The sequence below is a fragment of the Oryza sativa genome, chromosome 12 (assembly GCF_034140825.1).
Source record: "Oryza sativa Japonica Group chromosome 12, ASM3414082v1".
NCBI lineage: Eukaryota > Viridiplantae > Streptophyta > Magnoliopsida > Poales > Poaceae > Oryza > Oryza sativa.
Window position 1 is genome coordinate 9,743,007 of NC_089046.1, and position 71,933 is coordinate 9,814,939.

At 47.8% G+C, this 71,933-nt stretch overlaps 3 protein-coding genes and 1 pseudogene across 3 annotated transcripts; all 4 read left to right on the forward strand.

Annotated features, from left to right (window-relative positions):
* Positions 1-4,796: 4,796 nt before the first annotated feature.
* On the forward strand, positions 4,797-5,551 carry LOC112935993 (prolamin PPROL 17D-like). Its single transcript, XM_026022256.2, has one exon. The coding sequence runs from the start codon at positions 4,882-4,884 to the stop codon at positions 5,350-5,352; it is 471 nt and encodes a 156-aa protein (XP_025878041.1). The 5' UTR covers positions 4,797-4,881; the 3' UTR covers positions 5,353-5,551.
* A 1,316-nt stretch (positions 5,552-6,867) lies between these two features.
* On the forward strand, positions 6,868-7,601 carry LOC9270227 (prolamin PPROL 17D-like). The gene has a single exon (XM_026022255.2). It carries the CDS (start codon positions 6,955-6,957, stop codon positions 7,423-7,425), a length of 471 nt encoding a protein of 156 aa, XP_025878040.1. The 5' UTR covers positions 6,868-6,954; the 3' UTR covers positions 7,426-7,601.
* A 40,566-nt stretch (positions 7,602-48,167) lies between these two features.
* LOC107276994 (prolamin PPROL 17D) lies at positions 48,168-52,209 on the forward strand. The gene is made up of 3 exons (XM_066306031.1): positions 48,168-48,194; positions 48,412-48,531; positions 51,671-52,209. Exons 1-3 carry the CDS (start codon positions 48,168-48,170, stop codon positions 52,031-52,033), a joined length of 510 nt encoding a protein of 169 aa, XP_066162128.1. The 3' UTR covers positions 52,034-52,209.
* A 6,382-nt stretch (positions 52,210-58,591) lies between these two features.
* On the forward strand, positions 58,592-59,341 carry LOC9269349 (prolamin PPROL 17D-like; annotated as a pseudogene).
* The last annotated feature ends 12,592 nt before the right edge of the window (positions 59,342-71,933 follow it).

Here is a 71,933-nt window from a genome sequence, read left to right on the forward strand (position 1 = left end):
ATACGTTTGATCATATTGTACCCAATTTACCAATATCCCGCATTTCTATTAAATGTTGCATTCTTTTACAATGTAATGTGGGATGGGTCCCATTCCTCAGCCACATACTGGTTACCTTATGCCATTGATAACTTGGGTATCAAAATGACTAGATGTTGGCTTAGGAAATGCTTAGCCCTGCTTAGTTCAACTAGTACACAAATGGGGGATCACATTATTTCATAGACTCTGACTACTGGCATAGCTTTAGATTGGTGCCACCGCAAGGGTGTCAGTTAATTAAAATATTCTGAATGGCGGGCTGTGAGTGCATGGTTTTGCTGGTCGCACCCATAGCAGTTAAGGACCGGTTCACGGGAAACCCTGGGAGACTTACCGTGCTTACCACAAGCGGGAGTGGGTAACTGCTTGATCTGAAGTATAGCTCGACCCTTTCCTAGGCACCGGTGGCGAGGGTGGGCGTGATGGAGTTGGGTCGGCCGAGGTGTTCAGTTGTCCAGCTGCCGGATTCACCGCGGCGCAAGAGGGGACCGCCCACTGCCTTTTGAGGGGTGGGGGTGAAACCTTAGCGTGGTGTGGATGGTTAGGGGAGGGTTATGTGGAGGGTCTTGTCACGATTTCCCCCTTTGCAGTATCATGGTGATACTTTGGGGCATGGCGACATGTGTGGAATCGTGTCTTGTGGGTACAGTTGTACACCTCTGGCCAGAGTAAAACTATTCGAATAGCCGTGCCCGCGGTTATGGGCGATCAACCAGATTCACTGTGATTAGTCTCACCCCTAGTTTAGCTTAATGAACTGGTGTAGTTCAGGTGGTTGGTTGGGCCTGTTGCAACGTGGTGTAGCGTTGGACAGTGATTGGTTAATATTGATTAATTACTACAGCTGTTTTACTGCTTTCAACTACTGCTTTGAAATGACTGCTTTATGCAAAAGAACCCCTAGCTTCCTTTGGTTATATCCTGCATCATACCTCCTCTTCCGGTATGACTTGCTGAGTACAGTGGGTAGTTGTCATATCCTGATTTTTTGTTTCAGGATTTATAAATTATTTAATAAATTATTATTAGAATTTATATTAAATGTTCATCAATTTACAAGTGAAGTTAAATGTGGGAAATAAAATTTCCTAAATATAAAGCATGGATGGATTTAATTTTTATTAAATTCTCCATGATAAAGTCAACTCTCTGAAATTTTCTCGGATTTTTCAGAGCTCAATTCATAAATGATACAAAGAACAGTTCAGTAATTATTTGATCAATAATGATCTAATTATAATTGTTAAGAGCTTTTCTTGTTTAAAAATCCTTAAATTATAAATTGTTGTTTAAAAGGAATAATTAGAAATGATCTTAAAAGAGAAGATCTAATTTTAATTTGCTAAATCTCAATATAAAATTGGGTTAGATAAAATTTTATTAAATACTTTACTTGATTCTATAGTTCCTAGATTTTTCTGGGATTTATTTGAGCCAAGGAAGTATTTTTAATCAATGGAATATCATTTCATGAATAATTTAAATAGAAAATGTTTTTAAATCCTCCTTTTGGCTTTGGGCCGAAAGCCGGCCCAAAACCTCTCTCTTTCTCTCTCTCTCCCCGGCCCAAGTCGGCCCAGTCCGCAACCGAGCCGCCGCTCTCCTCTCTCTCTCCCGCTGACAGGTGGGCCCCACCTGTCGGGCCCGTCTTCCTCCTCGCGCCGCTGCCGGCCGAAACCCTAGCCGCCGCCGCTTTCCAATCCGGTCGATCCTTTCTGTTTCCGGTGAAATCGTTTGAGGGGAAATAATCTCCTCGATCTCCTCTTCCTTTTCTCTTATAGAAACTTCGGTCAATTTCGTTTGGAAATCGACGGATTTGAGCTCGATTCGGATCGACTTTTCTCCCTCCAACCCTAGCTTTCCTTCTCGCCGCCGGTCGCTGTGGGCCTCCGTCGCCGCTCGCTAGCCCCTTTATAAGCACCCCCGAGCTCTCCTCTATCCGCCGCCACCTTTGCCTTAGCCCGCCGTCCCGTCTAGCGCCGCCTCCGCGTAGCCCTAGCCGTCGCTGTCGTTGCCGTCGGTTCAGCCGCGCCGCGCCGCCGTTGCAGCCACCGTCGTCGGTCGCCGTCGCCACCATCGGGATCGCGAGGTCGTCGCCGTCCCCGTCCACCTCTTCGCCGCCGCAGAAGACCGCCGGAGCACCGCCGTCACCGTCGACCCGAAGACCGTCGCCTCTTCTTCCTCGTCACCGGCGCCGTCCGTTGCTCTTCCGCCGTGGTTTTGGTCACCGGTGAGTTCGCTGTGTTGTCCTCTACCCGTTGGTGTCCTCTGTTTGCGTCGTTGCGCCGTCATTCGCCGGCGAGCGCGCGAGGCCGAGCCGTCGCCGGTGATGACGTCACCGCTGACGTCATCGTCGCCTTGTCCCGTGAACCGCGGTAGATCAAGTTGATCTCGGCCGCCCGTTTTGGATAGAATCGATCTCGGCCGTTCGTTTCCTTAGACCGTCCCGTGCTCCCGGACCGCCTTTGATGACGCAATAATTCCCTTTTCCTTTTCAAAAATAATTCATTATTGCGTCATAATTCAATTAAAATCCATATAAGTGTTTTAATCCGATTTAATCTTGTAAAATTCATAATAAATTCATATGAAGTCACAATGAGGCCGTTCAAGTCTCATAATTCATCTAAAATTATGATCTACATGTTTGTTTACTTTTTATGTATTGTTTATTTGGTTTTTATTAGTCTTTTTCTTCATTTTGCGTGTTAGCTTGTCGTTTCCGTCGTTGCGAAGGTTCGTGAGTGCGCCGGAAGTATTCAAGAAGATTAATTGAAGACCGATTATTGCAAGGCAAGTCACACAGATCCTAAACACAATCCTTTGAGCATGTTGATCCTATATTTAAATTTTCTATTTATTTCAACTGTGCATTTATTTTCGAATGTCACTGGGTGGTGTGAATCTATTCCTTTGTTATGGCCTGTTTGCATTGATTACTTTATTCCTTGATACCTTGGGTTATTATAACTTGACTAGTTGAGCTATATATATTGGTTCAGCTAGATATTAGATATGATTGCTTAGCCATGCTTAGAAACATTAGCACACTATTGGGATTACTTATGACTCATTATTATTTAATGATGGCTTAATGATAGTTCACGATGGTCAATCGTGATTGGTTAATTAATTACTTGCCAACTAAAACTTGATAATGGTGGGTTGTGAGCACATGGTTTTGAGAGTCGTGCTCATGACAATTAAGGACCGGTTCGCGAGCTACTGTTGTGAAACATTAACCATGCCAACCACAAGCCAGCGTGGGCAACGGCTTTACCTTTTGTATAACATGGTTCATTGCGGAGCACTAGACTGAGAAGTGGCGGAGATAAGCCCACGGGGGTCGCTGGGGAGTCCATGCCTTGTTTTATAAGGGGGTGATTATGATCCAGGAAAGGTGCGCTATGGTGGATTGTGTTGTGCAAGGGGTATTGTCACAGCTCCTTTTCGAGGTACCGTGGTGGTATTGAGGGACATGGTGATATGATGTGGGGCTGTGTCTTGTGGGTACAGTGGTACACCTCTGATCAGAGTAAAACTATTCGAATAGCCGTGCCCGCGGTTATGGGCGGGTTGAGCAATGTTTTTCGTGATTAGTCTCACACCTCTCACAATAATTATAGATGTTATACCTGGTAATAATTTGCTTAGCTCCTGGTTTGGAGTTAGATCTGTACAGCCGGGTATGGTTGTTCAGGATGGTTGGGCCTGTGCAGCATGGGTGTGTTGTTCAGTGTTGATTAAAATTTCTGATTAATTACTCCACTGTTTTATTTCTCTTAAATGTTTTGCTAAATGCTGCTTTTGCAAATGAGCCTATATTATGCCATCCTTTGGTATCCTTGTGCACTTGCATATTTGCTGTGTGGCTTGTTGAGTATGTCATATGCTCATTCTTGCAATAATCAATCAACCTCAGTTGAAGAAAAAAGATCTAGGAGGAGAAGACGTTTGGCTTATACCCCAGTTGAGCTGCCTGTGGGAGTGGAGCCGGAGCTTCGCTAGATTTTATTTTCCGCTGCAGTTTTCTTCATGGTGAGGACTAAGTGCATCTTAAGTAAGTATTTATCGTTTTAGTTAATTTGATGAATTTGTATATTAAATTGTCAGTTTGTGTACCTCGGCTGATTCCTGGACGAGGATTTTATGCACAAATAAGTTCGGAAATTACTAGTGAATTTTCGGGCGTGACAGTAGTACTCAGTCTTGCTCTCTTTTCCCTCGCACCAGAGTTGAAGTTCTTCTCAGTTGGAGCCGTCTCAGAGAGGTTGGTTTCGTCGCTGCCGTCAAGGTTTGCCTGTGGAGTGGAGTCGCCCGCTGCTGAAGTCAAGCTTCCCGGTTTAGCTCGCTTTTATCTTTCCCGCTGTATTTGTAATCTTTTATATTTTTGTAAGGCGTGGGTCTGTATGTCAACAATTGTTGTTTGTGTACCCTGGCTGGTCCTGGACAGGGATTTAATGCACATTCAGCTTAGAAATTCGGGTTCGAGAATTTCTGGGTGTGACACCATGTCACACTGAGATATAAAGTGAGTGAGGAGTCATAACATTATCTATCTTGCCAACCATCAAGTATCTGTGATGGGCAATAAAGTTACTTTGACGATGGTATACAAGGACATCTGTGGAGGCACATCACGTAACTTCCAAATGACATGACTCACTCTGATCCCAATAGAATATCCAACAAAAACAAACACTCTAGAGCAACCGATAAGGAATTCAAAGAAAACCCATCCATCGCATCTATAAATAGACAAGCACAATGTAAACCCACTTCATCATTCTCACAACTCAAACATTACAGCAAAAGCATAAGAACTAGAAACCCACCACAATGAAGATCATTTTCTTCTTTGCTCTCCTTGCTATTGCTGCATGCAGCGCCTCTACGCAGTTTGATGCTGTTACTCATGTTTACAGGCAATATCAGCTGCAGCCGCATCTCATGCTGCAGCAACAGATGCTTAGCCCATGCGGTGAGTTCGTAAGGCAGCAGTGCAGCACAGTGGAAATCCCCTTCTTCCAATCACCCGTGTTTCAGCTGAGAAACTGCCAAGTCATGCAGCAGCAGTGCTGCCAACAGCTCAGGATGATCGCGCAACAGTCTCACTGCCAGGCCGTTAGCAGTGTTCAGGTGATTGTGCAGCAGCTACAGCTACAACAGTTTACTGGCATCAACTTCGATCAGACTCAAGCTCTAGCCCAAGCTATGTTGGCCCTAAACTTGCCGTTAATATGCAGTATCTACCCAAGCTACAACACTGCTCCCTGTAGCATTCGCACGGTCGGTGGTATCTGGTACTGAATTGTAGCAGTATAGTAGTACAGGAGAGAGTAATAAAGTCATACATCATCGTGTGTGACAAGTTGAAACATCGAGGCGATACAAATCTGAATGAAAATGTCATGCAAGTTTAAACATAATGCCTCTGTAAGGATAAATCCTAGTACATTGTTGAAATTAATTATCATCACCGTCTACTATGGTTGCATTTACAACTTTACGATGTGTGCCTACATTCAGTTCTAAGCTACTATGGCTACTCGACGTGAACGGAGTGTGTTAAGCAGGTCAATCTTTTCATTTCGATCAGAACAAAGTCAAAACGCATTTGGCAAATAGTATATACCCTATAACGTAATCCTACACCATATAAAACACGCCCAACCTATAGCGGTTATAAATCCACTATTCAAAATGTAAGTATCGATGGGACCATTTGCCATATCATTGTTAATTCAATCTTACCTTGTCACCGGAGCAAGACGCTCCGCGTAACATGAAGTTAAAATTTTCATATTTGAAGGCCTGGTCGCGGAAATATCAATTTAGAAGTTAAAAACATTAAGCATTGCTGCCTCAATAAAATTCATATATGCGTAATAGTCCACGTTAATTCCCATGCATATCGGTTTCATTTGTTTTCACCCAAAGTCACAAAATATAGCTGCTGCTCTATCCTGAGAGTGAGTAGGTAGGCATTTTGTTCTTTACTGTTATCGTTGATCACCGCCGTGATACAATCGGTCAATGGTTTGATGCTAGCAAGGGGCTATTTTCATTTATGTTCTGCCTCCTAAATGTTCTTTCATTCTTACACCTAGTACCGTGAGAAAAATCTAGCTAGTTCTATAGGCAAATCGTTGTCAATACGTGCTAGCTGAACTGTTATGAGAAACAATGTCTCTTAAGTCACGATTTCGTTTCCTTTCGTGATTTTTTCTTTCTAACGTGTTTTTTAACTCCTCGGCAAAATAAACGCAAGCTAATCTTTCAAATTTTTCTCCAAAGTGGTCATAAAATCGATGACGTTATTAAAGGCTATCATAAGATTTTTGTCACGGAATGCCTAACCGTTGTAGTATTAGACATGTCGTTGTAAAGGCACTTTACTACATATCTCATTTGAACATAAGCAGTTATTGATAACTAATATATTTGTCATAACTCACTTTACACATACAAATATATTTCTACATATATCATTAAAGTTCCACGCGCCCTTGACATGTAAAGTGCATTTGTAAAACAATAGCTTACAATACATAACAAACTTAGTTTGAAAAGGACAGCAATCCATGTCACACTAAAATATAAAGTGAGTGAGGAGTCATAACATTATCTATCTTGCTAACCATCAAGTATCTGTGATGGGCAATAAAGTTACTTTGAAGATGGTCTACAAGGACATCTGTGGAGGCACATCATGTAACATCCAAACGACATGACTCACTCTGATCCTAATAGAATATCCAACCAAAACAAACACTCTAAAGCAACCGATAAGGAATTCAAAGAAAACCCATCCATCGCATCTATAAATAGACAAGCACAATGTAAACCCCCTTCATTCTTCTCACAACTCAAACATTACAGCAAAAGCATAAGAACTAGAAACCCACCACAATGAAGATCATTTTCTTCTTTGCTCTCCTTGCTATTGCTGCATGCAGTGCCTCTGCGCAGTTTGATGCTGTTACTCAAGTTTACAGGCAATATCAGCTGCAGCCGCATCTCATGCTGCAGCAACAGATGCTTAGCCCATGCGGTGAGTTCGTAAGGCAGCAGTGCAGCACAGTGGCAACCCCCTTCTTCCAATCACCCGTGTTTCAACTGAGAAACTGCCAAGTCATGCAGCAGCAGTGCTGCCAACAGCTCAGGATGATCGCACAACAGTCTCACTGCCAGGCCATTAGCAGTGTTCAGGCTATTGTGCAGCAGCTACGGCTACAACAGTTTGCTAGCGTCTACTTCGATCAGAGTCAAGCTCAAGCCCAAGCTATGTTGGCCCTAAACATGCCGTCAATATGCGGTATCTACCCAAGCTACAACACTGCTCCCTGTAGCATTCCCACCGTCGGTGGTATCTGGTATTGAATTGTAGCAGTATAGTAGTACAGGAGAGAAAAATAAAGTCATGCATCATCGTGTGTGACAAGTTGAAACATCGGGGTGATACAAATCTGAATAAAAATGTCATGCAAGTTTAAACATAATGCCTCTGTAAGGATAAATCCTAGTACATTGTTGAAATTAATTATCGTCACCGTCTACTATGGTTGCATTTACAACTTTACGATGTGTGCCTACATTCGGTTCTAAGCTACTATGGCTACTCGACGTGAACGGAGTGTGTTCAGCAGGTCAATCTTTTCATTTCGATCAGAACAAAGTCAAAACGCTTGTGGCAAACAGTATATACCCTATAATGTAATCCTACACCATATAAAACATGCCCAACCTATAGCTGTGTGGAGATTATGGATACCCCATGCCTACAAGGCATTTATAGTCCGACTGGATATGGGGTGCCATGTCTAGATAGAATATCTTTAGAAGGACTCGGGTTAAATTCTAAACTTGTATGTCAAGGATACATCCGAGTTCCTAGTCGGTTACGATTGTATTTTATCTGTAACTACATATTCCGTTAGGGATATGGACTGTATTTTGTAATACGGACCCCTTCCCCTATATAAGGAGAGGTACGGGTGCCTCTAGGGGCACGATTTTTTCCCAGATCATATGATCAATAATATACTTGGTGGATCAATCCCCGGACAGGAGTAGGGTATTACTTCTTGATTAAGAAGGCCTGAACCTGTATAAAATTCCTTGTCTTTAAACCCATCCACTTTTCCAGCCTGATAGCCACCCCCTTTTAGTATTGTCGAAATCTTGTTTCAACAGTTGGCACGCCAGGTATGGGAAGCGTCAAGTTCTTCGCCGACTAGTGCGATGGGTTTCGTTTCCGGCATCGACGACTTTGTCTTCCCTCCCGGGCAGGCGTTCCAATTCGGCAGCCTCGACTTCATCACCAACGACTTCGGCAAGATTTCTCTCCTCGACTCGGATTCAAACCAGTCGGGAAGAGGCCAGATCTCCACCTAGTTCGGTATCCCGAACTCGGCCGAGGTCTACCCCAAGATCATCTCCACCGAGTTGGCTTCAAACCACTCGGACGGGATCCAATCTACTTCAACACGACCCGATCAAGACGATGGGGCCTATCCGCCAATCCTGATGAAACTCCCGATGATTTGGCTGCTGTATTCACCACAAGGGCGTCTTCTCCCCGTAGGCCTAGGTGGGATCCGGCTTTAGCCCCGGCCCGGCCTAGCTCCAGGGAAGTCGGTGTCATACTCCAGCCTCTCGGCACGGTTTCGACGAACAACTGGATGGCTACCTCAGCTCCCCCGGCATCGACTCGCGACCATCGGAGATCGTGGAGTACGACGACTTCGGCTACCGCTACGACTACGCAACCTCGACGACTTCGACGAAGGCTTTGAAGACAACTACACACCCCTCTACTTCGGCATCTTCATGGCTGACAATGAGACGGAAGAAGAGCGTAAAGCCCGAGAAGCAGAAGAACTACGTGTACAACAGGAAGCCGAACGACGCCGACTGGAAGAGGAGCGCCAAGCATAAGAGCGAGAACGGCTACAATGTGAGCCACAGGAACGCGAACGGGCTGCAAAAGAGGCTGAGGACTGGCGACAACGTGCCCTGGATGCCGGGCGACAAGCATAGGAACTTATTGGGCAACAAGACGTCGAGGGGACAGCGGTTTTCCGCCCCCCCAACAGAACGCGGTTGCAGCGATCACCCTCCTCGACATCCTCCTCAAGGAAGACGCGCTCAATCAAGCCAATCACGTCGTCAACATCTTGAACCAGACCAAGACCATGATCGCCGCCTTGGTCCCGATTAACTCCGCAAGCGTCCACACGCCGACTGGCAGCCGAGTTCCCCATCTTCGATCTCAAGACTATCACCAACCAAGCCTCAGCGTCGTCGGCGCGGGATCTACTCGCAGGAGTAGGGGTCACGACGAGCGATCTATCCACTCGCCACCCAAACGACACAGGGAGCATCGAGTTGAATGACCACACTCCCCACATCGCAGGCGCCCCGTCGATCTTCGCGATACTATCAACCAGCGCCGCGCGGCAAGAGGCTACGCTCCCCACCATTCTCCAGATCGCTACGACGACGACGTGGATGGAGTTGCTGCCTTCACAAGCGACCTGCGTCGAGTGGATTGGCCAGCCGGCTTCAAGCCGATTGGAATCGAGAAGTATGACGGCACCACTAACCCGGAGTCTTGGCTCACCGTCTACGGTCTCGCAATTGGCGAATTATTTGCCTGTGGCCCTAGCGGATTCTGCCCGGTCCTGGCTTCACGGGTTACCCTGTGGCACAATTGGATCATGGGCGGAACTTCGCGACCACTTCATCGCCAACTTCCAGGGTACCTTTGAACGCCCTGGTACACAGTTTGATCTCTACAACGTCATTCAGAAGTCTAGAGAATCCCTTCGAGATTACATCCGACGCTTTTCCGAGCAACGCAACAAGATCTCCGACATCACCGACGACGTCATCATCGCCGCCTTCACCAAGGGCGTTCGCCACACAGACCTAGTCGGCAAGTTCGGGCGCAAGCCTCCCAGGACGGTCAAGCAGATGTTCGAAAAAGCCAATGAGTATGCCAAAGCCGAAGATGCCATTACCACGTCCAAGCAGTCGGGCACCACTTGGAAGCCGAAGAAAGATACACCGACTACAGGGGGGAGTGGAAGTACCAATCACAAGGATCGCAAGCGTAAGCCCGAGGAACTTGTGGCAACTACTACACCATCCTCCCGACAACGTTCGCACGTCAACACCTTTGACAAGATTATGAACTCCCAATGTCCGCATCATCCCAATTCCAATCACGCGGCCAAAGATTGCTTCGTCTACAAACAGTTTGCAGAACAATACGCCAAGAACGCACATAAAGCCTCCGACGGAGATCAAAGCACGTCAAAGAAGAAGGATGGTGAAGATGATGCACTGACTGGTTTCCAAGACCATCGCAAGGAGCTCAACCACATCTTTGGTTGACCCCTGGCTTATGAATCCAAGAGAAAGCAAAAGCTGACCGAACGGAGATCAACGCTGCTCAACCTGACACGCCCCAATATCTTCGGTGGTCAGAGACAACGATTAAGTTTGACCGCTCGGATCATCCAGACCGAGTGGTCCACCCGGGACGGTACCCCCTGGTACTAGACCCGGTGGTTCACAACGTCAAGCTTCGCAGATCCCTCATCAATGGTGGCAGTGCACTCAACCTCCTTTTCGCCAAGACCCTGGACGACATGCAGATCCCTCGCACGGAATTAAAGCCGAGTAATGCGCCCTTTCACAGAGTCATCCCGGGGCTATTTGTTACACCACTCGGCCACACTCTTCCTATTACTTTCAGCACTCGGGAGAATTTCCGTACAGAGAACATCATGTCATACTCGGACGCCCGGCGTTAGCCAAGTTCATGGCTGTCCCGCACTATACCTACATGATGATGAAGATGCCTGGTCCTCGAGGAGACATATCCCTGCGGAGTGACATCAAGCAAGCCGTCACATGCGACAAGGAAAGCTGTGAGATGGCCCAGACCCGCGAGATCACGCTCGCCCGAGAAGAAATCCGACTGGCTACGTCCACAGCAAGCGAAGGAGAAGTGCCCGCAACCAAGATGCCAAAGAGCGGAGAAGGCGACGCCAAGACCAAGAAGATTCCCCTAGATTCCTCTGATCCTACTAAGACTGCTGTAATAGGCGCTGAGTTAGATTGTAAATAGGAAAGCGCGCTCATCATCTTTCTTCAAAATAATAAAGATTTATTTGCGTGGAAACTATCTGATATGCCTGGTATTCCTAGAGTGGTGATTGAGCACTCTTTACTTGTTAAGGAAGACGCTAAACCAATCAAGCAACGACTCCGCCGTTTTGCACAGGATAGGAAGGATGCGATCAAGGAGGAATTGACCAAGCTGTTAGCAGCAGGCTTCATCAAGGAAGTCCTTCATCCCGACTGGCTGGCCAACCCAGTCCTAGTTCGGAAGAAGACGGGACAATGGCGCATGTGTGTTGATTACACCGACCTCAACAAGTCTTGCCCCAAAGATCCCTTTGCGTTACCTCGCATTGACCAGGTAGTTGACTCAACGGCCGGCTGCGAGCTACTCAGTGGATTGGTACTCAGGATATCATCAGATCCGACTGCTTAAAGACTTCGTTCATCACGCCCTTCGGGGCCTACTACTACATCACCATGCCGTTTGGATTAAAGAACGCAGGAGCAACTTATCAACGCATGATCCAAAGATGTTTTTCAACTCAAATCGACCGCAACGTTGAAGCTTATGTGGATGATCTAGTCGTCAAGACCAAGCAGAAGGATGATTTGATTACGGATCTAGAAGAGACCTTTGCAAGCATCCGCGCTTTCAGGATGAAACTAAACCCTCAAAAGTGCATCTTCGGAGTACCGTCAGGGAAGCTGCTTGGATTTATGGTGTCCCGTAGAGGCATACAAGCCAACCCGGAGAAAATCAATGCCATCCTCAACATGAAACCGCCGAGCTCCTAGAAAGATGTTCAAAAGCTGACCGGTTGCATGGCGGCGCTCAACCGGTTTGTTTCACGACTCGGCGAGCCGGGGATGCCCTTTTTCAAGCTGTTGAAGAAAACAGACAATTTCTAGTGGGGACCCGAAGCACAAAAAGCCTTTGAAGACTTCAAAAAACTTCTCACTACTCCACCAGTCTTAGCTTCACCACATCCGCAAGAGCCGCTGTTGTTATACGTGTCGGCAACTTCCCAGGTTGTAAGCACAGTCCTAGTTGTTGAGCGTGAAGAAGAAGGCCATGTTCAAAAAGTCCAACGACCAATCTACTTCGTTAGCAAGGTTTTGGCTGACTCCAAGACAAGATATCCTCAGGTTCAAAAGCTGTTATATGGTGTTTTAATGACCGTCAGCAAATTACCTCACTACTTCCAAGGTCACTCGGTCACGGTGGTCACATCGTTTCCACTCGGGGATATACTTCATAATCGTGAAGCAAATGGGCGGATAGCAAAGTGGGCCTTAGAATTGATGTCCCTGGATATATCCTTCATGCCGCGAACTTCGATCAAGTCCCAAGCTTTAGCCGACTTCGTCACTGAGTGGACTGAGTGCCAAGAAGACATGTGTCATGCCCAGAAATTCACGAACCAGAATTTCGAAGCTGAATGTGCATTAAATCCCTGTCTAGGACCAGCCAGGGTACACAAACGACAATTTTTGACATACAGATCCACGTCTTACAAAAATGGAGATGATTACAAATGCAGCAGAAAAGAAAAACGAGCTAGACTTGGAAACTTGACTTCTGCAGCGGGGTGACTCCACTCCACAGGTAATCCTTGACGACAGCGACGAAATCAACTTCGGTAAGACACTTCCCACTAGGAAGATCTTCAGCTCTGGTGTGGGGGAAAAGAGAGCAAGACTGAGTACTACCAACTGTATTCAGCAAGTCATACCGGAAGAGGAGGTATGATGCAGGATATAACCGAAGGAGGCTAAAGGCTCTTTGCACAAAGCAGGCATTTAAAAACAGTAGTTGAAAGCAGTAAAACAGTTGTAGTAATTAATCAATATTAACCAAACATTGTCCAACGCTACACCACATTGCAATAGGCCCAACCAACCACCTGAACTACACCAGTTCATTAAGCTAAACTAGGGGTGAGACTAATCACGGTAAATCTGGTTGATCGCCCATAACCGCGGGCACGGCTATTCGAATAGTTTTACTCTGGCAGAGGTGTACAACTGTACCCACAAGACACGATTCCACACATGTCGCCATGCCCCGAAGTATCACCATGACACTGCAAAGGGGGAAATCGTGACAAGACCCTCCTCATAACCCTTCCCTAACCATCCACACCATGCTAAGGTTTCACCCCCACCCCTCAAAAGGTAGTGGGCGGTCCCCTCTTGTGCCGCGGTGAATCCGGCAGCTAGACAACCGGACACCCCGGCCGACCCAACTCCATCACGCCCACCCTCGCCACCGGTGCCTAGGAAAGGGTTGAGCTATACCTCAGATCAAGCAGTTACCCACTCCCGCTTGTGGTAAGCACGGTAAGTCTCCCAGTGTTTCCCGTGAACCGGTCCTTAATTGCCATGGGTGCGACCAGCAAAACCATGCACGCACAACCCACCATTCAGTGTATTTTAAATAACTAACACCATTGCGGTGGCACCAACCAGAACTATGCTCATAGTCAAAATTGAACTATGCTCATGTAATAATGTGATCCCCTTTTGTGTACTAGTTGAACTAAGCATGGCTAAGCATTTCCTAAACCAACATCTAATCATTTTGATACCCCAGTTATCAATGGCATATGGTAAACGATATATGGCTGAGTAATAGGACCCATCCCACATGACATTGTAAAAGAGTGCAACAATTAATAGAAATGCAAGGTATTTGTAAATTGGGTACAATATGATCAAATGTAAAGCATGACTTGCCTGTCTCTCGCACTGATGAGACCTCAGCAACGTCTTCGAGAAACCGCGGATCGACGAAACGGCCGAAATCTACGCGACAAACAAAGCACACAAGCAAAACATGCTATAAGACTACTGAAACAGGAAACAAAATCATTTTAATGGATTCTTTGCATTTTTATGAATTTACTGAGACTTGAATGGACTTAAACGAAGCTCGGATGAATTACATATGAATTTTAGAAGATAAACTGTGTTTTTACTAATAAAGAAAAAGTCCTTAATCAATTTATTGCGCTGTAAATCCCAGGGCTGACGTCATCCAAGGGGGGAGGGGCGGCTGCGCCGACAGGAGGGCTCCGCTTGTCAGCGCACAAGGGCAGGGAGAGGGGGCTCGGGCAAGTGGGCTCCACTGGCAGCGGCACAAGGTGGCCGGTCTACCGTGGACCGGGACCACGCAGGTGGTCCACCGCCGGTCCACGGGACTGACACCGGATCGGCCCGAGACCGATCGGACGGCGCGGGCGGCGGCTAGGCACGGCTCGGCTCGGCACAAAGCCGACCGACCGGCCATGGCGAGCGGCGGCGGCGTGCGCGGCTGCCGACGGCGACGACCGGCGAAGGGAGGCGGCGGCGGACGACGCGAAAGGCGGCGGCGGACGGCTGGAGCGGCGACACGGCCAAAGGCGGCGGCACAGCCAAAGGCGGCGGCGCACGCGGGAAGGGGAGAAAAGGGAGGGGGAGGGAGTCGTCACCGGAGGGGCGGCGACCGGAGTGGGAGGGGATGAGCGGCGGCAGCGCTTCGGAAAACAGCGGACGGGAGCAGCGCGACCTGGGAAAAGGCGGTGAAGGGGTGAGGGAGAAGAGAAGAGCCGCGGCACGGCGAGAAGAAATGGCCGGAGATGGAAACAATGGCGAGCTCACCGGCGGCGCGAAGGAATCGGAGCTCCGGCGGTGATTCGCGGCAACGAAGCGGCGGCAGAGGTGCGGGTGGGCTCGGTGAGCGCGACGGCGGCGACTGCACGGCGCGGCGGCGGCTCTAGCAGCAGCGGCGCGCGGCCGGAGATAGGCAGCGGCAGCGGCTAGGCGCGGCAGCGATAGGGGCACGGGAGAGGGCGGCAAATGGGGGAAACGATAGAGGGAGCTCGGGGGAGTGATTTAAAGGTGCGGGAGGGGGCGGACGGGGCCGGGAAGGTGGCCGATTTGGCCGGCGACATGGGGGAGTGGGGAGGAAGAGAGAGAGGGGGATTCAAATTGAACCCTGCCCACTCTCGGGCGCGCGTGGGGGCGGGAGAAGCGGGGGAGGGCCGGCGACGTGAGCGCGAGGTGTGGGCGCGGAGTGGAGGCGCGACGTGGAGCGGAGAAGGCGGGAAACGGCGGCGGCGTGGCGGTTTCGGCGGCAGCGGCGGTTGGAGCTCCGGCTCCAACGGCCGGAGGTAGGAGACGACCGATAGGTGGGGCCCACCTGTCGGCGTCCCGAGAGAGGAGGGAGGGGCGGCTTGGGCCGGCCCACAAGGAGAAGGGGCTGCGGGAGAGGGATAGGCCGACGGCCCAATAAAGAAAAAGGAGGGAAAAGAAAAGAAAAAAGAGAAAAAGGATTTTCCTGGGACTAAAAATATTGCACTTGCTCAATTTTAATTGGTTAAAATTATTTCCAAGGCTCTGAAAATTTCCACTAAAAATCATGTTAATGTATTGGAGCATGGGGAACTCAAGAAAAATTCCACCACGCCGAATTCGATTATTAAATGCATTTATTAATTAGGGATTTAGCTCTAGGTTAATTAAGATAATTTCTTCGGGCAATTTATTTAACCAATTTTTTTAAAGCAAGAAAAGGGGGGGAAACTTCAGGGTGTGACAAACCTACCCCCCCTTAAACGGAATCTCGACCCCGAGATTCGGAAGAATTGGTGAAGAGGTGCGGATGGGCGGTCTTTAACTCATTTTCTCTTTCCTAGGTGGCCTCTTCTTCTGAGTGATGACTCCACTGAACCTTGCAGAATCTGATTACTTTGTTTCTGGTCCTTCTCTCGCTAGTTTCGAGGATACGAGTCGGCTTCTCCACATACGTCAAGTCTTTTTGGATTTCGATTTGATCCGGACTTGCCTGTTCCTCAGGAACTCTCAAACATTTCTTCAACTGAGAGACGTGGAACACATTGTGGATGCCAAGCATGTTGGAGGGAAGCTCAAGCTGGTAAGCAACTTCACCTCTACGTTCCAAGATCCTGTATGGTCCCACAAAGCGTGGTGCCAACTTTCCTTTGGTTTGGAAGTGATGTACTCCCCTGAGCGGAGTGACACGGAGATACACATAATCCTCTGTTTCGAAAATGAGCTCTCTTCGGCGGTTGTCTACATAGCTTTTTTGTCGACATTGTGCGATTCTCAATCTTTCCCTGACAGCTCTGACTTTCTCTTCTGCCTCATTTAAAACTTATGTACCAAACAACTGGCGTTCCCCTGTCTGATCCCAGAAGAGCAGAGTACGACACCTCCATCCATACAGTGCTTCAAACGGTGCCATCTGCAGACTAGCTTGGTAACTGTTATTGTAAGAGAATTCAGCATACGGCAAGCTTTTGTCCCATGCTCCACCAAAGTCAAGCGTACAGGCTCTCAACATATCCTCTAGTATTTGATTGTCACACCCTAAAAATTCAAAATATATAAATTGTTGTTTAATTAGAATTTTTAGAAATGATTTTAAAAAAAGCCTAGAAGAGAAGATCTAATTTTAATTAATAAATTCCAATATAAAATGGGGCCAGATAAAATTTCATTAAATACTTTGCTTAATTCTATAATTCCTAGATTTTTCTGGGATTTATTTGAGCTAAGGAAGTATTTTTAATAAATGGAATTGTATTTCATGAATAATTTAAATTGAAAAAGGTTTTTAAAAGTCTCTTTTGTCTTTGGGCCGAAAGTCAGCCCAAAAACCCTCTCTCTCTCTCCCCGGCCCAAGTCGGCCCAGTTCGCAGCCGCAGCCGCCCGCGCGAGTTCGCTGCCGCTGACAGGTGGGGCCCGCCTGTCGGAGTCGTCGTCTTCCTCGCGTCGGCCGCCGCCCGAAACCCTAGCGCCGCGCCGCCGTCGTCTCCTTCCAAATTCGGTCGCGTCTTTCCCGATCCGGTGAAATCGATAGAAGGGAAATGATCTTCGGGATCTCCTCTACCTTTTCTCTTTTGGAATCATCCTCTAAATCGCTTTGGAAATTCGTGGATTCGAGGTCGAATCGGATCGGTCTCTTTCCTCCGAACCCCGACCTTTCCTTCTCTTCGCCGGCAGCCGTGGGCCTTCGCCGCCGCTCTCCAACCCCTTTAAAAGGATCCCCGGTGTCGCCGCTACCCGTCGCCACCCTCGCCTTCGTCTCTCGTCGTCCGTAGCGCCCTAGCGCCGTGTAACCTCGAGCCGCCGTCGCCGCCGTCGCTTCAGCCGTGCGCCGCCGCCGTTCCGGTCGTCGTCGTCGCTCGGGAAGATCGCCATTGTGGTCGCCAAGTCGCCGCCGTCCTCGTCCGCCCCTTCGCCGTCGCGGTAGACCGCCGGAGCATCGCCGTCGTCGTCAAGCCGAAGGACTCCGCCGCCTTTTCCTCAACGCCGCCGCCGTCCGTTCATCCTCCGCCGTTGCTTTGGTCACCGGTGAGTTCGCCGCGATGCCCGCATCGTCCTGGTGCCCTCCGTTCGCGTCGTCGTGCCGTCGTTCGCCGGCGAGCATGCGCGCCCGAGCCGCCCGAGTCGCCGCCGGTGATGACGTCATCGCCGACGTCATCGTGGCCGTCTGCCGTGAGCCGCCGTAGATCCGCTCGATCTCGGCCGTCCGTTTTGGATGGATCAATCTCGGCCGTCCGTTCCCGTGAACCGCTGCCGTGCGCCCGGTCCACCGCAAACCCTAGCCGCTGACGCAATAATTCCCTTTTTCCTTTTCAAAAATAATTCATTATTGCGTCATAATTCAATTAAAATCTATATAAGTGTTTTAATCCGATTAAATCTTCAAAAATTCATATGTCGTATACTCACCTTGCAATCATTCATCAGAGGAAGAGTTCTACAATGATGCTGATGGTGTGGAGGATTAGGTGTAGCCCTAGTCAAGCTGCCTGTGGAGTGGAGTCGTCTGCGCCGTTTATCTTATTTTCCGCTGCTTAGATCTTTATTGATTGAGAGGAACTATCTACCTCTGTAATGACATTTTATTCGCTTATTAATTAGAGTAATAATGGTACTCTATTATCAATTTGTTATTGTGTGCCTCGGCTGATTCCTGGACGAGGGTTTACACACATGTAAGCGTTTGGAATTTTGGATAGAAATTCCGGGCGTGACATTGATTGACTCGCTCGGTCTAGCCATCTGTTTGTGGATGGTAAGCAGTGCTGAAGTTCAGAAGGGTTCCCAATTCCTCTTGTAATTTCTGCTAGAACTTTGAAGTGAATTGGCTCCCTCGATCAGACACTATCTTCTTAGGTACCCCATGTAAACACATGATTCTTGTCAGATAAAGTTCTGCTAACCTCTTCCCTGAGTAGGTAGTATGCACCGGAATGCAGTGAGCCACTTTAGTGAGTCGATCAACAACTACCCAAATAGAATCATGCCCCGATGACGTCCTGGGCAAACCCGTAATGAAATCCATTCCGATTTCTTCCCACTTCCATTCTGGAATCTGAAGTGGCTGTAGCAAACCTGCTGGCCTTTGGTGTTCTGCCTTTACTCGCTGGCAAACGTCACAGAGTGCGACGAATTCAGCTATTTCCCTTCTCATGTTGACCCACCAGAATTTTTCTTTGAGGTCTTGGTACATCTTGGTACTGCCAGGATGAATGGAATACTGAGTTTGATGAGCTTCTGTCATTATCAAGTCCTTTAACTCCTTGTTTTCAGGTACACACAATCTTTCCCCCATCCAGATTGTTCCTTGTTCATCCTCAACAAAACCTCGGGCTTTTCCAACTCTCATGTTCTTTTTGAGCTCTGCTATTTTAGGGTCACTTGCTTGAGCTATGCGAACCTGCTCCACCAGTGTGGGTTGTGCCTCTAGGGCAGCCACGAATCCGTGCTCAACTATACCAAGGTTCAGATGTTCCAAATCACATTGAACCTCACAACATAGTTGCTCTACCCATGCAACATTGCAGTAGCTCTTCCTGCTCAAGGCATCTGCAACCACATTAGCCTTGCCGGGATGATAATGTATTCCCATATCATAATCGTTGATTAGCTCTAACCATCTTCGCTGTCTGAGATTCAAATCAGGTTGAGTGAAGATGTACTTTAGACTTTTGTGATCTGTATATACCTCACAACGGTTACCGATGAGATAGTGCCACCAAATCTTTAAAGCATGAACAACTGCGGCCAATTCCAGATCATGCGTCGGGTAGTTGCCTTCATGAGGACGCAACTGCCATGAAGCATAAGAAACCACTTTGCCATCCTGCATCAACACACATCCTAGCCCCTGACGAGATGCATCACAATAGACCTGTAAAACTTTCGTCTGATCAGGCAGGATTAAGACTGGTGCAGACACCAACCGTCGTTTGAGTTCTTCAAAACTCCTATTGCATTCAGCAGACCAGATAAATTTTTCTTCCTTCTTCAATAGCTGTGTCATTGGCTTAGCAATTTTAGAGAAGTTCTCAATGAAACGGCGGTAATAGCCCGCAAGTCATAAGAAACTCTGAACCTGAGTGACTGTCCTTGGTGGGGTCCATTTGGTAACTGACTCCACATTTGCTGGATCCACAGCTACTCCTTGAGCATTCACGATGTGACCGAGAAACTGAACTTCCTTAAGCCAAAAGTCACACTTGCTGAACTTGGCATATAGCTGGTGCTCTTTTAACTTTTCAAGTACTAGTCGGAGATGCTGCTCATGCTCTTCCTCGGACTTGGAGTAGATAAGTATGTCATCGATGAAAACCACGACAAACTTGTCTAGAAATTCCATAAACACCTTGTTCATCAAATTCATGAAGAAAGCAGGTGCATTAGTGAGTCCGAAAGACATAACTGTGCATTCGAACAACCCTTACCGAGCGATGAATGCTGTCTTTGGAATATCCTCTTCGCGGATCCTCAACTGGTGATAGCCTGATCGTAGGTCTATCTTAGAGAACACAGTAGCTCCTTTCAACTGATCAAACAGATCATCAATTCTTGGCAACGGATACTTGTTCTTAATAGTGACCTCATTGAGTGCGCGGTAGTCGACGCACATCCTTTTGGTTTTATCTTTCTTTTCCACAAAGATAACTAGAGCACCCCAAGGCGACGTGCTCGGGCGAATGTATCCCTTCTGTAACTGTTCATCAACTTGGTTCTTGACTTCCGCCAACTCGTTGGCTCTCATTCTGTAAGGCCTCTTGTGGATCGGTGCAGTTCTAGGTACCAAGTCAATCCGGAACTCGATATCCCTTTTTGGTGGCATTGTTGTCAGATCATCCGGAAAAACCTCTGGATACTCTCTGACTATAGGAATATCCTCCAACTTCTTAGTGGTTTTCTCCACTGCTACCTCTTGTTCTTCACCAGCAGCCTGGTTTAAACTGATCCCTGGCTTCTGCGGCACTGGAGACTGGAAGGTTACCACTTCTCCTTTCGCATTGGTTAACTTGATGGTGCGGCTAGCACAATCAATCACTCCTCTGTACCGTGTCAACCAATCCATTCCAAGAATGACATCAAGGTCCTTGGACTCAAGAAGAATGAGGTTGGCTGGAAAAATCAACCCTTGAATTTCAACTGTCATTGATGGGCAGTAGTGAGTTGTGGTCATGCCACCTCCAGGAGTATGAACTCGCATTGGTATCTTAAGCTTCACTAAAGATAACCCATGCGCACCAGCAAAACGCTTGGAAATGAAGGAATGAGTTGCACCAGAATCAAACAATATTACTGCCGGTGTCGAGTTGACGGGGAATGTGCCCAATATAACCTCTGGTGCTGACTGCGCCTCCTCTGCAGATGCATGATTGACACGGGCCTGAACGAACTTGAGTCTGGCACGTCTTGGCTTCGGGCACATACGTACCATGTGTCTAGGCTCGTTACAATTGAAGCAGAGTTCGGGCTTTTCTCCAAACTTTTTGGGCTGTTCTTGCTGAGCTGACTGAACTGACTGAGCTGGAATCATTAGTGGACTTGGAGTAGGGTTGAGGCTGTGCTGCTCACTATTTCTGTGACTGCCACTGTTGTTGATGCTGTTGAAATTGTCCGGGTGGTAAGGACGATGGTGCCGGATAATCATGGTGGAAGGTCCACCCTGATGTCCCATCGTGAAGCGAGGCTTCTGACTGTTCCCCTGGGAAGTTCTGAACTAAGATGCCTTCCTTTTTCGGTTCATTTTGTTACCCTGCTCCTCCTGACGGATAGCTTTGTCTACCAACTTCTGAAAGTCCTCATAATCTCGGGAGATCAACTGGTTGGTCAATTCATCATCAAGACCCGACAAAAACTTCTCCTGCCTCTCGGCATCAGTGCGCACGTCCTCAGGAGCGTAGCGCGCGAGGCGATTGAACTCATGCAAATACTCTATAACTGTTCTGGTTCCTTGTTGCAAGGAACGGAACTCTCTCTTCTTTGGTGCCACAATTCCCTCGGGAACCTGTGCTTTATTGAAACTCTGACAAAACTCTGCCCAGGTAACCTCTGTCCTAGCTGGACGGGTCCCCACGTAGTTGTCCCACCAAACAGAAGCGGGACCTTGCAGCTAGTGTGTAGCAAAAGCAACCTTCTCTTGGTCGTTGCATTGCAAAAGGTTCAGCTTCTTCTCAATAGCATGAAGCCAGTCGTTGGTCTCGATTGGGTTGGTGGTACTTGAGAAAGTGGGCAGTTTGACATGGAGAAATTCTAACAGTTTGGATTGAGGAGGTGGAAGACCAAACTGCAGGTTCTGCTGCTGCTGTTGTGCTTGCTGCTGCACCTGCTGCAACACCTGATGGTACTGTTGTTGCATCTGTTGCATCATCATTGACATCATCTGAGTCTGATTGTCCAACACCTGAGCGATCGTTGGGTTCTCGGGCGGTGGAGATGGACTGTTGTCAGATGCACTGTTGGCACGTGCTCCACTAATCTGCTCTTCGCTGCCACTGACATTGCTAGAGTCACGTGAACCATTCCTTGTCTTCACCATCTGAAGGGGGATAGGTAGAAATATGAGAAAAGGAAGAAAAACAGGGGGCTCAGAAACTAATATTTCTTATAAATTTAGGTGCAATTATCTTAATCTTGATTAAAACACTGAAAAAGAGGCACGCAACTCTTAATTAAGTCAGCCATACCACTCACACATGATATCGACCGCCAACTAACCCACAAGCAACAAACCTAAGCACGGAAACTAGCAAGCAAACAAAACTAAGAAGACGATAAAACTAAGGGCGGCGACTCTGAAGCTCGGAGCGGCGATTGCAATCGAGGGATAGGACTGACATCTAAAGTAGACAAGGGATAAGAACCAATTCATGCTAAATTCCAAATTAAACAAAGCAACAAATGACTCAAATAAATAACCTAGCATGACTGATTTTTATGCATAGAACGTTTTTCATGAACCCAGATAAAGACACTAATGCAACTGACTAAACAATAAATTAATGCATAAATTAGATGCATAGAAAATAATGCGCATAAAATTGCCCCATCGAACATAGACACGACCTAATGCATATCACCTGATAGATTCCCGACTGACTGTCAAATAAACTCCAAATAAAATTTTACTAAAACCCTAGACTGAGCTAATTTTAAAGATCCGATCCGAATGAAGGACCAAGATTTTTCCCACAAACCAAAGAGGCAAAACCCAAAATTTTCCCGAAACAAATCCAAGTGAAAAAGGCATATGCATATGAAAAGGGGTTCAGAGGGCTCTTAGGTTTCCAGTTGGCTTGTCCTACGGTCAGTCTCGGCTCTGATACCAACTTGTCATGCCCAGAAATTCACGAACCAGAATTTCGAAGCTGAATGTGCATTAAATCCCTGTCCAGGACCAGCCAGGGTACACAAACGACAATTGTTGACATACAGATCCACGTCTTACAAAAATGGAAAAGATTACAAATGCAGCGCAAAAGAAAAACGAGCTAGACTTGGAAACTTGACTTCTGCAGCGGGGCGACTCCACTCCACAGGCAATCCTTGATGCCAGCGACGAAACCAACTTCGGTAAGACACCTCCCACTAGGAAGATCTTCAGCTCTGGTGTGGGGGAAAAGATAGCAAGACTGAGTACTACCCACTGTACTCAGCAAGTTATACCGGAAGAGGAGGTATGATGCAGGATATAACCTAAGGAGGCTAAAGGCTCTTTGCACAAAGTAGGCATTTAAAAACAGTAGTTGAAAGCAGTAAAACAGTTATAGTAATTAATCAATATTAACCAAACACTGTCCAACGCTACACCACGTTGCAACAGGCCCAACCAACCATCTGAACTACACCAGTTTATTAAGCTAAACTAGGGGTGAGACTAATCACGGTGAATCTGGTTGATCGCCCATAACCGCGGGCATGGCTATTCGAATAGTTTTACTCTGGCCAGAAGTGTACAACTGTACCCACAAGACACGATTCCACACATGTCGCCATGCCCCGAAGTATCACCATGATACTGCAAAGGGGGAAATCGTGACAAGACCCTCCGCATAACCCTTCCCTAACCATCCACACCACGCTAAGGTTTTGTCACGCCCGGAATTTCTATCCAAAATTCCAAACGCTTACATGTGTGTGAACCCTCGTCCAGGAATCAGCCGAGGCACACAATAACAAATTGATAATAGAGTACAATTATTACTCTAATTAATAAGCGAATAAAATGTCATTCCAGAGGTAGATAGTTCCTCTCAATCAATAAAGATCTAAGCAGCGGAAAGAAGATAAACGGCGCAGACGGCTCCACTCCACAGGCAGCTTGACCAGGGCTACACCTAATCCTCCACACCATCAGCATCATTGTAGAACTCTTCCTCTGATGAATGATTGCAAGGTGAGTATATGACATACTCAACAAGTCACGCAGCAAATATGCAAGTGCACAGGATACCAAAGGATGGCATAGTAGGGTTTCATTTGCATAAACAACATTTAATAAACATTTCAGAATTTAATAAAACGGTTAAGTAATAATTAAACACTATTAATCCAACGCTATACAACATACCCTGTTGTATAGGCCCAACCATTCTGAACAACCATACCCGGCTGTACAGATCTATCTCCAAACCAGGAATATACCATTCCAAACCAGGAGCTAAACAAATTATTACCATTTATAGCATCTGTTATCATGATGAGAGGTGTGAGACTAATCACGAAAGACATTGTTAGACCCGCCCATAACCGCGGGCACGGCTATTCGAATAGTTTTACTCTGGCCAGAGGTGTACCACTGTACCCACAAGACAGCCCCACAACATGTCACCATGTGCCTCAATACCACCACGGTACCTCGGAAAGGAGCTGTGACAATACCCCTCGCACAACACAATCCACCACAGGGCACCTTTCCTGGATCATAATCACCCCGTTATAAACAAGGCATGGACTCCCCAGCGACCCCCGTGGGCTTATCTCCGCCACTTCTCAGTCTGGTGCTCCGCAATGAACCATGCTATACAAAAGGTAAAGCCGTTGCCCACGCTGGCTTGTGGTTGGCACGGTTAATGTTTCACAACCGAAACTCGTGAACCGGTCCTTAATTGTCATGAGCATGTCTCTCAAAACCATGTGCTCACAACCCACCATTATCAAGTTTTAGTTGGCAAGTAATTAATTAACCAATCACGATTGGCCATCGTGAGCTATCATTAAGCCATCATTAAATAATAGTGAATCATAAGTTATCCCAATAGTGTGCTAATGTTTCTAAGCATGGCTAAGCAATCATATCTAATATCTAGCTGAACCAATATATATATAGCCCAACTAGTCAAGTTATAAAAACCCAAGGTATCAAGGAATAAAGTAATCAAGAACAAAAGGATTATAACAAACAATAGGTTAATTCCACCCAATGACATTCGAAAATAAATGCAATAGTTGAATAGAAACAATAGCTTTAAACGGGATCAACATGCTCAAAGGGTTGTTTGGGATCTGTGTGACTTGCCTTGCTGGCCCTGGAACTCTTCAAAATCTTCCCCTGCGAAAACGGACTCTCCGGAAACGTCGGAATCTAAACAGAAAAGAGCAAAATCACCAAAACAGCATATAAACAAGCATGAACAGTACATGTGGATATTTTTAACATGTAGATCTCAATTTTAGAAAAATTTAGAGACTTGAACCAACTAAATCCGAGCTAAGATGAATTAGTTATGAATTTTCAAAGATTAAATCGATTTAAATCACTTATATGGATTTTAATTGAATTATGACGCAATAATGAATTATTTTTGAAAAGGAAAAAGGGAATTATTGCGTCAGCGGCTAGGGTTGCGGTGGACCGGGCGCACGGTGGCGGCTCACGGAAACGAACGGCCGAGATCTTTCCATCCAAAACGGACGGCCGAGATCGACCGGTCCACGGCCGGACCACGAGAGACGACGATGATGACGTCAGCGGTGACGTCACCACCGACGGCGGCTCGGGCTTGCAAACTCGCCGGCGAACGACGGCGCGACGACGCGAACGGAGGGCACCAGCACGTAGAGGGCGACGCGGCGAACTCACCGGTGACCAAAACGGCGGCGGAAGATCAACGGACGGCGACGGCGTCGAGGAAGAAGCGGCGGCACTCTTCGGCTTGACGACGGCGACGGTGCTCCGGCGGTCTTCAGCGACGGCGAAGGGGTGGACGAGGACGGCGACGCGACGGCGACCACGACGGCAGCCTTCCCGAGCGACGGCGACGACTGGAGCGACGGCGACGCACGGCTGGAGCGGCGGCAACGACGGCGGCGCGAGGTCTCACGGTGCTAGGACGCTACCGACGGCGAGAGGCGAAAGCAAGGGTGGCGGCGGGTAGCGACGGGCTTGGGGATCCTTTTATAGGGGTTGGAGGGCGGCGGCGAAGGCCCACGGCGACCGGCGACGCGATGGAAGGTTAGGGTTCGAAGGAGAGAGGCCGATCCGAATCGAACTCGAATCCACGAACTTCCAAAGCGATTTAAACGATGATTCCAAAAGAGAAAAGGTGGAGGAGATCCCGGAGATCATTTCCCCTCTATTGATTTCACCGGAGAAGGAAAGGGGCGGCCGAATTTGGAAGGAGACGACGGCGGTGCGGCGCTAGGGTTTCGGCCGGTGGCGGCTGGAGGTTGACGACGACCCCGACAGGCGGGACCCACCTGTCAGCGGCAGTGAGCGCTCGCGCAGGCGGCTCGGCTACGGACTGGGCCGACTTGGGCTGGGGAGAGAGAGAGAAGGTTTTGGGCCGACTTTCGGCCCAAAGCCAAAAGAGACTTTTAAAATCCTTTTTCAATTTAAATTATTCATGAAATGCAATTCCATTTATTAAAAATACTTCCTTAGCTCAAATAAATCCCAGAAGAATCTAGGAATTATAGAATTAAGCAAAGTATTTAATGAAATTTTATCTGGCCCCATTTTATATTGGAATTTATTAATTAAAATTAGATCTTCTCTTCTAGGCTTTTAAAATCATTTCTAAAAATTCCAATTAAACAACAATTTATACATTTTGGATTTTTAGGGTGTGACAGGTTTCACCCCCACCCCTCAAAAGGCAGCTGGACAACCGGACACCCCGGCCGACCCAACTCCATCACGCCCACCCTCGCCACCGGTGCCTAGGAAAGGGTTGAGCTATACCTCAGATCAAGCAGTTACCCACTCCCGCTTGTGGTAAGCACGGTAAGTCTCCCAGGGTTTCCTATGAACCGGTCCTTAATTGCCATGGGTGCGACCAGCAAAACCATGCACCCACAACCCACCATTCGGTGTATTTTAAATAACTAACACCATTGCGGTGGCACCAATCCAGAACTATGCTCATAGTCAAAGTCTATGTAATAACTAAGCATGGCTGAGCATTTCCTAAACCAACATCTAATCATTTTGATACCCCAGTTATCAATGGCATATGGTAAATGATATATGGCTGAGTAATAGGACCCATCCCACATGACATTGTAAAAGAGTGCAACATTTAATAGAAATGCAGGGTGTTTGTAAATTGGGTACAATATGATCAAATGTAAAGGATAACTTGCCTTGCTCTCGCACTGATGAGACCTCAGCAACGTCTTTGAGAAACTGCGGATCGATGAAATGGCCGAAATCTACGCGACAAACAAAGCACACAAGCAAAACATGCTATAAGACTACTGAAACAGGAAACAAAACCATTTTTAATGGATTCTTTGCATTTTTATGAATTTACTGAGACTTGAATAGACTTAAACGAAGCTCGGATGAATTACTTATGAATTTTAGAAGATAAACTGTGTTTTTACTAATAAAGAAAATGTCCTTAATCAATTTATTGCGCAATAAATCCCAGGGCTGACGTCATCCAAGGGGGGGGGGGCGGCTGCGCCGACAGGTGGGCCCCGCTTGTCAGCGCACAAGGGGAGGAAGAGGGGGCTCGGGCAAGTGGGCCCCACTGGCAGCGGCACAAGGTGGCTGGTCTACCGTGGACCGGGACCACGCAGGTGGTCCACCGCCGGTCCACGGGACCGACGGTCCGGATCGACCCGAGGCCGATCGGACAGCGCGGGCGGCGGCTAGGCACGGCTTGGCTCGGCACAAAGCCGACCGACCGGCCATGGCGAGCGGCGGCGGTGCGCGCGGCTGCCGATGGCGACGACTGGCGGAGGGAGGCGGCGGCGGACGGCGCGAAAGGCGGCGGCGGACGGCGCGAAAGGCTGCGGCGGACGGCCGGAGCGGCGACACGGCCAAAGGCGGTGGCACGGCCAAAGGCGGCGGCGCACGCGGGAAGGGGAGAAAAGGGAGGGGGAGGGAGTCCTCACCGGAGGGACGGCGACCGGAGCGGGAGGGAATGAGCGGTGGCAGCACTTCGGAAAACGGCGGACGGGAGCGGCGCGACCTGGGAAAAGGCAGTGAAGGGGTTAGGGAGAAGAGAGGAGCCGCGGCACGGCGAGGAGAAATGGCTGGAGATGGAAACAATGGCAAGCTCACCGGCGGCGCGAGGGAATCGGAGCTCCGGTGGTGATTCGCGGCAACGAAGCGGCGGCAGAGGTGCGGGCGGGCTCGGTGAGCACGACGGCGGCGACTGCGCGGCGCGGCGGCGGCTCTAGCGGCGGCGGCGCGCGGCCGGAGATAGGTAGCGGCAGCGGCTAGGTGTGGCGGCGATAGGGGCACGGGAGAGGGTGGCAAATGTGGGAAACGAGAGAGGGAGCTCGGGGGAGTGATTTAAAGGTGCGGGAGGGGGCGGACGTGGCCGGGAAGGTGGCCGATTTGGCCGGCGATGTGGGGGAGTGGGGAGGAAGAGAGAGAGGGGGATTCAAATTGAACCCCGCCCACTCTCGGGCGCACGTGGGGGCGGGAGGAGCGGGGGAGGGGTGGCGACGTGGGCACGAGGTGTGGGCGCGGAGTGGAGGCGCGACGTGGAGCGGAGAAGGCGGGAAACGGCGGCGGCGTGGCGGTTTTGGCGGCAGCGGCGGTTGGAGCTCCGGCTGTAACGGCCGGAGGTAGGAGACGACCGACAGGTGGGGCTCACCTGTCGGCGTCCCGAGAGAGGAGGGGCGGCTTGGGTCGGCCCACAAGGAGGAGGGACCACGGGAGAGGGATGGGCCGACGGCCCAACAAAGAAAAAGGAGGGAAAAGAAAAGAAAAAGAGAAAAAGGATTTTCCTAGGATTAAAAATATTGCACTTGCTCAATTTTAATTGGTTAAAATTATTTCCAATTCTCTGAAAATTTCCACTAAAAATCATGTTAATGTATTGGAGCATGGGGAACTCAAGAAAAATTCCACCACGCCGAATTCGATTATTAAATGCATTTATTAATTAGGGATTTAGCTCTAGGTTAATTAAGATAATTTCTTCGGGCAATTTATTTAACCAATTTTTTTAAGGCAAGAAAAGGGGGGGAAACTTCACGGTTTGACAACATGCCCGTGGAGAAGATGAAGTATTGGACCATGCATTTTGACGGGTTGAAGAGGCTTTCAGGCACCGGAGCGGGGGTTGTTCTAATTTCCCCGACTGGAGAAAGACTGAGCTACGTATTGTGGATACATTTTTCTGCGTCTCACAACATGGCAGAATGCGAGGCGCTTCTTCACGGACTAAGGATCGCAATCTCTTTGGGAATTCGGCGTTTGATAGTTCGTGGAGATTCTCAGTTGGTTTTTAATCAAGTTATGAAGGAGTGGTCCTGCCTTGATGATAACATGACCGCTTACTGACAGGAGGTACGTAAGTTAGAGGACAAATTCGATGGACTTGTGCTCACCCATGTTCTTCGACACAACAATGAGGCAGCCGACAGATTGGCTAATTTTGGTTCAAAACGAGAAGCAGCTCCTTCCACGTGTTTATTGAACATCTCTATGAGCCAACCGTACCAAGGAAAGAAACAATCGAGGCCACGGACACTCAAGACGTAAACATGATTGAATCCGACTGGAGAGAGCCCCTCATAATATTTTTAACAAAACAAGAACTCCCTCAAGATAAAGATGAAGTCGAGCGGATCTCCAGGTGCAGCAGACTTTATGTCATTCATGAGACTGAACTGGACAAGAAGAGTCCATCGGGAGTCCTGCAACGCTGCGTTTCTTTGGAGGAGGGAAGACAATTGCTAAGAGATATACATTCAGGCATCTGTGGCAATCACACTGCCGCACGAACCATCCTTGGTTCGTAAGGCTTACCGGCAAGGTTTTTTCTGGCCCACAGCCGTGTCCAACACTGACAAAATTGTGCGAACATGTGAGGGTTGTCAATTTTTTGCCCGACAAACTCATCTACCAGCTCAGGAGTTGCAAACCATCCAATTGTCTTGGCCGTTTGCGGTTTGGGGGCTCGACATGGTCGGCCCATTTAAAAAGGCAGTCGGTGGTTATACTCACCTCTTTGTGGCTGTTAACAAATTTTCCAAGTGGATTGAAGCCAAACCGGTCATCACAATCACGGCAGACAAGGTTAGAGATTTCTTCATCAACATTATGCACCGGTTTGGGGTACCCAACAGGATCATTACGGATAACGGTACTCAATTCACGGGTGGGGTATTTAAAGATTTCTCTGAGGACTTCGGCATCAAAATTTGTTATGCCTCCGTAGCGCATCCTATGAGCAATGGACAAGTCAAACGCGCCAATGGCATGGTACTCCAAGGAATAAAAGCACGAGTTTTCGACAGACTGCATCCCTATGCCGGCAAGTGGGTAGGACAGCTGCCGTCTATATTTTGGTCCTTGCGCACCACTCCCAGTTGGGCTACGGGCCAATCACCGTTTTTCCTAGTATATGGAGTGGAAGCAATGTTGCCCAGTGAGGTGGAATATGAATCTCTACGTTTTCGTAACTTCAGCGAGGAGCGCTACGGAGAAGACCGAGTAGATGATCTCAACCGACTGGAAGAAGCCCGCGAAGCAGCCTTAATTCAGTTGGCTCGGTACTTGCAAGGGATGCGCCGTTATCATAATCGCAATGTTCGATCACGAGCTTTTTTAGTCGGCGACCTGGTTTTGAGAACAATTCAAACTACATGGGATCGGCACAAGTTATCTCCCTTGTGGGAAGGACCATTCATAATTTCTGAAGTCACTCGGCCAGGTTCTTACCGACACAAGCGTGAAGACGGTACTCCTATCGACAACTCTTGGAATATCGAACATCTTCGTCATTTTTATGCTTAGGCATTACTTTTGTATTTCCCTCTTTGACTACTAACATCAAGTTTTTCCTTGAGTTATCAGTCGGGGGCTACTATAATAATAATGGAGTGTGATTTTTATCAATTCAATTTGCTTACTTGATTTATCATTGCCTTGTTTGGTTTTTTGGCTCAGTCAATGAAGACTGAAAGTTTTTAAGAACTTTTGCGGGTTCTAGGCTCAATAAGGTTTGACAAAAACTTTTAAGAAATCAGGAGCTGAGTTTAAATCATCAAGCATAGCATAAATTCATCAGTATTGTACAAATTGTGCCTCCATCATCATTATCATCATCATCATCATTGTTATAATACAACATCAATCAGTATCAGTTTTTTCATCATCGGAATTATTAGATCCAGTCGGCCGGAGGTCGTTGTCCTGGAATCTCTCAACTACATCAACGACTATCTTATCGGCGGCTTTCTGCGCATCATTGATAAGGTCAAGGGCGGCTTCTTCGCTTGTCCCGTCTGCAAAGCCATCAACGGCGTCAATGTCAATCTTCGGGTACAAAGACTTGGTCATTGCCAACGCTAAGCTCGCTCCCATACTTCCAGCTTCCTTGATATTCTTAAAATATGTATCCAGAGCAATTCTCAGCTTGTCGAAGATTTCGGAAGCATCGAATGTACTCGGACCATTGTTATTGAAGAACATGGCTTGGACGAGTGGTGTAGCGGCGTTGGCGACTTCATCTCTAGCTCCCTCAAGCCTCTTAATTTTGTTGACCAAGACATCGAATTGAGCCTGAGATTTGATCTTGCGATCTACATAAATAGATTTATATCAACGAGTGGGCATAAAGAAAGGAATGGTTTTTGAAGTATTAGTTACCAGTACCTTCAACATCTTTCAGAGCCAAGTCCCTCTGTCTTGCCAATTCGGCATTGTCTTTCTCCAGAGCTTGGATCCGCTTTTCCAGCTCGGATATCTTGGCAGCTTGCACTGTATTTCTTCTTGTTGGTTGATATCACATGGATGGTAGCATAAATAAGTCAGACAAATATTGTATTTACCTTTTGACGATCCGCTCAGTTCAAAGTTGGAGTCTTGGAGCTCAGCGATTCGGTCTCTCAGGTCATGCTCAGTCTTCCTGGCAAGCTCCTTATATCAACATAAATAGATTTATATCAACGAGTGGGCATAAAGAAAGGAATGGTTTTTGAAGTATTAGTTACCAGTACCTTCAACATCTTTCAGAGCCAAGTCCCTCTGTCTTGCCAATTCGGCCTTGTCTTTCTCCAGAGCTTGGATCCGCTTTTCCAGCTCGGATATCTTGGCAGCTTGCACTGTATTGCTTCTTGTTGGTTGATATCACATGGATGGTAGCATAAATAAATCAGACAAATATTGTATTTACCTTTTGACGATCCGCTCAGTTCAAAGTTGGAGTCTTGGAGCTCGGCGATTCGGTCTCTTAGGTCATGCTCAGTCTTCCTAGCAAGCTCCTTAGCTTCGTGTAGCTGGTTTCTAGTGGCCTCAAGGGTTCCAAGATGGGGAACTAATTTCTCAAGAGTCGCAGTCTTCGCCTCGTTCCTGAGATGGATTCTCTGCAATGCAAATTTATCCGTATTTGAGCAAAGTGGCTGACAGGATGATTGAAGCTGAGTATAAGAAGACTTACATTTACGAGGCGAGTAGCTTGGCCGAGTGTCTTTTTCAGCAGACATACTTCCTTGTCCTCTTTTTGTTTATTTATTACGATCCCCTAGGGCTGCATGTCGTCATCCCACCACTTGACTAATATGGGTGGGCGAGAATCTTCAGCCGATTGTATCCGGAGGACCTCTTCTTCGTCGCCGACCATCGGGCCTTAGGCATTCATGAATAATGGTGAAACAATTGAAGAAAGTCTGTCGGATCAAAATAGATTTGGAGGATTTGCTTACCTGTTATGATTTCTGGTCGGGGACGAGCAGGTCCTTGCACCCTAACAGGGGAATTAGTTCCAGAGTTGGCGCCAGCGCTCGCCTTGGGAGGGCTATCAGGCTGGGTCTCTACCTCCGAGATGTCATTATTTTGCTCTGTACCCGACTGATTTCCAGTCGAGGGCTCCTGATTAGCACCAACTCCTGCTTCGGCCGACTGATTTCCAGTCGGGGGCTTGTCGCTGGTCTCTACGTTGTCAGTTGCTGGTTGATTATCACTCGGGCGATCTTCGGCGGTCGGCTCGGTTTCTTTTGAAGGGCCCGTCTCCATGTCAGTCGGCTCAGAGTCTTTTCCAGAAGGATCTATGTCAGATGGCTTCCTACAAATTTGAGTTATGCTATCAGTGCTATTTCGATAGTTAGTGAGCAGCAATACAAGGAAGAGGGCTAAATGATTTGTACTTGGAGGACTTCCTGATTTTCGGCATGGGACGACTGGATGTTTTCTTCTTTGGGTTAGCTTGCCTTCTTGGTTTTCCAGTCACCCCCTTGCTGCCAACTTTTTCAGAGTCATCATTTTTGTCGTCGCTCAGAACCAATTTCCTCTTGCAGAAGTCTGATTGGTTGGCTGATTGAGTGGTGCTGGGTTGAGAATCAGACCGGATATTTGGTCCTCCGCCAGCTTGACCAGTTTGACGACGGGGTGAGCGGCGTTGAGCAGTTGGAGGGTCTAACTTCATCAAGGCGAATTCCTGGGCATGATGATTCACGTTTTCAATCAACTTTGTAGATGATAAAAGCATGCTTTCGAGAAAGGCTGAAATTTTAAATACATACCGCTGGAGGGGGGTTGAAGGCATTGTATGGCACCACTGGCAGCAAGTGTGAATAGCTAACTACGACTGCATTTGAGAAGAGTTTATACATTCTCTCCTTCATAACCTTAAATTCAAGAGATTCAGGATCTTCACGGTTAGGGTCATGCTTGCCGTCGAATTCAAAGGCCGTGCGAGATCTTTCTTTGATTGGGGCCAGTCAGCTCTTGATAAAGTGCCGGGTGATCTGTTCTCCTTGCAGACCTTGCTCCTTTAGTTTCAGCATACAGTCCATCAGGGCAAGCGCCTGAGCGGCTTCCTTTCCCATTAGAAGTGAGTTCCAAGTGTCCTGATAAACTGGAGGAAGACAGGAGTACTCGGGGAGTGCAGGCTCGGGGTTTTGTACATAGAACCAATTTGCATGCCAGCCTTTGTTTGAAGTTTTGAAGGGCATGGACAAATACTTTTGGCTCAGAGTTCCCCTCAGTTGAAATCCAGCACCCCCAACTACGCATGGCTTGCTCTTGTTCGGTTGGGGTTTGAGGAAGAAGATATAGCAGAATAGGGCAAAATGTGGCCTGACGCCCATAAAAGCTTCGCAGGCATGTATGAAGTTGGCAATATGAACTATGGAATTCGGGTTTAGGTGATGCAAACTAATCCCATAGAAATCCAAAATCCACCGGAAGAATCTTGAGGTTGGAAGAGAGAACCCACCGTAAAAGAAATAGGAGAACACCATGACCTCGTGTGTGTCCGGGGTCGGGAATGCTTCGTCGTACGCCGAACGCCATCCAATGATCTCCTTCGCTGGAAGAACACCATGTGCTACCATTTCCTTCAAGCTTTCCACCGTGACGTCGGAGGGCGCCCATTGGCTCTCGAAGCTTTCTCTCTCCTCTACCATGGATGTGAATTGGATGATGCAATTTGCTTTCGAAATGGCTGGGGATGGATGGGGGATTGATGCGGTGGATGCGCGGATGGTTTCTGTGGAGTTTTGGAAGGGGGATTTGAGCGAATCGGAGAACCCTAGTTCCGCCGGAGTGGTTTGGCACTGTAGCGAGGAATGGGGAAAATGGCGAAAGTCTCGGTGGGGAAGACGAAGCGGCGTTTGGTTTTTTGGTGTTATTAGGGTATCGGGAGTACTAATGGGCCTGGGCCTAAAACAGTACTTCAACCCAATTCTGTTATCGGCGTGGCTAAGTTGTGATCCGTAGGGACTTAGGCATTTTTGCTTCGGCAATTTTCGCTCACAATAGTATGGCCCAATGCTGTTAAAATCCTTTTTGATGCAGTTAGATAATTCCTTGGAATTACTACGATGCAAATAAAAAGGTACCCGACAGAAAGGTGTTATACTTCTTCTTGTAAGTCTTTTTAGGCTGCAAAGGCTGTTTGGGTTTCGTTGAGATGATTGGTTTTTGAACAGTCATTCTCTCAGCATGTTATATGCTTATTTTGATTATGGCATGAGTCATAGCCTAGGCTATTTCGACTCATTAATTGCCGTGCTGCCATATTTATACCACATTTGATGGATCTTTGAGAGTTTTTACTCAGATTCTTGTCATATGTGCTGATTTATGGACCTTTAGAGTATTTTTTACTCGGGCCTCTTTATATTTCCATTTTTGGTATATTAAAGCTAAAGTAGTCGGCTGGATGTTTTATTAAACGTCGCATATGCTTAGTTGTATAATATTTTGGATGATTCGGTTGTAAAACCACTCGGATGGATGTTATTTGCACTTTGACTATGTGTTTAGCCTTTAGCTACTCACCTAGTCGGGGGCTACACCTAATTAGGTTTATCTATTCGATGCACCTAATTATTTATTTTTAGCCCTTCACAGTCTTTGATTTTGGTACTCTGGAGATCAATGCAGAAGAAAGTGAAGCACTTGGATTATCATTTTGCGCTCCGACAGAAGGCTATTTCGTCGACTGTAAAGGTCTCAGGGGCTACTGTGGAGATTATGGATACCCCCTACCTACACGGCATGTATAGTCCGACTGGGAATGGGGTGCCACGTGTAGATAGAATATCTTTAGAAGGACTCGGGTTAAATTCTAAACTTGTATGTCAAGGAAATATCAGAGATCCTAGTCGGTTACGATTGTATTTTATCTGTAACTACATATTCCGTTAGGGATATGGACTGTAGTTTGTAATACGGACCCCTTCCCCTATATAAGGAGGGGTCCGGGTGCCTCTAGGGGCACGATTTTTTTCCCAGATCACACGATCAATAATATACTCGGCGGATCAATCCTCGGACAGGAGTAGGGTATTACTTCTTGATTAAGAAGGCCTGAACCTGTATAAAATTCCTTGTCTTTAAACCCATCCACTTTTGCAGCTTGATAGCCACCCCCTTTTAGTATTACCGAAATCTTGTTTCGACAAGCGGTTATAAATCCACTTTTCAAAATGTAAGTATCGATTGAACCATTTGCCATATCAATGTTAATTCAATCTTATCTTGTCACCGAAACAAGACGCTCCGCGTAACTTGAAGTTAAAATTTTCATATTTGAAGGCCTGGTCGCGGAAATATCAATTTATAAGTTAAAAACATTAAGCATTATTGCCTCAATAAAATTCATATATGCTTAATAGTCCACGTTAATTCCCATGCATATCAGTTTCATTTGTTTTAACCTAAAGTCACAAAATATAGCTGTTGCTCTATCCTGAGAGTGAATAGGTAGGCATTTTGTTCTTTACTGGTATCGTTGATGACCGCTGTGATACAATCGGACCATGGTTTGATGCTAGCAAGGGGCTATTTTCACTTATGTTCTGCCTCCTAAATGTCCTTTCGTTCTTACATCTAGTACCGTGAGAAAAATCTAGCTAGTTCTATAGGCAAATCGTTGCCAATACGTGCTAGCCGAACTGTTGTGAGAAGCAATGCCTCCTAAGTCACGATTTCGTTCCCTTTCGTGATTTTTTGTTTCTAACGTGTTTTTTTAACTCCTCTGCAAAATAAACGCAAGCTAATCTTTCAGATTTTTCACCAAAGTGGTCATAAAATTGATGACGTTCTTAAAGGCTATCATAAGATTTTTGTCACGGAATGTCTAAACTGTTGTAGTATTAGACATATTGTCGTAAAGGCACTTTACTACATATCTCATTTGAACGTATGCAGTTATTGATAACTAATATATTTGTCATAACTCACTTTACACATACAAATATATGTCTAGATATATCATTAAAGTTCCACGCGCCCTTGACATGTAAAGTGCATTTGTAAAACAATAGCTTACAATACATAACAAAATTAGTTTGAAAAGGACAGCAATCCATGTCACTGTCACGTCCTGATAAATTCATCCCGAAATAAAAATCATTCCCTAAAAGGAATAATAGAATAAATTAAAATTCGAAAAGAAATTGGCAAACACTAAAATACGTACAAGAAAAATTCGAATGTGGCCCGGAGAATTTTTGTTAAATTCTCCTTGCTCTAAAATGAGCCCTCAAATTTTACTTGAATTTTCAGAGCACCGGAAATATTTATTAAGCAACAAAAACAATTATCAAAGTTTAATAAAAAGAAAACCTAAAAATAATCCTCCTTTTCCTTTGGGCCAAGTCTAGCCCAAAGCCTCCCTCTCTCTCCCCCGGCCCGCGGCCGAAGTCCTTCCCTCCTCCCTTTCTTTTTCCCTCCCCCTCCTGGCCCACTCCCTCCTCCTCCCTCTCCCTCCCGGGCTGCCTCTCCCTCCTCTCCTCCTGGGCCGCCTCCGGGCCCAAGCCGAGAGGCGCCCTCCCGCCCGTGCCGCGCACGTGCGAGCGCTGACCGCGCGCCCGCGTGGGGCCCACGCGCCAGGTCGTTGTCCTCCTCCCGCCCAGCCTCCTCCTCTCTCCTCCGTGAACCCTAGCCATTTCCTCCCTCAAATCCGCGCGATTCAAACCGGGAATTCCAAAATTGATTAGGGGGAATTAATCCCCTTTCCCTCGTCTCTCTTTCCCCCTCAATTCCCCCTTGAATGGCGCCCCCAATCGCCGGGAACGGACGCGCCAACTCCGGCCGCTTTCCATGGTCGCCGGCCGCCATTTCCGCCGCCGTTCCCCGCTCCTCCCGTGCTCAGCTCGCTTCCCTCCGCTATAAAACGGAATCCCCTCGCTCCGTTCTATCGTTTTAGCCCCCTCCCGCGATCTCCTGTGGTCCCTAGCCACCTCCCCGCCGTCGTCCCCTCTCTCCCGTGCCACCGGCCGTCTTCAGCCGCCCCTGCCGCCGCGTTAGCACGCCGGCCGGCCGTGCCGTCGCCTCCTCCAGCGTCGCAGCCGCCTCCTCTTCGCCGGCCTGCCCTCTGTTTCCCGCGAAGACCTCCGGAAGTGCATCCCCGCCGGCAACAGTGGCGTTGCCGCCACTGTTCCGCCTCCAGCCGCCTCTGCCGCGTCCCCTGTGCGCCGGCCGACGTCGCCACCACCTCTCCCGGCACCGGAACGCCATCCTCTTCCCCGGCCAAGCCACGGCGTCGCCCGTATTTCGTCGGATCGCCGTCGCGCGCACCGCCTCTCCCTCGGTCTCGTCGGCACCCACTCCGGCAGCCCCTTTTGCCGTGCCAGTGCGCCGGCCGACGTCGCCGTCTCCACCTCCGGCATCGCAGCGGCAAGGTCGCCCTCGGCCTCGCCTCCCCTTCGACCGAACCCCTCCGCGGTCCATCGTCGTCGTCTCCGTTCGTCCTTGTTGACGACTCCTCCGGTCGGTCGTTCGTCCTCGCCGGCTCGTCGTCTCGCTGCGCCGCCACCCTCGTCGTCATCGTAGCAGCGTGTTCCGCACCGTCCTCGTCTCTGTGCAGCTGCTGCCGGCTGCCCTCATCGCCTCCTCGCCGGTTCCTGTCGTCGTCCTCTCGTCGTTCCCGGTCGTCGTGGTGTTCGTCCCTCCGTCAAGCCATTCTCGTCTGTCGTCCGCGTCCGTCAAGTGTGCCTCTGCAGCCCCGTCGTCGTCTTCGTCCTCGCCTCCGCGTCACCAAGCGTTGCGCCGGCCGCGTCTCGCCTTCGTCCAAGGATCGCCGCCGAAGTCGTCCCCTCGCCTTTCATCTCCGTCATTCCTGGCCGTCTCCGCCGCGCCCGTTCGTCGTTGTCGTTCCCTCGCCTCGTCGCGTGGTGGTAAGGATCTCTCCTTCGCTGCCCCGTCCTCGTCCTTTCGGTGTTGCCCGTGCCCGTTGTGCGGTTGTCGACCCCGGTACCCGTGTACCGGTGTCGGTAGTCGTTCGCTTGTGCGTGTGGTGACCGTGTTAGTGTGCCCGCTCGGTAGCCGCGTGGTTTCCACGTGTGCAGCCCGTGTGGTGTCTAGTGGAGTCCGTTTGTCGGCCACTCGCCTCAGTTGACACACGGGATCTGCTTCTGTCGACCCGTGGACCGTCTCTGTGTACTCGGTCTACCGTGGTCCTTTAGGTTGACATGTGGGGTCCGCATGTCAACGGCACAGCCTTCCTGTCTTTTCCAGGCTAGCGCTTACACATGTTTTATAGTTGCAAAACCTAATTATAATAATCCGCAAATCTCCATGTAACAGCATTAAACTTCGGATGATCATATCTTGGTCATACGAGCTCCGAATCGATCCGTTCAAGTCTCCTAATGTTTCTTATAACCTAAAGAACCCTGTGCTTTCTTTTTATTATTGTTATTGCTTCTTTATAGGCTTGTAGCTTTGCTTGTGTGCTTCGCGTAGTCTTCGTCGTTCCGGAGGTTCCCGAAGCGTGGTTTGCGGTCGTCGCCGAAGGTTCGGAAGGCCGTTATCTCTGAGCAAGGCAAGTCACATCATCCTTGAACATATTGAATCCCAGTTTATAAAATTATTTTGATTTAAATTATTGCATTATCGCTTTATTTAAATTCCCGCGTTATCACTGTTTTATTTAGCCATGCCTATTTACCTTTGTTATGACCTTATTATTATTGCTATTGTTATTATTAGCTTGTTCACCCTAGGATAAACAAAACCCCAACTAGTGGGTACTCTATTCATGGTTCCACTAGTATGAATTTAGGTAGATGCTTCGCTGATTAATTAGGCAACTTTAGGTGGTTTTATAACTTTAGACTTTGGGAATTCTCATATCATTTGGACACTATGGAATGGTTGGCTTATGTTGGAATTGGACACACACCTCCCCCTCTATTCAAAACCCCCAAAATGGTTTTAGGCTGGGCTCGAGGTGCGTGGTTGGGTTTTGTTAGTCGTTCCTCGGGTACTATAAGGATTAAGCTCAGGCCTCTGTTGCAAAGCACTACCGTACTTCCACATGTCTAGCGGGTAAGGCTTAGTTTGTGGCTCAGTCTGGTTATAAACAAAAGTACACGGATGGAGATGGACGAAGTCGGGGGTCGATGGACATCTCTAGGACAAATGAAGGCTACACGAGCTGTGGCCCGGTAGTCGAGATGTCATGGCACAGGGCTGGTGTCCTGCTGCTAGGGGCTCAATCCTGCCTGCCTGTCCCAGAGGTTCCGGCCGTAGGTGGGGTTGGGTCGGTACTCTTGTTTATGGCTAGGATGGGTTGGGAACTATGTCACGTCTTCCGTCCGTATACCGTGGTGGTATGTGGCACGTGGTTACACGTGAGGAAGATGTATCTTGTGGGTAAAGATGTACACCTCTGATCAGAGTATAACCTATTCGAATAGCCGCGCCCTCGGTTATGGGCAAGCCTAGCAATGTACCCAAGTTAGTGTTTTAATTCTTAAAATGTGCTTAACAACTAAAATGTGGAATGGTTGGCCTGGGTTGGCTTGGGACGAGCTGGGACCCAGGGTCGGGTTGCCAGTTCGGTCTGAATCATCGTAGGCCTTGGGTTAAGGCAGGTTCGTGAGGGTTCACGGCCTTGATTAATAACACTGTGTAACTCTAGGATCGTCTTTATAAAATGGCTTTGGGTAACTAAGTGACTTTTAAATGCTGTTTTCTACAAAACTTAACCCCTATATTATTACCCCTTGTACCCTCTTGCATTAATCATGCATCTGCCGGTGTGGCTTGCTGAGTACTGTGGTTGTACTCATTCTTGCTCAATCTTCCCCCCCCCCCTTCAGTAAGAGAAGCTTTGGAGAAGAAGTCTTAGGTGGAGTCCTGGCTTATACCCCAGTTGAGCGCCTGTGAAGATGCAGCCGTAGGCCCGCTAGTCCGCTGCTGGTTATTTTTTTATTGTCAGGCCTTAAGTGCCTTTGTAATAATGTAAATATTATCGATATAATAAAGATGTGTCTTTTATATCATGTTTGTGTGGTGTACCCCGGCTTTTTCTGGGACGGGGATTAATACACTAGCGTTCGGGAAAATGTATTTTTCTCGGTCGCGACAAGCTGGTATCAGAGCCATCTCGTCTGTAGGATAAGCCAAGTGGATAATACCTAAGGACATATTTTATAAATGAAACTATTTGCGAAAGTTCCTTTTTCCTCCTTTCCCCTGTGCTATTTGCAAAATGTTTACTCTTTCTTCCTTCTTCAAATTTCAACTAGTACTAGATGGTCAGCTTTGCGGAGAAGAAGATATCGTCAATTGTCTGCCGAAGCTCCGGAAGACTGCAGGATCCGCTAGCGAAGTGGAGGAAGCAGTGAAGCTAGCTGTGAAGAAGCAGTGAAGATCTTAGAGAACCCGTCGCAGAACCCAAGCCACCCTCTAGGGCAGACTCGTTTGTCGTGTGTTTCCTTGCTTGTGTGTGTAGCGCGTGGTTTGCATCGGTGGGTTGTGATGTAACCATGCTAGGTTGTTTGCTTAATCAACTTGCAGAATAAGTGAAACAAACAACACATCAACAAGAAGAGTTAGTTCCTTTAAGGTCCTGTCTCTAGTTCTGGTCTATTCTTTCCTGGCTTGTTTCCTCTCTCACCTCAATCCCTGTAACAGATGTTTAACAGAGAAAAAGGAAAGAATGTCAGCGGGTATGCCTCAACTAACTCAAGTTTTCAACTCAATCCACCACTGTCCTCAAGAGAGTTAACAAGGGCACACCCTTGGTCCATTCCAAGCATGCTGCTGAGTTCACAGCTACCATTGGTTGGAAGTCAAGACCAAAATCAGTATGTGTTTGATCGAGCATTTGCCACCCAGGTCAATGAGCTTCCAATGCCAGAAGAGCATGTCCCCTTTTGTCATGATTGTAGAGAACAAGGACACTATGCCCTGAATTGTCCATGGGTATATGCCAAACAAGCCTCTTCCTTTGGTTTAGCAGGGCAGACATCGCTAAACCAGCCTCCTCGCACCAAGTCAAGCTTGCAGCCTAGTGTGCAAAGTAGAGAGCCCAATGGAGAGAATCCATTGAATCCCGGGAAATGCTTTCCTCCTAGCCTTTCGTACCACGTGGGGTCACATACTAAGCAAGCCAAAGGCAAGAAGAGTAAGAATCAGAAGAGAAAAGCACCGATGCGAACTGAAGAAGAAGTACGTAAGATGACTATTACCAACACCGAATGGCCTCCAGTAGGGATAACTATTCCTAGACGTCAAAGAGGAAATACCTTTCGAGGTGCACGACAGTTGACCCAGCACCTCCTAAGCCATGGTGGCAGAGTATCTGATAGTGAAGGGTCAGATCAAGTCTCCTCGGATGATGAAGATGAGTCTCCCCGACATCTCGGCGAGGAAGAGATGGAATCAAAGGCATGCACCTGTTGTGGAGAAATTGGACACGTTGCTAGCATGTGTCTCACACTCTGCCCTCATTGTGAAGAAGACCATCCACCAGGGGAGTGTCCCACCCGCAAGATGACATGTTTTCTGTGCGAAGGTACAAACCATGTGCCCAAGGATTGCCAACTCAGTGTGTTGTTGACCAAGACCGTAGAAATCCAACGAACAACCCTACGATTGTCTCATCAGCTAGTCAGCTCCAACAGCAACATCGACGATATCATCCATAGCACCAATGTTCCTCCTGCTCCACCTAACTCTGCAATAAATCATAGCAATAATACCTTCAGCACCAACCATTCTCTGCACCGACAGCCTCAGCAAAGAATTGTCGTCGATGGAAGAAGTTGTGTCTCTCCCCGACCTACTCCAGGCCGAGCAAAGGGCAATCAACCTCCGGAGGGCGATACCAAGCAGAAGACCGTCATCCGCTTCAAACAGCAATCAGAAGGAAGCTTCTCCTGTGAATGATAGCAATATGCAGTCCTATCACATCATCACAGAACCAATCAAGGATGCAGTCACTAGAACAATGCCAGCTATATCTCTCCAGAATCAGAATGAGTATCCATGTTTGTGATTTTCAGTTCGCTACTTATCACTGTAATCGGGAGTTTGCAGCAATCATGTAATAAATAAATATATTCATGTTTATAAACAGTGAGTTTGCTATGTTTATGGATGATTCATGTTGAGGATGCAATGTACCGATGTTAAGCACCTTCCCTTTTTGTTTAAGGTAGGGCCTTGTATTCATGTAATAAGGGAGAAATGTGTAACAAAAACAAGTTCTATGAGGACTCTTTCGGAAGATGCTGATATGGGATTATGTGTTTACTGTCAAAGGAGACCTAGGGTCTCATTTCAGAGGAACCATGTTCTAACCTCGAGTTAATAACCAACCTGCTGATGGAAAAGAAAATCAAGCGAGTAACCAGAGAGACATTTGTTTGGACTAAGAGTTTCAGATTTGTCTTTTTCGGATCAAAGGCAACGACAGTCAGTACAGCTTTTGATGAACTACTTCAAGGTTTCACTGAAAGGCAGTAGGCCAAAGGACCTCATTGCCACCAGAAGTGTCCGCAACCCACATTAAAGAGTACCACCTGTTAGAGATAGGCCGAAAGATGATTGATAAAAGATATTGGCAAATATGTTCTCTAGCAGGAAGGAAGTAGGCCGAAAGATGATTGATAAAGGATAAACAGAAACATGCTCTGCATCACTCAAGGAAGACTCCTGATAGCAATCACCCTGCAACAGTCACCTTGTCATTGAGGTAGAAAAAAAAATCGTGAGTAAGCAATACGACCTAGGTAAAAGTGTTTCTTTGAAGGCAAGGAATGAAATCTTTAACTCGGTATCAGATGCTACACGGAGTGAAAAGTGCAAGCACCGGTTACCAGGCAATGCCATGTCTTGGGAGATGATCCAATGGGAAGGAACTCATCAAGGTCGAAGGTGTAAAGGAATACGTTGAATGCTAAATAATGACAACATGAAGATAATAGTGGGATAAGTTGGTTCTGTTGAGAAACATAATTCAAAGGCAAAGTTATTGACCCTTGCATCAAATAGCAGAAGTAGCTAGCACCTGGAGACCAGGAAAGCTAATATGAGGTAGTTGGTGGCAAGTTAGAAGTAAATGACAAGTATGATATTCTTATGATGGCAAACATGGTATCCTAGTAATGACAAGCTAGTGTTGACGCATGACATGAAGTGGTAACTTGTATGAGGTTGACTCCAAAGATATGAGTTATAAGAAGTTCTGGAACTGAAGCCCCATCTTCCAATGCCGCAGCCCAGTCGAAGTCAGCTAGAGGTGCAACCAGGGAAAAGTCAGGTGAAGAGAAGATTCCATCTATAACAGGAGATCGAGCCAAGCAGTCCAGAGTGGAGAAGTTTTGCTAGGCAAGTTTGTTATAGAAGACGCGACGGAAGAAGTCAGACAAGAAGAGAAGACCGCGCAACCTATCTTCTTGCTAGCCACCTCGAATCTCGGGGACGAGATTCTTGTAAGGGGGGTGGATTTGTCATGTCCTGATAAATTCATCCCGAAATAAAAATCATTCCCTAAAAGGAATAATAGAATAAATTAAAATTCGAAAAGAAATTGGCAAACACTAAAATACGTACAAGAAAAATTCGAATATGGCCCGGAGAATTTTTGTTAAATTCTCCTTGGTCTAAAATGAGCCCTCAAATTTTACTTGAATTTTCAGAGCACCGGAAATATTTATTAAGCAACAAAAAAAATTATCAAAGTTTAATAAAAAGAAAACCTAAAAATAATCCTCCTTTCCTTTGGGCCAAGTCTAGCCCAAAGCCTCCCTCTCTCTCCCCCGGCCCGCGGCGGAAGTCCTTCCCTCCTCCCTTTCTTTTTCCCTCCCCCTCCCGGCCCACTCCCTCCTCCTCCCTCTCCCTCCCGGGCTGCCTCTCCCTCCTCTCCTCCTGGGCCGCCTCCGGGCCCAAGCCGAGGGGCGCCCTCCCGCCCGTGCCGCGCACGTGCGCGCGCTGACCGCGCGCCCGCGTGGGGCCCACGTGCCAGGTCGTCTTCCTCCTCCCGCCCGGCCTCCTCCTCTCTCCTCCGTGAACCCTAGCCATTTCCTCCCTCAAATCCGCGCGATTCAAACCGGGAATTCCAAAATTGATTAGGGGGAATTAATCCCCTTTCCCTCCTCTCTCTTTCCCCCTTAATTCCCCCTTGAATGGCGTCCCCAATCGCCGGGAATGGACGCGCCAACTCCGGCCGCTTTCCATGGCTGCCGGCCGCCATTTCCGCCGCCGTTCCCCACTCCTCCTGTGCTCGGCTCGCTTCCCTCCGCTATAAAACGGAATCCCCTCGCTCCGTTCTATCGTTTTAGCCCCCTCCAGCGATCTCCCGTGGTCCCTAGCCACCTCCCCGCCGTCGTCCCCTCTCTCCCGTGCCGCCGGCCGTCTTCAGCCGCCCCTGCCGCCGCGTTAGCACGCCGGCCGGCCGTGCCGTCGCCTCCTCCAGCGTCGCAGCCGCCTCCTCTTCGCCGGCCTGCCCTCTGTTTCCCGCGAAGACCTCCGGAAGTGCATCCCCGCCGGCAACAGTGGCGTTGCCACCACTGTTCCGCCTCCGGCCGCCTCTGCCGCGTCCCCTGTGCGCCGGCCGACGTCGCCACCACCTCTCCCGGCACCGGAACGCCATCCTCTTCCCCGGCCAAGCCACGGCGTCGCCCGTATTTCGTCGGAACGCCGTTGCGCGCGCCGCCTCTCCCTCGGTCTCGTCGGCACCCACTCCGGCAGCCCCTTTCGCCGTGCCAGTGCACCGGCCGACGTCGCCGTCTCCACCTCCGGCATCGCAGCGGCAAGGTCGCCCTCGGCCTCGCCTCCCCTTCGACCGAACCCCTCCGCGCTCCATCGTCGTCGTCTCCGTTCATCCTCGTTGACGACTCCTCCGGTCGGTCGTTAGTCCTCGCCGGCTCGTCGTCTCGCTGCGCCGCCACCCTCGTCGTCATCGTACCGGCGTGTTCCGCGCCGTCCTCGTCTCTGTGCAGCTGCTGCCGTCTGCCCTCATCACCTCCTCGCCGGTTCCTGTCGTCGTCCTCTCGTCATTCCTGGTTGTCGTGGCGTTCGTCCCTCCGTCAAGCCGTTCTCGTCCGTCGTCCGCGTCCGTCAAGTGTGCCGCTGCAGCCCCGTCGTCGTCTTCGTCCTTGCCTCCGCGTCGCCAAGCGTTGCGCCGGCCGCGTCTCGCCTTCGTCCAAGGATCGCCGCCGAAGTCGTCCCCTCGCCTTTCGTCTCCGTCATTCCTGGCCGTCTCTGCCGCGCCCGTTCGTCGTTGTCGTTCCCTCGCCTCGTCGCGTGGTGGTAAGGATCTCTCCTTCGCTGCCCCGTCTTCGTCCTTTCGGTGTCGCCCGTGCCCGTTGTGCGGTTGTCGACCCCGGTACTCGTGTACCGGTGTCGGTAGTCGTTCGCTTGTGCGTGTGGTGACCGTGTTAGTGTGCCCGCTCGGTAGCCGCGTGGTTTCCACGTGTGCAGCCCGTGTGGTGTCTAGTGGAGTCCGTTTGTCGGCCACTCGCCTCGGTTGACACACGGGATCTGCTTCTGTCGACCAGTGGACCATCTCTGTGTACTCGGTCTACCGTGGTCCTTTAGGTTATCATGTGGGGTCCGCATGTCAACGGCGCAGCCTTCCTGTCTTTTCCAGGCTAGCGCTTACACATGTTTTATAGTTGCAAAACCTAATTATAATAATCCGCAAATCTCCAAGTAACAGCATTAAACTTCGGATGATCATATCTTGGTCATACGAGCTCCGAATCGATCCGTTCAAGTCTCCTAATGTTTGTTATAACCTAAAGAACCCTGTGCTTTCTTTTTATGTATTGTTATTGCTTCTTTATAGGCTTGTAGCTTTGCTTGTGTGCTTCGCGTAGTCTTCGTCGTTCCGGAGGTTCCCGAAGCGTGGTTTGCGGTCGTCGCCGAAGGTTCGGAAGGCCGTTATCTCTGAGCAAGGCAAGTCACATCATCCTTGAACATATTGAATCCCAGTTTATAAAATTATTTTGATTTAAATTATTGCATTATCGCTTTATTTAAATTCCCGCGTTATCACTGTTTTATTTAGCCATGCCTATTTACCTTTGTTATGACCTTATTATTATTGCTATTGTTATTATTAGCTTGTTCACCCTAGGATAAACAAAACCCCAACTAGTGGGTACTCTATTCATGGTTCCACTAGTATGAATTTAGGTAGATGCTTCGCTGATTAATTAGGCAACATTAGGTGGTTTTATAACTTTAGACTCTGGGAATTCTCATATCATTTGGACACTATGGAATGGTTGGCTTATGTTGGAATTGGACACACACCTCCCCCTCTATTCAAAACCCCCAAAATGGTTTTAGGCTGGGCTCGAGGTGCGTGGTTGGGTTTTGTTAGTCGTACCTCGAGTACTATAAGGATTAAGCTCGGGCCTCTGTTGCAAAGCACTACCGTACTTCCACATGTCTAGTGGGTAAGGCTTAGTTTGTGGCTTAGTCTGGTTATAAACAAAAGTACACGGATGGAGATGGACGAAGTCGGGGGTCGATGGACATCTCTAGGACTAATGAAGGCTACACGAGCTGCGGCCCGGTAGTCGAGATGTCATGGCACAGGGCTGGTGTCCTGCTGCTAGGTGCTCAATCCTGCCTGCCTGTCCCGGAGGTTCCGGCCGTAGGTGGGGTTGGGTCGGTACTCTTGTTTATGGCTAGGATGGGTTGGGAACTATGTCACGTCTTCCGTCCGTATACCGTGGTGGTATGTGGCACGTGGTTACACGTGAGGAAGATGTGTCTTGTGGGTAAAGATGTACACCTCTGATCAGAGTATAACCTATTCGAATAGCCGCGCCCTCGGTTATGGGCAAGCCTAGCAATGTACCCAAGTTAGTGTTTTAATTCTTAAAATTTGCTTAACAACTAAAATGTGGAATGGTTGGCCTGGGTTGGCTTGGGACGAGATGGGACCCAGGGTCGGGTTGCCAGTTCAGTCTGAATCATCGTAGGCCTTGGGTTAAGGCAGGTTCGTGAGGGTTCACGGCCTTGATTAATAACACTGTGTAACTCTAGGATCGTCTTTATATAATGGCTTTGGGCAACTAAGTGACTTTTAAATGCTGTTTTCTACAAAACTTAACCCCTATATTATTACCCCTTGTACCCTCTTGCATTAATCATGCATCTGCCGGTGTGACTTGCTGAGTACTGTGGTTGTACTCATTCTTGCTCAATCTTCCCCCCCCCTTCAGTAAGAGAAGCTTTGGAGAAGAAGTCTTAGGTGGAGTCCTGGCTTATACCCCAGTTGAGCGCCTGTGAAGATGGAGCCGTAGGCCCACTAGTCCGCTGCTGGTTATTTTTTAATTGTCAGGCCTTAAGTGCCTTTGTAATAATGTAAATATTATCGATATAATAAAGATGTGTCTTTTATATCATGTTTGTGTGGTGTACCCCGGCTTTTCCTGGGACGGGGATTAATACACTAGCGTTCGGGAAAATGTATTTTTCTCGGTCGCGACAGTCACACTGAGATATAAAGTGAGTGACGAGTCATAACATTATCTATCTTGCTAACCATCAAGTATCTGTGATGGGCAATAAACTTACTTTGACGATGGTATGCAGGGACATCTGTGGAGGCACATCACGTAACATCCAAACGACATGACTCACTCTGATCCTAATAGAATATCCAACCAAAACAAACACTCTAAAGCAACCGATAAGGAATTCAAAGAAAACCCATCCATCGCATCTATAAATAGACAAGCACAATGTAAACCCCCTTCATCCTTCTCACAACTCAAACATTACAGCGAAAGCATAACAACTAGAATCCCACCACAACGAAGATCATTTTCTTCTTTGCTCTCCTTGCTATTGCTGCATGCAGCGCCTCTGCGCAGTTTGATGCTGTTACTCAAGTTTACAGGCAATATCAGCTGCAGCCGCGTCTCATGTGTCACGACCGGAAATAACCCAACGGGCGTTCCTTACGTGAGTGCATTATTCCTTGTCCCAGGAGGCAAGGTACACCAAAAGTTGATACAGTTCAGAGTTCAACAAGCGGAAGCGTAAATAGTTAATTTATTACATGGGCAGCGAAGGCCCAGCACACACAAAGACAAACGAGAAACAGCGGAAGACTAGGGCGACGACCACAGGCGCTTGACGGTAGGCACGAGCTAGACACCAAAACCTTCATCTTCCAGAGACTCCTCTTCTGGGTTTGGGAAAAAAATTGAGCAAGACTGAGTACAACCACCGTACTCAACAAGACACACCCACAAGTGCATAATAAATGCAAGGGAGTACAAGGGAGTTATAATATAAAGGGTTAGGGTTGCAGTAAACAGCATTTAAAGATACTTAGTTGCTCAAAGCTATTTTGTAAACACGATTCTAGAACTATACAATATTATTTATCAAGGCCGTGAACCCACACGAACCTGCCTTAACCCAAGGCCTACGATGATTCAGACCGAACCGGCAACCCGACCCTGGGTCCAAGCTCGTCCCAAGCCAACCCAGGCCAACCATTCCACATTTTAGTTGTTAAGCAGGTTTTAAGAATTAAAACACTAACTTGGGTACATTGCTCGGCTTGCCCATAACCGAGGGCGCGGCTATTCGAATAGATTATACTCTGATCAAAGGTGTACATCTTTACCCACAAGACACATCTTCCTCACGTGCAACCACGTGGCACATACCACCACGGTATACAGACGGAAGACGTGACATAGTTTCCAACCCATCCTAGCCATAGACAAGAGTACCGACCCAATCCCACCTACGGCCGGAACCCCCGGGACAGGTAGGCAGGACTGAGCCCCTAGCAGCAGGACACCGGCCCTGTGCCATGACATCTCGACTACCGGGCCGCAGCTCGTGTAGCCTTCATTTGCCCTGGAGATGTCCATCGACCCCCGACTTCGTCCATCTCCATCCGTGTACTTTTGTTTATAACCAGACTGAGCCACAAACTAAGCCTTACCCACTAGACATGTGGAAGTACGCTAGTACTTTGCAACAGAGGCCCGAAGACCGGTCCTTATATGGCCGAGGTGCTACTATCAAAACCATGCACCCCGAGCCCAGCCTAAAACCATTGTTGGGGATTTTGAATAGAGGGGGCGGTGTGAATCCAATTCCACAATACTCCAACAATTCCAAAGTGTCCAGGTGATATGAATATCCCAAAGTCTAGAGTTGTAAAACCGCCTAATGTTACCTAATTAAATAGCGAAGCATCTACCTAAAATCATACTAGTGGTACCATGAGTAGAGTGTCCACTAGTTGGGGTTTTGTTTATTCTAGGGTGAACAAGGAAATAATAACAATAACAATAATAAGGTCATAACAAAGGTAAATAGGCATGGCTAGATAAAACAGTGATAACGCGGGAATTTAAATAAAGCGATAATGCAATAATTTTAAAGCAACATAATTTTATAAACTGGGATTCAATATGTTCAAGGATGATGTGACTTGCCTTGCTCGCTTTCCCAAACGCCGGCTTCAACTTCCGAAGCTGCAGCGTCTACACGACCAACGGAAAAGAAAAGGCTTTTACTCTAATAAACTCCATATAACAAGCAGAAACAAAGCACAAAAATGGGTTCTTGACTTCTTAAGGAAAAATTAGAGACTTGAACGGTCCAATTCCGAGTTCAAATGGCCAAGTTATGGCCATTTGAAGTTTATATGCTCTTTAAATGAATATTTGCGAATTTCTTCATTTAAATTTTAATTTAAAATGGATTTATTGCGTCAGCCGAGGGGAGGGGCGCGCGGACCGGGTCCACGGGGGTGGGGCCCACGCGGCAGCCCCACGGTCCACGGTGGACCGGGCGCACCCGGGCTCACACCGGCCGGCGCCGTGGGTCCCACGCGTCAGCCGCACCCGAGGACGCGGGCGGCTGACAGCCGGGCCCCACGCGGCAGCCGCACGGTGCGCCCGAAGGCGGCCACGCCGGCGCAGCGGCGGGAGGCGGCGCGCCCTCACCCCTATGGTCGCCGGCGGCGGCCATAGGCACGGCGGAGCGGCGGCCGAGAGAGGGGAAGGGAAGGGGGAAAAGAAGCGGCGGTCCACGGCTCACCCCGGGTCGACGGCGACGACGGAAACGGCGACCGGAGCGGAGGAAGGCGGCGGCGCGGCTCGGGTGGACGGGGTCGACGGTGCTCCGGCGGTCGGCGAGCGAAACGGAGGGGTGGACGAGGTCGCCGGGGATGCGGTGGAGCCGAAGGTGGCGACGCCGAGGCGGGAGGTGGTCCGGGGCGACGACGGCGGCGGACCGGAGCTCGGCGGTGACGGCGGAGAGAGAGAACGACGGCGCGAGCTCGATTCCGACGGGGAGAGAGGGCGGCGAGTGGCGGAAACGGTGGAGGGAGGCACGGGGAAGGTTTATATAGGATTGGGAGGGGGAGGGAGCTGCCGGACGAGGGGGAAACGGGCGCGGAAGATCCGGTCGCCATTGATGGCGCCGGCGAGGTTAGGGGAGAGGTTTCCAAACGAATCCGAGGGAGAGAGGGAGGGAAAAATGGGGGGAAAGAGGGAGGGAATCACGGGGAATATTTCCCCCCACTTTATTGCGCGCGTGGATGGCGGGAGGCGGCGGGATTCGCGGCGGCGGCGGCGCTAGGGCACGGGCGAGGCGGCGGGAGCGGCGGGAGGAAGGGGATGACGGGTGGGCCCCACCCGTCAGCGAGGGTGGCGGGCGGGCCCGCCCGTCAGCGGCACGCGCGCGGGGAGGAGGCCGAATGGGCCGCGGAGGAGAGGAGAGAGAGGGAGAGAGATGGGCCGAGCCGGCCCAAGAGGGGGAGGAGGGGGAAAAGGACTTTTTTTAGGGTTTTTCTTTTTATAAAACCTTTTTAACTTTGTTTATTTCTTCTTAATTATTATTTGTGCTCTGAAAATTCCACTAAAATTTATTTACGCATTTTAGGCTTTTAGGAAATATACAAAAATCCTCCAAGCCTTATTTGACTTTTAACTTTGCACATTTTAATTGTTGGAGGCTTTCACACGGATTTTAATTATTCTAGGCATAATTTCGGGGATGTATTTTAGAGTCGTTTTGGGACGCGACATCATGCTGCAGCAACAGATGCTTAGCCCAAGCGGTGAGTTCGTAAGGCAGCAGTGCAGCACAGTGGCAACCCCCTTCTTCCAATCACCCGTGTTTCAACTGAGAAACTGCCAAGTCATGCAGCAGCAGTGCTGCCAACAGCTCAGGATGATCGCGCAACAGTCTCACTGCCAGGCCATTAGCAGTGTTCAGGCGATTGTGCAGCAGCTACAGCTACAACAGTTTGCTGGCGTCTACTTCGATCAGACTCAAGCTCAAGCCCAAGCTATGTTGGCCCTAAACTTGCCGTCAATATGCGGTATCTACCCAAGCTACAACACTGCTCCCTATAGCATTCCCACCGTCGGTAGTATCTGGTACTGAATTGTAGCAGTATAGTAGTACAGGAGAGAAAAATAAAGTCATGCATCATCGTGTGTGACAAGTTGAAACATCGGGGCGATACAAATCTTAATAAAAATGTCATGCAAATTTAAACATAATGCCTCTGTAAGGATAAATCCTAGTACATTGTTGAAATTAATTATCATCACCGCCTACTATGGTTGCATTTACAACTTTACGATGTGTTCCTACATTTGGTTCTAAGCTACTATGGCTACTCGACGTGAACGGAGTGTGTTAAGCAGGTCAATCTTTTCATTTCGATCAGAACAAAGTCAAAACGCATGTGGCAAATAGTATATACCCTACAACGTAATCCTACACCATAGGCAAATCATTGCCAATACGTGCTAGCCGAACTGTTGTGAGAAGCAATGCCTCCTAAGTCACGATTCCGTTCCCTTTCGTGATTTTTTCTTTCTAACGTGTTTTTTAACTCCTCGGCAAAATAAACGCAAGCTAATCTTTCAGATTTTTCTCCAAAGTGGTCATAAAATCAATGACGGCAAAATAAACATTGTTGAAATTAATTATCATCACCATCTACTATGGTTGCATTTACAACTTTACGATGTGTGCCTGCATTCGGTTCTAAGCTACTATGGCTACTTGTCGCGCCCGGAAAAATACCTTTTCCAGAACGCTAGTGTGTTAATCCCCGTCCCAGGAAAAGCCGGGGTACACCACACAAACATGATATAAAAGACACATCTTTATATATCGATAATATTTACATTATCACAAAGGCGCTTCAGGCCTGACAATCAAAAATAAACAGCAGCGGACTAGCGGGCCTACGGTTCCATCTTCACAGGCGCTCAACTGGGGTATAAGCCAGGACTCCACCAAGGACATCTTCTCCAAAGCTTATCTTACTGAAGGAGGGAAAGATAGAGTAAGAATGAGTACAACCACAGTACTCAGCAAGCCACACTGGGAGATGCATGATTAATGCAAGGGGGTACAAGGGGATAATAATAATATGGTTGGATTTTGCACTAAAGAGCATTTAAAAGACACTTAGTCGCTCAAAGCTATTTTGTAAACACGATCCTAGAGCTACACAATATTATTAATCAAGACTGTGAACCCTCACGAACCTGCCTTAACCCAAAGCCTACGATGATTCGGACCGAACTGGCAACCCGACCTCGGTCCCAGCTCGTCCCAAGCCAACCCAGGCCAACCATTCCATATTTTAGTTGTTAAGAAAATTTTAAGAATGAAACCACTAACTTGGGTACATTGCCAGGCTTGCCCATATCCGAGGGCACGGCTGTTCGAATAGATTATACTCTGATCAGAGGTGTACATCTTTACCCACAAGACACGCCTTTACTCTGCATTCCATTGCAATTGGAACCCATAAAAAAAACGTGACATAACCCTTTACCCATCCTAGCCGTGAACAAAAGCACCGACCCAACCCTGCCTACGGCCGATATCCCGGGACAGGCAGGCCAGGATTGAGCCCCTAGCAACAGGATCTAGACCGGGTGCGCCACACGCATAGGGGTGAGACCACCCGTGTACTAGTCCAGTGCCATGGCATTTCGACTAACAGACACCAGCCCATGTAGCCTTCATTTGCCTAAACATCTCGATTACCGATCCGCAGCTCGCGTAGCCTTCATTTGCCTCAGAGATATCCATCGTCGCAACGACTTCATCCATCTCTATCCGTGTCCTTTTGTTCAGGACTAGACTGAGCACCGAGTTAAGCCTTACCCATTAGACATGTGGTTAGTACAGTAGTGCTTTGCAACAGAGGCCCGACCTTAATCCTTATATTGGCCGGGGTGCTACTTCCCACAACTGGCATGCACCCAAACCCCACCGGAAAACAGGTTTTAGGGGTTTTGAAAGAGGAAGAGAGGGGTATGTCATATTCCACCATAAGCCAACCGTTCCATAGTATCCAAGTGATATAAGAATTCCCAAAGTCTAAAGTTATAATACCACCTATTGTTGCCTAATTAATCAGCGAAGCATCTACCTAAATTCATACTAGTGGAACCATAAATATAGTACCCACTAGTTGAGGTTTTATTTGCCTAGGGTAAGCAAGGTGATAATAACAATTGCAATAATAAGGCTATAACAAGGATTAATAGGTAATGCTAAATAAAACAGTGGTAACGCGGGAATTTAAATAAAGCAGTAATGCAATAATTCAAATCAAAATAATTTTATAAATTGGGATTCAATATGCTGAAGGATGATGCGACTTGCCTTGCTCAGAGAGAACGGCCTTCCGAACCTTCGGCGACGACCGCGAACCACGCTTCGGGAACCTCCGGAACGACAGGAGCTACGCGAAGCACACAAGCAGAGCTAAACCCTATAAAGAAGCAACAACAATACATAAAAAGAAAGCACAGGGTTCTTTAGGTTATAACAAACATTAGGAGATTTGAATGGTTCCATTCAAAGTTCGTATGACCAAGATATGATCATCCGAAGTTTAATGTTGTTGCATGGAGATTTACGGATTATTGTAATTAGGTTTTGCAACTAAAATATGTGTAAGCTCTAGCCTGGAAAAGACAGGAAGGCTGCGCTGTTGACATCCGGACCCCACATGTCAACCTAAGAGACCACAGTGGACCGGGTACACAAAGACGGTCCACGGGTCGACGGAAGCGGACCCCATGTGTCAACCGAGGCGAGTGGCCATCAAACGGACTCCACCAGACACCACGCGGGCTGCACACGTGGAAACCATGCGGCTACCGAGCGGGCACACAAACACGGTCACCACACGCACCACGAACGACTACCGACACTGGTACACGGGTACCGGGGTTGACAACCGCACAACGGGCACGGGGCGACACCGAAAGGACGAGGACGAGGCAGCGAGAGGAGGCACCCTTACCACCACGCGATGAGGCGTGGGAACAACGATGGCGAATGGGCACGGCGGAGACGGCTCGGGGACGATGGAGGCGAAAGGGGAGGGAACGACTTCAGCGGCAATCCTTGGACGAAGGCGAGACGCGGCCGGCGCAACGCTTGACGACGCGGAGCCGAGGACGAAGACGACGACGGGGCTGCAGCAACCTTGACGAAACGCGGGCGGTGAACACGATCGGCTCGACGGAGGGACGAACGCCACGACGACCGGGAACGACGAGAGGACGACGATGGGAACCGGCGAGGAGGCGACGACGAATGCCGGCGGGTTCGGCCGAAGGGGAGGCGATGCCGAGGACGACGTGGAACACGCCACTGCGATACCGGAGGAGGAGACGGCGACGTCGGCCGGCGCACGGGCGACGAATAGCAGTCGGCCAGAGACGGGGAGGTACTGGACGCCGATGAGGAGGCCACTCCGGCGAGCTTCGGGCGAGGAGGAGGTGATGCCGGAGATGAGGACGGCGTCGCAGAGGCGAGGGAGGTGGTGGCGACGTCGGCCGGTGCAAAGGCGAGGCGGCACAGGCGGTTGGAGGCGGAGCAGTGGCGGCAACACCACCGTTGCCGGCGGGGACGCACCTCTAGGGGTTTCCGCGTGAAACGGAGGCGACGCCGGTGGAGGGGAGGCAGCTGCGACGCCGAGGGAGGAGACGGCGCGGCCGACCAGCACGCGGGCGAGGCGGTAGGGGCGGCTGGAGATGGCCGGCGGCACGGGAGAGTGAGGAGGACGGCGGGGAGAGGTGGTGAAGCCACGGGAGAGCGCGGGAGGGGGTAAAAATTAGAGAACGGATCTAGGGGGTTCCATTTTATAGGATAGGGGAGGGAGCCGGGCACGAGAGAGGTGGGAACGGCGGCGGAATTTGTGGCCGGCGGCCGGGGAAGACGCGTCCGTTCCCGACGATTGAGGGCGCCATTCAAGGGGGAAAATGGGGGAAACCAAAGAGGATTGATTAGGGAATAAAAGCCCCCAATCAATTTGGAGTTAAAGCCCTTGATTCGAGCGGATTTGGAGGAGGATGAGGGATAGATTTGAACGGGAGAGATGAGAGGAGACCGACGGCTGGAGGTGGGAGACGGGTCCGACAGGTGGGACCCACCTGCAAGGCGCGGTCAACGCACGTGGGCGCGCGCGTGACAGGCGCGTGCGGCGCGGCCTGGGGAGGCTCGGCTGGGCTGGGACACGGCCCAGGTAGGAGGGGGCAGGGCGGCCTGCGCCGGGCAGACCGGGAGGGGAGGGAGGATTGGAAGGAGTGGGTCGGGAGGAGGAGGAGAGGCCCGGGAGAGGAGGGAAAGAGAGGGAGGAGAGGGAGACTTTGGGCTAGGCTCGGCCCAAAGGAGGAAGGAGGGATTATTTTTAGTTTTTCTTTTTAGTAAACTTTGATAATGGCTGTTGTTGTTTAATAATTATTTCCAGTATTCTGAAAATTCAAGTAAAATTTGAGGGCTCCTTTTAGACCAAGGAGAATTTAACGAAAATTCTTCGGGCTACATTCGAAATTTTCTTGTACGCATTTTAATGTTTGCCAATTTTTTTTCAAATTTTAATTAATTCTATTATTCCTTTTAGAGAATGATTTTTATTTCGGGATGAATTTATCAGGACGTGACACTACTCAACGTGAACGGAGTGTGTTAAGAAGGTCAATCTTTTCATTTCGATTAGAACAAAGTCAAAACGCATGTGGCAAATAGTATATACCCTACAACGTAATCCTACACCATATAAAACATGCCCAACCTATAGCGGTTATAAATCCACTATTCAAAATGTAAGTATCGATGGGACAATTTGTCATATCATTGTTAATTCAATCTTACCTTGTCACCGAAACAATACGCTCTGCGTAACATGAAGTTAAAATTTTCATATTTGAAGGCCTGGTCACGGAAATATCAATTTATAAGTTAAAAACATTAAGCATTACTGCCTCAATGAAATTCATATATGCTTAATAGTCCACGTTAAATCCCATGCATATCGGTTTCATTTGTTTTCACCTAAAGTCACAAAATATAGTTGTTGTTCTTAAAGGTCATAATATCTACCCAAGCTACAACACTGCTCCCTATAGCATTCCCACCGTCGGTGGTATCTGGTACTGAATTGTAGCAGTATAGTAGTATAGGAGAGAAAAATAAAGTCATGCATCATCGTGTGTGACAAGTTGAAACATCGGGGTGATACAAATCTGAATAAAAATGTCATGCAAGTTTAAACATAATGCCTCTGTAAGGATAAATCCTAGTACATTGTTGAAATTAATTATCATCACCGTCTACTATGGTTGCATTTACAACTTTACGATGTGTGCCTACATTCGGTTCTAAGCTACTATGGCTACTCGACGTGAACGGAGTGTGTTAAGCAGGTCAATCTTTTCATTTCGATCAGAACAAAGTCAAAACGCATGTGGCAAATAGTATATACCCTACAATGTAATCCTACACCATATAAAACATGCCCAACCTATAGCGGTTATAAATCCACTATTCAAAATGTAAGTATCGATGGGACCATTTGCCATATCATTGTTAATTCAATCTTACCTTGTCACCGAAACAAGACGCTCCGCGTAACATGAAGTTAGAATTTTCAAATTTGGAGGCTGGGTCGCGGAAATATCAATTTATAATTTAAAAACATTAAGCATTACTGCCTCAATAAAATTCATATATGCTTAATAGTCCACGTTAAATCCCATGCATATCGGTTTCATTTGTTTTAACCTAAAGTCAGAAAATATAGCTGCTGGTCTATCCTGAGAGTGAATAGGTAGGCATTTCGTTCTTTACTGGTATCGTTGATGACCGCCGTGATACAATCGGACCATGGTTTGATGCTAGCAAGGGGCTATTTTCATTTATGTTCTGCCTCCTAAATGTCCTTTCATTCTTACATCTAGTACCATGACAAAAATCTAGCTAGTTCTATAGGCAAATCGTTGCCAATACGTGCTAGCCGAACTGTTGTGAGAAGCAATGCCTCCTAAGTCACGATTTCATTCCCTTCGTGATTTTTTCTTTCTAACGTGTTTTTTTAACTCCTCGACAAAATAAATGCAAGCTAATCTTTCAGATTTTTCTCCAAAGTGGTCATAAAATCGATGACGTTCTTAAAGGCTATGATAAGATTTTTGTCACGGAATGTCTAAACCGTTGTAGTATTAGACATGTCGTCGTAAAGGCACTTTACTACATATCTCATTTGAACGCAAGCAGTTATTGATAACTAATATATTTGTCATAACTCACTTTACACATACAAATATATGTCTAGATATATCATTAAAGTTCCACGCGCCCTTGACATGTAAAGTGCATTTGTAAAACAATAGCTTACAATACAAAACAAACTTAGTTTGAAAAGGACAGCAATCCATGTCACACTGAGATATAAAGTGAGTGACGAGTCATAACATTATCTATCTTGCTAACCATCAAGTATATGTGATGGGCAATAAAGTTACTTTGACGATGGTATGCAGGGACATCTGTGGAGGCACATCACGTAACATCCAAACGACATGACTCACTCTGATCCTAATAGAATATCCAACCAAAACAAACACTCTAAAGCAACCGATAAGGAATTCAAAGAAAACCCATCCATCGCATCTATAAATAGACAAGCACAATGTAAACCCCCTTCATCCTTCTCACAACTCAAATATTACAACGAAAGCATAACAACTAGAATCCCACCACAATGAAGATCATTTTCTTCTTTGCTCTCCTTGCTATTGCTGCATGCAGCGCCTCTGCGCAGTTTGATGCTGTTACTCAAGTTTATAGGCAATATCAGCTGCAGCCGCATCTCATGGTGCAGCAACAGATGCTTAGCCCATGCGGTGAGTTCATAAGGCAGTAGTGCAGCACAGTGGCAACCCCCTTCTTCCAATCACCCGTGTTTCAACTGAGAAACTGCCAAGTCATGCAGTAGCAGTGCTGCCAACAGCTCAGGATGATCGCGCAACAGTCTCACTGCCAGGCCATTAGCAGTGTTCTGGCGATTGTGCAGCAGCTACAGCTACAACAGTTTGCTGGCGTCTACTTCGATCAGACTCAAGCTCAAGCCCAAGCTATGTTGGCCCTAAAGTTGCCGTCAATATGCGTTATCTACCCAAGCTACAACACTGCTCCCTGTAGCATTCCCACCATCGGTGGTATCTGGTACTGAATTGTAGCAGTATAGTAGTACAGGAGAGAAAAATAAAGTCATGCATCATCGTGTGTGACAAGTTGAAACATCAGGGTGATACAAATCTTAATAAAAATGTCATGCAAGTTTAAACATAATGCCTCTGTAAGGATAAATCCTAGTACATTGTTGAAATTAATTATCATCACCGTCTACTATGGTTGCATTTACAACTTTACGATGCATGCCTACATTCGGTTCTAAGCTACTATGGCTACTCGACGTGAACGGAGTGTGTTAAGCAGGTCAATCTTTTCATTTCGATGAGAACAAAGTCAAAACGCATGTGGCAAATAGTATATACCCTACAACGTAATCCTACACCATATAAAACATGCCCAACCTATAGCGATTATAAATCCACTATTCAAAATATAAGTATCGATGGGACCATTTTCCATATCATTGTTAATTCAATCTTACCTTGTCACCGAAACAAGACGCTCCGCGTAACATGAAGTTAAAATTTCCATATTTGAAGGCTTGGTCGCGGAAATATCAATTTATAATTTAAAAACATTAAGCTAATCATGTAGAGAGAACTCAACTAGTAATTTATATATTATTTGTGATAATCATATTCTAAGCAGGGGTTAAGATAATCCAAGGGTAGAGTGACACACAAGCATTAATTACTCATCCTCATAATATATCATCTAAGCTAAGTGGAAAGAAAAGAGAAAGAGAATCTATTCCTATACTTCTAATATACATAGTATACATACATTCTAGTTAACTGATATACTAGCTAATACCCTCTATCCGATGCCCTCCTGGTACTTCGAGAAGCCACCCCTGACTGCCGAGTTCCTTACGACAGCCTGTCATGACCAAATAATGATATCCCATAATCTAGACACCACGTCTAAACTACCAGATACTACTCTAATATCATCGTCACGACATAGAGTAAATGCATAAGCAAACATTATACCCGCACCAAAGCATCTTCTAGATAAGCTAGCCGTATATTCAGTATAACATGAACATAATGTAAAGTAGGTACTCATATACTCGAAAAGTATTTCAGTACCATAAATGTATATAGAAGAGTATTCTAATAAAAGTACAAAGCTTACAAAAGAGGAAAGGAAAGCTGCTAGAGCCATACCCGAACTCTTCCAAAGGCTTCCGGACTCCTGATTCCTATTCTAATTCTATTCCACCAACTAGATACTACTAAACTAAACTTGAGAGGAATGAGAGAACTATTGCTTGAGGTGTGTGAGTGAAGTGGGAAGGTGAGGGGTTTATATAGCCTCCCAATGACGGTTGTGACGGTTGGAATGGTCGGAAATACCGTCCAACCGTAATTGGGAGCTAATCCACACCGTCCAGAAGAAACCCTGCATCCAGCGGCGATGAGGGAGGTTCGGTCGAACCCCCTAGTTCGGCCGAACCTGGGGCCAGCCCAACCAGCCCATGGCTCGGCTGCTGGCCTCCTCTATTGTTCTTCTCCGCAGACTTGTGAATTTTGGCCCAATTCATCGTGTCAATTCTGAATTCTTGGCCTATTCACACACAAGTCTGGTTCTCGACATCGTCCGATTGATTTATCGTCTGAGTTAATATCGATTCTCCTCCACTTTAGTGTCATTCCCTGCAAGAGGTTAGTATACCTAATACTAGTGGAAGTTTATTATTCTAGCAGATATATGCATTGCAAGCATCACTAGTTCTCTCCTATTTTAGTAATATTGACGGTCGAAACTGATCGATAATGACCGTCAACAAAACCCCCCAAGCTTGAACCTTTGCTCGTCCCGAGTGAAGGACGAAAGGAAACAAAGACTTGGTTATTGATCAGGAGGTGCTACTATGCTGCATATCTCAAAGATACAGGTGGAAGGTATATGTACTCTCTCTTAGATTAAATAATCTTTGGCACGGTGGCTTACCCTTACCCCTGATTCCCACAAGACACTGTTTCTCCTTGCCTTGGGCGGTTGAAGGACAGAACATTAATTAGAGCACCAATCACCCGATCTTTATTCAACTCTTGTTCCGGAAGTTTTCAAATGATTTTGAAAAAGAAAGCCAAGTTCCTCAATTGATTCACATAGTCTCTCTAAGTGTATCAATTTGAATTCCTCACCAAACATTGCATTGTTGATTCCTACTCTAAGGTTTATATGTGGAGCTTGGTAGGGATCAAACATGGCACACTTACATTCACATTTATTACCAAGTCAAAATTTTAGACTAGAGCAGATAACTAAACATACTAAAGATCAAGATCGTGCATAATGTGTGTATGGTATATAGTCGAAAAATAAAGGAAAATGCTTCTCCTTTGGTAGGAAAATGCTTCTTTTATTTATAAGGAGAGGGCATGGCTATATTTTTTTTCAACATCATGCTCATGCTTGATGGAGCATAACTTTATTATTATTATTATTATTGTTATTGTTATTATTATTATTATTATTATTATTATTATTATTATTATTATTATTTTATAACCATGCCTTTACCTCCTCTTTTTTTTCTTTTTTGTCAAAAGGATTTTTTTCTTTTTAGGACAAGAAAGTACATGAAAACATGGAGAATTTATTTTGATGGTAATGTGAAAATAGAATGGAATATTGCTTAACTCCCAGTGTAGGAGTTTAGCATGTGCATATATGTGGGTGTATGATCTTGATCATAGAGCATGAGAAGTATCTACACAAGTCACAAGAGTTTGACAAAGTTCAATGGAATGGTAAGCAACCAAAATGTATATGGTTTAATCATGATAGCACATTTTTGGCTCTGGTAGAAATTTACATCAAATGAGGAACTTCAATGTTATCATTTTGAAAAACAAAACATCCGGAATTCAAGTCAAACTAGTATCAGGATCATAGCTACTCATATTTACTATCTCATATCTCACAACAACTTAGACTTAGATTAGCAACTGCAGCCCATTTACCTCAGGTTCCCGGATAATTGTTGGCTACTTATATTTAACCTTTGAGAGAGTATTTACCAAGAACTCATATATAAGAGATATAAAACAGAGCAACTATTCATCATTTCAACAAAGAGAACTAGCTTGTCTTACCTACCATGACTCAAACCTATCCTATCTTTTTGGTATTTTCTATTTTGCAATTTTTTATGTTGTTTTCAAGTTTTGTAGGATGCAATTGGAAAGCAAACATACAATTGGAAAGGGAAATATGCAATGTGATACAAGTTACCTCAGTGGGTGTCACGTCCTGATAAATTCATCCCAAAATAAAAATCATTCTCTAAAAGGAATAATAGAATTAATTAAAATTCAAAAAGAAATTGGCAAACACTAAAATACATACAAGAAAAATTTGAATGTTGCCCGGAGAATTTTTGTTAAATTCTCCTTGGTCTAAAAGGAGACCTCAAATTTTACTTGAATTTTCAGAGCACCAGAAATATTTATTAAGCAACAACAACAATTAAGAAAGTTTACTAAAAAGAAAAACTAAAAATAAATCTTCCTTCCTCCTTTGGGCCAAGTCTGGCCCAAAGTCCTCCCTCTCTCTCTCCCTCGGCCCACGGCCAAAGTCCTCTCTTCCTCCCTCTCTTTCTCTCCCTCTCCTTCTCTCCCTCCTTCTCTTGGGCCTCCCCTTCCCCTCCCGGCCCACTCCCTCCTCTTCTCCTCCTGGGCCGCCTCGGCTTCGCCCGGCCCAAGCCGAGCCGCGCCTCCCACCCGTTGCCGCGCGTTGACCGCGCGCCTCCCACGTGGGTCCCGCCTGTCAGGCGCGTCCCCGACCTCCAGCCGTCGGCCTCTTCTCTCTCCCGTGCAAACCCTAGTGCCAATCCTCCCCAAAATCCACGCGATTCAAACCGGGGTTTCCGAAATTGATTAGGGGGTTTTAATCCCCATTGATTCCTCTTTGATTTCCCCCGTTTTCCCCTTTGAATGGCGCCCCCAATCGCCGGGAACGGACGCGCCAACACCGGCCGCCTTCCGTTGCTGCCGGCCGCCATTCCCGCCTCCGTTCCGACCTCTCTCGTTGCCGGCTCCCTCCCCGCGCCTATAAAATGGAACCCCCTCCTTGCGTTCTCTCATTTTTGCCTCCTCCTGAGTCTTCCCGAGGTCCCTAGCCACCTTCCCGCCGTCCTCCTCTCTCTCCCGTGCCGTCGGCCGCCTCCAGCTGCCTCTCCCTCCTCGCCGGAACGCCGTCCAGTCGTGCCGTCACCCCCAGCGGCCTCGCAGCTGCCTCCTCTTCCCCGGCGTCGCTCCGTTTCACGGGAAAATCATCGGAGCCGCGTCCTGGCCGACGACCAGTGGTGTCGCCACCACTCCACCGACTCCAGCTGCCCCTGCCGCACCGCTCAGGTGCGGGCCGGCCGCGCCATCTACTCCCTCGGCGTCGCCGCGTCGACCTCCACCCCGGCCTGCCCTCTGATTCATCTGGAGACCGCCGTCACTGCCGCGCCGGCTTCTCCATCCTCCTCGTCGACTCCTCCGATTGGCCGTTCCTCCTCGCCGGCTCGTCGTCTCGCTGCGCCGCCACCGTCGTCGACATCGCAGCGGCGTGTTCCACGCCGTCCTTGCCTCCGTGCAGCTGCTGCCGGCTGCCCTCGTCGCCTCCTCGCCGGTTCCGGGCGTCGTCCTTTCGTCGCTCCTGGTCGTCATGGCGTTCGTCCCTCCGTGAAGCCGATCGCGTTCGCCGCCCGTGGTTCGTCAAGCGAGCTGCTGCAGCCCCGTCATCGTCTTCATCCTCGCCTCCGCGTCATCAAGCCTCGTGCCGGTCGCGTCTCGCCTTCGTCTAAGGATCGCCGCCGAAATCGTCCCCTCGCCGTTCGTCTCCGCTGCCCATTCGTCGTCATCGTTCCCATGCCTCGTCGCGTGGTGGTAAGGATCCGTCCTCTCGCTGCCCCCGTCCTCGTCCTTTCGGTGTCACCCGTGCCCATTGTGCGGTTGTCGACCCCGGTACCCGTGTACCGGTGTCGGTAGTCATTCGCTTGTGCGTGTGGTGACCGTGTTAGTGTGCCCGCTCGGTAGCCACGTGGTTTCCACGTGTGCAGCCCGCGTGGTGTCTAGTGGAGTCCGTTTGTCGGCCACTCGCCTCGGTTGACACACGGGGTCCGCTTCTGTCGACCCGTGGACCGTCTCTATGTACCCGGTCTGCCGTGGTCTCTTAGGTTGACATGTGGGGTCCGCATGTCAACAGCGCAGCCTTCCTGTCTTTTCCAGGCTAGCGCTTACACATGTTTTATAGTTGCAAAACCTAATTATAATAATCCGCAAATCTCCATATAACAGCATTTAACTTCGGATGACCATGTCTTGGTCATACGAACTCCGAATCGATCCGTTCAAGTCTCCTAATGTTTGTTATAACCTAAAGAAGATTGTGCTTTCTTTTTATGTATTGTTATTGCTTCTTTATAGGCTTGTAGTTTTGCTTGTGTGCTTCGCGTAGCTTCTGTCGTTCCGGAGGTTCTCGAAGCGTGGGTCGCGGTCATCGCCGAAGGTTCGGAAGGCCGTTGTCTCTGAGCAAGGCAAGTCACATCATCCTTTAGCATATTGAATCCCAGTTTATAAAATTATTTTGATTTAAATTAATGCATTATTGCTTTATTTAAATTCCCGCGTTATCACTGTTTTATTTAGCCAGCCTATTTACCTTTGTTATGACCTTATTATGATTGCTATTGTTATTATTACCTTGTTCACCCTAGGAAAATAGAACCCCAACTAGTGGGTACTCTATTTATGGTTCCACTAGTATGAACTTAGGTAGATGCTTCGCTGGTTAATTATGCAGCATTAGGTGGTTTTATAACTTTAGACTTTAGGAATTCTCATATCACTTGGACACTATGGAATGGTTGGATTATGGTGGAATTGGACATACACCTCTCTTCCTCTTTCAAAACCCCTAAAACCTGTTTTCCGGTGGGGTTTGGGTGCATGCCAGTTGTGGGAAGTAGCACCCCGGCCAATATAAGGATTAAGCTCGGGCCTCTGTTGTAAAGCACTACCGTAATTCCACATGTCTAGTGGGTAAGGCTTAGTTTGTGGCTCAGTCTGGTTATTGTCGCGTCCCAAAACGACTCTAAAATACATCCTCTAAATTCTGCCTACAATAATTAAAATCCATGTGAAAGCCTCCAACAATTAAAATGTGCAAAGTTAAAAGTCAAATAAGGCTTGCAGGATTTTTGTATATTTCCTAAAAGCCTAAAATGCGTAAATAAATTTTAGTGGAATTTTCAGAGCACAAATAATAATTATTAAGAAATAAACAAAGTTAAAATGACTTTATAAAAAGAAAAACCCTAAAAGTCCCCTTTCCCTCCCTCCCCCTCTTGGGCCGGCTCGGCCCACTTCCCTCCCCCTCTCTCCTCTTCCCCCGCGGCCCACTCGGCCCCTCCCCGCGCACGCGCCGCTGACGGGCGGGCCCGCCCGCCACCCTCGCTGACGGGTGGGGCCCACCCGTCATCCCCTTCCTCCCGCCGCTCCCGCCGCCTCGCCCGCGCCCTAGCGCCGCGAATCCCGCCGCCTCCCGCCGTCCCCGCGTGCAATAAAGAGGGGGAAATCACTCCCCGTGATCCCCTCTCCCTTTCCCCCCATTTTTCCCTCTCTCTTCCACGTTCAAACGGGCGGATTTGCCCCTGCAAATCTCGCCGGCGCCATTGATGGTGGCCGACCTCCCGCGCCGGTTTCCTTCCTTTCCCGGCCGCCCTCTCTCGTCCTGGCTCTATTTAAACCCTCCCCGCACCTCCTCCGTCCGTTTCCGCCTCTCGCCGCCCTTCCTCCTCGCCGGAATCGAGCTCACGCCGTCGCCCTCTCTCTCCGCTGTCGCCGCCGAGCTCCAGTCCGCCGCCGTCGTCGCCCCGGACCCCCTCCCACCTCGGCGCCGCCTCCTGCGGCTTCGCCGCATCCTTGCCGACCTCGTCCACCCCTCCGTTTCGCTCGCCGACCGCCGGAACTCCGTCGACCCCGTCGACCCGAGCCGCGCCGCCGCCTTCCTCCGCTCCAGCCGCCTTTTTCGTCGTCGCCGTCGACCTAGGGTGAGCCGTGGACCGCCGCCTCTTTTCCCCCTTCCCTTCCCCTCTCTCGGCCACCACTCCGACGTGCCTATGGCCGCCGCCAGCGACCATAGGGGCCAGGGCGCCGCCTCCCACCGGCTGCGCCTGCTTGGCCGCCCTCGGGCGCGCCGAGTGGCTGCCGCGTGGGGCCCGGCCGTCAGCCGCCCGCGCCTTTAGGTGCAGCTGACGCGTGGGACCCACGGCGCCGGCCGGTGCGAGCCCTGGTGCGCCCGGTCCACCGTGGACCATGAGGCTTCCACGTGGGCCCCACTCCCGTGGACCCGGTCCGCGCGCCCCCTCCCCTCGGCTGACGCAATAAACCCTTTTAAAATTAAAATTTAAATGAAGAAATTCGCAAATATTCATTTAAAGAGCATATAAACTTCAAATGACCATAACTTGGCCATATGAACTCGGAATTGGACCGTTCAAGTCTCTAATTTTTGTGCTTTGTTCCTGCTTGTTATATGGAGTTTATTAGAGTAAAAGCCTTTTCTTTTCCGTTGGTCGTGTAGACGCTGCAGCTTCGGAAGATCCGCTCTTCGTGGAGGTTGAAGCCGACGTTTGGGAAAGCGAGCAAGGCAAGTCACATCATCCTTGAACATATTGAATCCTAGTTTATAAAATTATTTTGATTTAAATTATCGCATTATCGCTTTATTTAAATTCCCGCGTTATCACTGTTTTATCTAGCCATGCCTATGTACCTTTGTTATGACCTTATTATTGTTATTGTTATTATTTCCTTGTTCACCCTAGAATAAACAAAACCCCAACTAGTGGACACTCTACTCATGGTACCACTAGTATGATTTTAGGTAGATTTGGATTCACACCTCCCCCTCTATTCAAAACCCTCAAAATGGTTTTAGGCTGGGCTCGGGGTGCATGGTTTTGATAGTAGCACCTTGGCCATATAAGGACCGGTCTTCGGGCCTCTGTTGCAAAGCACTACCGTACTTCCACATGTCTAGTGGGTAAGGCTTAGTTTGTGGCTCAGTCTGGTTATAAACAAAAGTACACGGATGGAGATGGACGAAGTCGGGGGTCGATGGACATCTCTAGGACAAATGAAGGCTACACGAGCTGCGGCCCGGTAGTCGAGATGTCATGGCACAGGGCCGATGTCCTGCTGCTAGGGGCTCAGTCCTGCCTACCTGTCCCGGGGGTCCCGGCCGTAGGTGGGGTTGGGTCGGTACTCTTGTCTATGGCTAGGATGGGTTGGAAACTATGTCACGTATTTCGTCCGTATACCGTGGTGGTATGTGGCACGTGGCTACACGTGAGGAAGATGTGTCTTGTGGGTAAAGATGTACACCTCTGATCAGAGTATAATCTATTCGAATAGCCGTGCCCTCGGTTATGGGCAAGCCGAGCAATGTACCCAAGTTAGTGTTTTAAATTCTTAAAACCTGCTTAACAACTAAAATGTGGAATGGTTGGCTTGGGACGAGCTGGGACCCAGGGTCGGGTTGCCAGTTCGGTCTGAATCATCGTAGGCCTTGGGTTAAGGCAGGTTCGTGTGGGTTCACGGCCTTGTTTAATAATATTGTATAGCTCTGGAATCGTGTTTACAAAATAGCTTTGAGCAACTAAGTGTCTTTTAATGCTGTTTACTGCGAACCCTAACCCTTTATATCTTAACCCCCTTGTACTCCCTTGCATTTATCCTGCACTTGTGGGTGTGTCTTGTTGAGTACGGTGGTTGTACTCAGTCTTGCTCAATTTTTCCCAAACCCAGAAGAGGAGCCCCTGGAAGATGAAGGCTTTGGTGTCTAGCTCGTGCCTGCCGTCAAGCGCCTGTGGTCGTCGCCCTAGTCTTCCGTTGTTTCTCGTTTGTCTTTGTGTGTGCTGGGCCTTCGCTGCCCATGTAATAATTAACTATTTACGCTTCCGCTTGATAAACTCTGAAATGTATCAACTTTTGGTGTATCTTGCCTCCTGGGACAAGGAATAATACACACACGTAAGGAACGCCCGTTGGGTTAATTCCGGTCGTGACAATAATGTAAAGTAGGTACTCATATACTCAGAAAGTATTTCAATACCATAAATGTATATAGAAGAGTATTCTAATAAAAGTACAAAGCTTACAAAAGAGGAAAGGAAAGCTGCTAGAGCCATACCCGAACTCTTCCGAAGGCTTCCGGACTCCTGATTCCTATTCTAATTCTATTCCACCAGCTAGATACTACTAAACTAAACTTGAGAGAAATGAGAGAGCTATTGCTTGAGGTGTGTGAGTGAAGTGAGAAGGTGAGAGGTTTATATAGCATCCCAATGACGGTTGTGATGGTTGGAATGGTCGGAAATACCGTCCAACCCTCATTGGGAGCTAATCCACACCGTCCAGAAAAACCCTGCATCCAGCGGCGTTGAGGGAGGTTCGGCTGAACCCCTTGGTTCGGCCGAACCTGGGGCCGGCCCAACCAGCCCATGGTTTGGCTTGTGGCCTCCTCTGTTGTTCTTCTTCGCAGACTTGTGAATTTTGGCCCAATTTATCGTGTCAATTCTGAGTTCTTGGCCTATTCACACACAAGTCTGGTTCTCGACATCATCCGATTGATTTATCGTCTGAGTTAATATCGATTCTCCTCCACTTTAGTGTCATTCCCTGCAAGAGGTTAGTATACCTAATACTAGTGGAAGTTTATTATTCTAACAGATATATGCATTGCAAGCATCACTAGTTCTCTCCTAGTTTAGTAATATTGACGGTCGAAACTGATCGATAACGACCGTCAACACAGGATATCATTTGTACAACTGCCATAAACTAACCATTCCCCTGCAGACCATAGAAGAATCTCGTGCAGGTGGAGCAAACAGGGAGACGCGTAACATGGCAAAGAATGAACAAGAAAGTTCATCATCCTTAACACCCGTGCAGATGTATGAGAAAGGTTGGGCACCAACTAGGGATGCACCCAGAGGGACCCAAGCTCCACGCCACAGCATCGGAGTCTAAAACTGGGCGAGTGCCAGTGAGGACCGATGGCATGCGTCTCATGACATACATTGGGGGATAACCAACCTCCCAGATCAAGTGGTGTGCCTCCATCTCCTTGTGAATGGTGCTCGAGTTCCTCTTGTTGGGACTTAGGTGAAATCACTAGGAGAATGGATACCCTTGATGTGCAGACGGGGGAGATCCAGTACAACCTCACGGAACACATATCTCAAACGCTAGAATTGCAACAATCTGCTAATGCTCAGTTCGCCAACTTCAACAAAATGATGCAGCAACAGCACGATGACCTTCAAGCGTACTTCCTCTTCCAGGGGTTCAATCATTATCAAGGACCCTAAGCGAAAGCCAAGCTTGAGGTGGGGAGACATCTCTCCCCCCACTGAGGTAACTTGTATCACATTGCATATTTCCCTTTCCAATTGCATATTTGCTTTACAATTGCATCTTATAAACTGAAAACAACATAAAAATTTGCAAACTAGAAAATACTAAAAAGATAGGATAGGTTTGAGTCATGATAGGTAAGATAAGCTAGTTCTCTTTGTTGAAATGATGAATAGTTGCTCTGTTTTATATCTCTTATATATGGGTTCGTGGTAAGTGCTCTCTCAAAGGTTAAATATAAGTAGCCAACAATTATCTGGGAGTCTGAGGTAAATGAGCTGCACTTGCTGTTCAGAGTCTAAGTTGTTGTAAGATATGAGATAGTAAATAAGAGTTGCTATGACCCTGATACTAGTTTGACTTGAATTCCGGATGTTTTGTTTTTCAAAATGATAAAATTGAGAGTTGCTCATTTAATATAAATTCCTACCAAAGCCAAAATTGTGCCATCATGATTAAACCATATACATTTTGGTTTCTTGCCATTCCATTGAACTTTGTCAAACTCTTGAGACTTGTGTAGATACTTCTCATGCTCTATGATCAAGATCATACACCCACATATATGCACATGCTAAACTCCTACACTGGGAGCCAAGCAAATATTCCATTCCACTCCATTTCCATATTACCACCTAAATAAATTATCCATGCTTTCATGAGCTTTCTTCTCCTAAAAAGAAAAGTCCTTTCGAAAAAAAAAAGAGAAGGAGGGAAAGGCATGGTTATGAAAAGAGAAAAAATAAAGTTACGCTCTCACAAGCATGAGCATGATGTTGAAAAAAAATGTAGCCGTGCCCTCTCCTAATCAATAAAAGAAGGATTTTTTGGGAGAAGAAAGTAAGCACAAAGGAGAAGCATTTTCTTTATTTTTCCTCATGTGCCATTTCCACCATATACCACACACACTTTGCACAATCTTGATCTTAAGTATGTTTAGTTATCTGCTTTAGTCTAAGTTTTTGATTTAGTAATAAATGAGAATGCAAGTATGCCATGTTTGATCCCTACCGAGCTCCACATATCAAACCTTAGAGTAGGAATCAAAAAGGCAACATTTGGTGAGGAATTCAAAGTGATACACTTAGAGAGATTGAGTGAATCATTTGAGGAACTTGAGTTTCTTTTGCAAAAATCATTTGAAAACTTCCGGAATTAGAGTTGGATAAATATCGGGTGATTGGTGCTTTATTTGTTGTTCTGTCTTTCAACCGCCTAAGGCAAGGAGAAGCAGTGTCTCGTGGGAATCAGGGGTAAGGGTAAGCCACCGTGCCAAAGATTATTTAATCTGAGAGAGAGTACATATACCTTGCACATGTATCTTTGAGATATACAGCATAGTAGCAACTCCTGATCAACAACCAAGTTTTTGTTTCCTTTCGTCCTTCACTCGAGACGAGCAAAGGTTCAAGCTTGGGGGGTTTTGTTGACGGTCGTTATTTACCAATTTCGACCGTCAATATTACCAAAATAAAGGAGAGCTAGTGATGCTTGAAATGCATAAACATGTTAGAATAATAATATTCCACTAGTATTAGGTATACTAACCTTTTACAGAGAATAACAATAAAGTGGAGGAGAATCGACATCAACACATATGATAAATCAATCGGACGATGTCGAGAATCAGGCCAAAATTCACAAGTCTACGAAGTGAAGCAGCGGAGGAGGCCACCAGCCAAAATGTGGGCTGGTTGGGCCGGCCCACCCTGGTTCGGCCGAACCTGCCGTGAAGCCGCTGGATGCAGGGTTTGGATGGACGGTGTGGATTGCTTCCCTATGGCGGTTGGGGGTATTACCGACCTTTCCAACCGCCATAACCGTCATTACCTGCCTATTTAAGGAGTTCACTCTCTTCACTTCAACACACACCTCAAGCAAGAGCTCTCTCATTTCTCTCAAGTTTAGTTTAGTAGTATCTAGCTGGTGGAATAGGAATATAGTAGTAATCAGGAGTCCGGAAGCCTTTGGAATAGTTCGGGTATGGCTCTAGTAGCTTTCCTTTCCTCTTTTGTAAGCTTTGTACTTTATTTAGAATACTCTTCTTTATACATTTGTGGTATTAAAATACTTTCCGAGTATATGAATGCCTACTTTACATTATGTTCTTGTTATACTGAATATACGGCTAGCTTATCTGGGAGATGCTTTGGTGCGGGTATAATATTTGCTTATGAAATTACTCTATGTCATGATGATGATATTACACTACAAGAAATATGACCTTCTATGAAGAATTCCTCGTGACATCGGAGCTATTCGTCATTAGCACATTCCATTTTATGACGATTAGTATGAGATGGGGTGGCTTAGTGACGAAAAAAATGTGTTCGTCGTTAATGCCAACTAGAAATCGTCATAAATTATTTCAATGGGACGTCGTGACGAATATTAACTTG

What these genes read in the sequence shown, in the direction of transcription:
- LOC112935993 (XM_026022256.2), top strand. Translation starts at nt 4,882, where the DNA reads ATGAAGATCATTTTCTTCTTTGCTCTCCTTGCTATTGCTGCATGCAGC.
- LOC107276994 (XM_066306031.1), top strand. Translation starts at nt 48,168, where the DNA reads ATGGGCAATAAACTTACTTTGACGATG. An exon ending in ATAAACTTACTTTGACGATG is followed by an intron (nt 48,195 to 48,411) that starts GTATGCAGGGAC and finishes CATAACAACTAG; the next exon opens with AATCCCACCACAACGAAGAT. An exon ending in AATATCAGCTGCAGCCGCGT is followed by an intron (nt 48,532 to 51,670) that starts CTCATGTGTCAC and finishes TTGGGACGCGAC; the next exon opens with ATCATGCTGCAGCAACAGAT.
- LOC9270227 (XM_026022255.2), top strand. Translation starts at nt 6,955, where the DNA reads ATGAAGATCATTTTCTTCTTTGCTCTCCTTGCTATTGCTGCATGCAGT.